Genomic DNA, 54,000 nt, shown 5'->3' with positions numbered 1-54,000 from the left:
AATGAAAAATTAATAATCTCAAGTGAAGTGAAATGTGTTGTTTACAGTTTGTATATAATTTTTTGTTTTTGTTTTTTTAGCAGACTTTATTTTTCAGAACAGTTTTAGGTTCACAGCAAAATTGAGCAAAAAGTAGAGATTTCTCATATATGCCCTGCCCCCCAGCCAGTGTCTCCCCCCACTATCAGCATTCCCCACCAGAGTTGTACATTTGTTACAGTTGATGAGCCTACATTGATGTATCATTATCACCCAAAGTCCATAGTTTACATTAGGGTTCACTCTTGGTGTGTATACATTTTTTTAAGGATTTGTTTATTTATTAGAGAGAGTGTGTGAGCATGCGGGCACACGAGTGGGAGGAGGGGCAGAGGGATAAACTTACACAAAACCCAGAAGCTGAACAGTAAAGAATTGAAAGATTTAGTAGATAAAAAATTAAAACTTCCAAGTGACAAAAGGTACAAAAAATGAAGTTAAAGATGGACCAGAAGAAAATTTGTAATATTTATAGCAGACAATAGACTAGTGTGCATAATGTGTAAAAAGCAACTGCAAATTAAAAATGAAGAGACAAACTCAAGAGAAAAATCAGAAAAAAATTAAATGCAAGTTTCAGAAGAAGAAATGCAGATGACCAGCAGACATACTGAAAGTTGCTCAATCTCACTAATGAGTGGAGAAATGACAACCAACAGGTTGTCATTTCTCATTCATTGTATTGGCCATAATTAAAAAGGCAAGGGCATGCAGAATTGCTTTCAAACTCTGCCGTGAGGGTATAAATGCTATAATACAGTCTTGGAGCAATTTGCAGCTACTTCTTGGCATTTTAATTGTGCACAGTTTTTGCTCCAGTAATATTACTTCTAGGAATTTGTCTTCCAGAGGCACTGAAAGCATGCCAAGGACTTGTATACAAGGCTCTTCATTGAACATTGTTTGTAACAGGAAAAATATAGAGACAGTGTAGAAGTCCAACATTAGGAGAATGACGAAATAAATATATACCATGATGAGACCCCTAAGAACAATGAAGTAGACTTATTTCCACCAACATGGTGAGATCTCCATGGTGGTTTTTTTTATTTGAAAAAAAAAGCAAGTCACAGAATACATGCACAGTAGCATTTATGTGAAAAAGATAACAGGCAAGTTGGTGTGTGTGTGTGTGTGTATGTGTGTGTATGTCCATCACACTGAGGAGAGAGTAAGAAGGGGTGAGGAAGGACTGGGTGGGTGAGTGGGAGACTATGGCAATTAAATTGAAATACAGACTTTAAAACAGCAATGCAAAACTTTCCCTGTGTTTTCGTTCTAAAAGGTCAAATCAAAATTCATCAAAGTGCCTTTCTTTTTCAGGTGCAGCCACAATGTACACAAGATATAAAATAGTAGAGAAGCAAAATCAGACCAGCTATTTCAGCACGCCTGTATTTAACTTGGTGTCCCTAGTTCTTGGATTGGTGGGATGTATCGGAATGGGCATTGTAGCCAATTTCCAGGTATGTCCTGAGGTTGTTTGTGTTCTTGGGGATGATGGAGTATGTGTGTCTGGAGGAGAGAAACAAGAACACAAGAGGATCCTTGTGCCAGAATCAAGTAGTTGATGGGTTTATAAAAGTTGGGATAGTTTGCTTCTTAGAAACAAATCTTTCTTATTTGAAAGTCAGTCCTGCCTGGCACTTGGGAGAGGTGGGGTGCATGTTTGTACGGTTATGAGAAAGTGCATTTTGCTCCATGTTCCGGGCTCTGCATTGCTCCATGTTTATTAACATGGTTGACGGGTTGGGAGAGCGACTTTAGTCATTGTAATAGTTTCGTTAAGAGTGTGAAAATATTTGGGGCACCTGGGTGACTCCGTCGGTTGAGCCTCTAACTCTGGATTTCGGCTCAGGTCATGATCTCAGGGTCCTGAGATTGAGCCCGCATTGGGCTCTGCGCTCAGTGAAGAGTCTGCTTCTCCCTCTTCCTCTGCCCCTCCCCCTGCTTGAGCTCTCTCTCTCTCTCTCTCAAACAAATAAAATCTTTAAAAAACAAAGAGTGTGAGAATATTTGTGTGTGTGAACGTGTGTGTTTACCAAATGGAGAGCAGCATCTGATTTCTTCCTTTGTCAGGTGAGGACATAGGTAATGGGGGTGAAATCATTTGCTCAGCGTTACTCAGCTCATTCATTACAGAGCCAAAACACGGCCCCAGTGGAGCAAATTAACTTATATGGTGACTTCTCTGGAGTCTGCTCAATATATTCTTATTGTTCGAAGTGTTTGAATAAACCCTGCTTGTTCTATTCTAACTCGGGAATACCTGTTCATCCTGAGATCTCTTTCAGGAAGGCATGGGAACTGTTTGTCTATGGAGACAATATTTAATATTTTAAAAGTATTTATTGCATTTCAGATTTTACTAGTTATAGTATCCTCCTCTCCTAGGGTTATTGTGAGGACGCTATGAGCTGATGTACACTAACAGCAGGCCATACTTGGGAGCCACTGTGGCTGCCATCATTACAGGCTTACACTGCGTTGGTCCTGCTCTCACCGCCACTATGTTTTGTTTAGTTTTTTAAGATTTTATTTATTTATTTGTCAGCGAGAGAGAGAGAGTGCACACAAGCAGGGGGCAGCGATAGGCAGAGGGAGAAGCAGGCTTCCTGCTGAGCAAGGAGCCGGATGCGGGACTCGATCCCAGGACCCTGGGATCATGACCCGGGTGGAAGGTAGACGTTTAGCCAACTGAGCCACCCAGGCGCCCCCTGAGTTTTCGTTTTTGAATGTTATAAATCCATAATTATTGTTTCCCTGTTAACACCGAAAGGTGGGTTTGTAGCCTCCCTGGAGCAAGTATCCAGGGCTTCATGGAGGGCACTGTGCGAATAGATTGCTTCTGGCTCCATTTCATTTTCCTACCCTTATTTTCCCTTTAATGGAGAAATGAGACAAAGGCTGTAACACATGTGGGTGCAGGTGACATTGGTCACGTGGTGGAGACTCTTTCTTTATAGTTTATGATTGTATGCGTTTGGTTTTTCATAACAACCAATGTATTGAAAATCTCCTGTTTGACAGACTTTACGAAAACATTCAGTGCTTTAACTTCTGTCATCCCAATAATGACCTTAGAAGTCAGGTGGTATTATTTTCCTCATTTGCCAGTGGAGGAATGGAGGCCCAGAGGGCTTCATCCTTGCCCAAGATCGAATGAACACAGAAAGGCAGACGTGGACTTTGAATCGAAGCCATCTGTCTAGAACCTGTGGGAAAGAGTTAACTTCAAGGCCAAAATGGGGAAATCTCTGAAAGAAATAAAGCAGGTACACAATTCACAGTTCTAGCGCCGGAAAGTGTGACGGAAGGGAAATGGAATTGGAGGGGTGAGGAGAAGATGTGGAACGATATAATTGTTAGTAGATGGTGGATATGAATTGTTCAGTGGGGAAGAGTATACACTGTATGATATCCTATCACTTTGCTCTCCGACTAACTCACAGGATGAGCACGACAGCTGTCAGCTTTTCAACCAGAAAGGGCAAATGTTAGAAAGAACACTTGGAAGTCAGATCATTGAACTTGTGGTTCTCTTTAAGGTTTCAGTGAAGTGATTACATCTTAACAAAGAACCAGCAATAGAATCTTAAACTTTCCTGAGAGCAAAGTATTTGCCTTGTCATTGTTCCCATAAGTATATCTTTACAGCTTCCTTGTTTGATATCCTGTAATTCATTTTCAACATGTGGGGAGCAAACCAACTCGAGCTGTTCCTTCCCGAGGAATTGGAGGTGTGCGGTCAAGAGGGCGCTGGCTGTCTTGGGGGGGGTGTTCTTTGCGTAGGAGCAAACTGCACTCATCAGAATTTCAAGGAGCTGTCTGTCCTGAGCTGGTTGGGTGGGATGGCTACTTTTTGGTGTGTACCCCCCAACATCTCTCAATGCTTTACTTTCCTTCAAGAAATTTCCCTTTTGGAAAAGTCAAGTTTTCCAAGGTTTAACCCTCTCAGTATTCTAGATTTTTTTTTTACTACCTTTTAAATTCGAAAAGACATCTTTGATGAGAGAGTATGTACTTCACAGGGGGAAAAAGCACATCCAAATACAACTCCTGCTGACTCAAGGACCTTCTGATCTGGTAATGGCAGGGTTAATGTGGGGGCCCATGAATTTGCAGATGAAGATCCTAAAGGATATGTTAAATTGGAGGGGGTTGAGGAAGCAAATTTCCTGATAGTGCAATTGGAGGAAACAGAGTATATAAATGCAGGATGTTGATTTACTTAGTATAAAAAAGAAAACAGCTCATGGAAAGCATCAAGAATCTCAGAACATTGGGGTGCCTGGGTGGCTCAGTCGTTAAGCGTCTGCCTTCAGCTCAGGTCATGATCCCAGGGCCCTGGGATTGAGCCCCTCATCGAGCCCCGCATCGAGCCCCGCATCGGGCTCTCTGCTCAGCGGGGAGCCTGCTTCTCCCTCTCCCACTCTGCCTGCTTGTGTTCCCTCTCTCACTGTCTCTCTCTGTCAAATAAATAAATAAAATCTTTAAAAAAAAAAAAAAGAATCTCATAACATTATTCCTGAAAATGACTCATTAGCAGGGGACACCTTGCTTTTTGTTCATTTTCCCTTGCCCAAATGTGCCTAACATTCAAAGGGGGGAAAAAGATCTGTGTCTTCATTCTTTATTTTATTGGTTTAATGTTGGTTTTATATTTGGTTTAATACTGTTGGTTTTATATTGTTTTTTTCCCCAGTTTTACTGAAGTATCTTTGGCATATAACCTTGTATTAGTGTGTAACATAGTGATTTGATACATGTATATATTGCAAAATGATCACAATAAGTTCATTAACATACATCACCTCACATAGTTACAATTTTTTTTTCTTGTGATGACAACTCTCTTACCAACTTTCGAATATACGATACGGCGTTGTTAACTATGGTCACCATGCTGTATGTTACAACCTCAGACCTTATATCTGGAAGCTTCAATCTTTTGATCCCCTTTCCCCCATCCTCCATCCCCACCCCTACCCCTCACCTCTGGCAACCATTGATCTGTTTTCTGTATCGATAAGTTCAGTTTTTTTTTTTTTTTTAAGATTCCACATATAAGTGAGATCATACAGTATTTGTCTTTCTCTGACTCATTTCACTTAGCATAATGCCCTCAGCATCCATCTGTGTGTCACAAATGGCAAGATTTTTTTCTTTTTCATGGGTGAATAATAATCTGTGTGTGTGTGTATGTGTGTGTGTGTCACATTTTCATTATCTGTTCATCCTTTGATGGACACTTAGGTTTTTTCTATGTCTTGGTTATTGTAAATAATGCTGCAATGAACATGGGGGTACAGTCAGCTTTTTGAGAGTGATTTCATTTTCTTTGAATTATTGCTATTTTTCATTGTAGTAAAATACATATATAACATAGAATTGGCCATCTTAGGGGTGCATGGGTGGCTCAGTCGGTTAAGCATCTGCCTTTGGCTCAGGTCATGATCTCAGGGTCCTGGGATGAGCCCTGTGTGGGGCTCCCTGCTGAGCAGGGAGCCTGCTTTTCCCTCTCCCTCTGCCCCTCCCCCCCAGGCTTGCTCTCTCTAGCTTTCTCTCTCAAATAAATAAATAAAATCTTTTTTAAAAATTGGCCATTTAACCATTTTTAAGTGTACAGTTTAGTGGTTTTTAAAAATTCTTTAAGTACTTGAAGGTATATAAATATTTTAAAGGGCATAGAATGTATTTTATTTTTCATATATAATTTTCCTAAATCTATATGTTAAGTATCCTAGGAATACAGAATCTATACCTAATAAGTGTGTAATTGATATTCCATGTTGCAGAATGTTAATGCAGACATATTTTATTATAACATAAATCAAGTAGTGCATTTTCCCCTATATTAGTAGGTTTGATACCAGGAAATAAGTTTCCTTAGAAAATAAGTTTGACCCAGCATCCTGGGATCAAGCTGGATGGCTCAGTTGGTTAAGCATCTGCCTTCAGCTCATGTCATGATCCCAGGGTCCTGGGGTCAAGCCCTGTGTCAGGGCTCCTTGCTCAGCAGGGAGCCTGCTTCTCCCTCTACCTGCTGCTCCCCCTGCTTGTGCTCTCTCTCTCTCTGTCAAATAAATAAGTAAAATCTTAAAAAAAAGAAAAGAAGTTTGAAAGTTTTTTTTTTTTTAAATCTTCCTTTCCCATGTGGACAATAAAGACTTGATACCAGTTTATTTGTGAGCAGATGGAGAACACCCTGGTTCTGGGCAAGCCTGGGTGGGCCCAGATCAAAGAAAAATCTGGGAGGGACAGGGTGTGGGTAGTGAGTTGGGGCCAGTAGGGGTCTAAGACCCAAACCAGGCTCTCTTGGACAATACTTTAACTTGCCCCTTTGCAAAGCTTGCGTTTTCAAGTTCAAGCAGAGACAATTCATTGTTCAATCCAACATCATTGTTACACCAGAAGGTAGGTGCCCATTGCACATTTGAAAGGAGCCTAAAGTGAGTTCCTTGAATGGTCCATCGTGAGCATATTTGTGATCAATACCAGATTCTGTGCCTAGACTGGGTGTAGGGGTGCCTTCTGGTTGAAATGGCTGGGGGAGGATGGGGGCGCAGGGCCTTGACCTGAAATTGCCTTTGCATGACAAGGTTAGTGTCTTTACTTACATTTGTGTGTGCATGTGGGGTGCCTGGGGGAAGACAAAGAGATTACTGGGGAGCAGGGAGCCTGAAAAGCCACGCTGGGCAGGTTCATGGAACCAGTTGTATACTTTTAAATGAAACTCATCATATAATCTTCACTGCAAACCTGCAAGGCAGAAATTATTATGCCCACTTTACAGATACAGAAATTGAGGTTATAAACTAAGGTCACAGAGTTCAGTGGCAGAGTTGAAATTCTTTATCCAGTTCTGTCGCACTCCAAAGCCCTCGGTACTCAGTTCTCCCACCTCTGAGGCAGACATCCCTCTGTCCCTGTCCAGCGTGCCCCCGTTTGCTGTGGAACAACTAAGAGCATTTACTTTAGGGTCTGGAAGGCATTTCTCTTGGTAGTCCTCTGCAGGCAACTGCATTCTCCAAGGAGTGGTGGGTGCACCTATGATGACCGTGGCTTTGAGTAGCCCAGCGTGGGCGGGGGCGTGGGTCTTGCTGCGCGCAGACTCGCGCAGACTCGCGCGGAGTAACAGCTGTTTGTGACTCTCTCTCTAGGAGTTAGCTGTCCCCGTGGTCCACGATGGCGGCGCCCTCTTGGCTTTTGTCTGCGGTGTGGTCTACACGCTCCTGCAGTCCATCATCTCTTACAAATCATGTCCCCAGTGGAACAGCCTGTCCACATGCCACGTGCGGCTGGCCATCTCTGCTGTTTCCTGTGCAGCCGTGGTGCCCAGTATCCTTTACACATTTGTCAGTGTCTTCACAGGCTTGACCCTTCTCCCACTCCACCAAAAGAGTATGAAAAAAAGCAAAGGTTAACAGCCTGGTTTCCACGTGCTTCAGGAGAACGATTGGGAGAAAAGTGTAGGTCGTTAAGAAAATATCTCAACATTGTCTGGTTAGCTCAAAACAATCTTTGGGGGGAATGTGTGCAAGAAGAATGGAAACATGTCGAAACACTTTAGTCTGTTTACTTTCCTTCCAACAGGGAAAGTTTCATAAGCAATGGGAAAATATTTATTTTTCTTTGTAGTGCTTGGTCAAAGGCACCAAATATTGATATTGTACTTAAAGTAACAGCCCTGTGAAGTCCCAAGAGGCAGTACTCTGCCCTCACCCTGCACGTTGATGATTCGTTAGATGGTTCGATTTACCCGTCTGTGTTGAGAGGTTTTAAAAAGCTCTATCATTTATTTCTAAGGCAGTTGAAATACGTTTAGCCTTCTCTTGTTATCACTGATTCCAGTTGCAAAATGAAATCTCATTCCATTTTCTAATTCAACAATGTGAAAAGAAAGTATCAATTTATATGCCTGTGCGTTATGGTTTAGAGGAAATGAAAGCTTGATCTTTCTCTCTTTCTAGAGGTATTTAACAGAAAAAAAAAAAAGCTGTGTCTTTAAGATGTGGAAAATTCCCCATCTTTCGAAATACCATCTGCAGTCCTATCAGACAAAAACTGCAGAGCCATCAAAAGATGGTGATTCCTGTCAGACTGTAGGAAAATAACAACTATTTTATTAGCAGAAACTTTCTTAGTCTGGATTGGGTTGTGGTATAAAGTGGGCAAGCTTGAGTGAAAATGCACCATGTGCTTCTAAATAGTAAGTTTTGCATTTCTCTTTTAAAACAGAAGCTATACAAAATGTGAAGCCTAAGTACGGTTTTGGGTTTTGGTTTTTTTTTTTTTCATCTTAGGGAAGGAAATTTTTAGTTACAAAATTTCTAAGCACAGAGGAAGCAAATCCTACTGTTGAGAAATTTAAACAAAATACATACCCTTGTTACAAAGATAGTTCCTTCGCAATTTCCCTGTCCTATTTATGGATTGAAGACACTCATGTTTCTCTCCAAATATATCCACTTAAAACTTTTAGCTTGTGTTAGTTGTAAAATTTATAGTAGCAGTGTTCGTAGTGTTAAAGCCAAAGTTTCTTGGTGTAGGAAACCTTAGCTTGCTTCCAACTTGAGAGGCACATCTTTAGATGTTAAAATCAGAGAGAATTTTAGCAAGAATAAGCATTTCAGGCCTAAGAGTTTCACATACAAATAGCTCCCATTTCTAGGTGATTCTTAGGAGCCATGCCAAGGGATTGCATCCCCAAGCAGAAACAGGTCATGTCCCTGTATTAAATCAACTCGAATGAATTAATCCGTATGGAAAGGTCTTTTGTCCTAAGCATTAGCATGGTATTTATATTTCTTTCCAAAGATTTCAAAATATCTTTAAAATGCCCTTGTCTCTTCTTACTGTAATACTTCTGTGAAACATCCTCACTTGACTAATGAAGAAACTGAAGCAAAGATGAGGCAGTTGCTAGGATCTTGCTTCTAGGCCCTCCCTGCGAGACTATCCATTTTGCTCCTGGCTTCTAACACTTTCAAAAGCCTTCACAAAATCACTAACAGCATAAAGCCCAGGTTCCTTCGCTTGAGACACATAGCCTGAGACTGCCTATTGAGTATTTTTTTTTAAGATTTTATTGATTTACTTGTTTTCGAGAGAGAGAGAGAGAGAGAATCTCAGACTCCTCACTGTGCTCAGAGCCCCATGTGGGACTTGACCTCACGACCCCTGAGATCATGACCTGAGCTGAAACCCAGAGTCAGCACTTAACAGACTGAGCCACCCACGTGCCCCATGAGACTGCCTGTATTTTTGACCTCATTCTTACATGGTCTCCCCTGGACTTGCCCGTTTCCTGTTCTCTGCTTTTGCCCATTCTGTTCTCCCTGGCTGGATTCTCCTCCTCCACCTTGTTTTCTAGAGCTGAGCTGTCCAGTACGGTAGCCACTAGCCACATGGGGCTACTGAGCACTTGAAATGTGGCTGGTTCACATGGAGACATGCAGCTAAGTGTAAAAACCACACTGATTTCAAAGATTTAAGAAGAAGAAAAGGAGAATGTAAAATATCTCATTATTAATTCTTTATATTAGTACATGTTGAAATGATAATATTTTTGATATATTGGGTTAGATAAGATATATTATTAAAATTAATTTCATTTGGTTCTATTTTATTTTTAAGTAACCTCTACACCCAACATGTGGCCCAACCTCCCAATCCTGAGATCAAGAGTCACATGCTCTACCGACTGAGCCAGCCAGGCGCCCCTCATTTGGTTCTTTTTAGTTTTTTTTTTTAGTGTAGCTACTATAGTAGAATTTTTTTTTTTAAGGAGATGGAAGTTTTTTGAAGGGAGAAGCGGGTAGGGCAGCAGAGGAGAGGCTATCTGCCTATGGGAGAGCATTTTACAGGGGCGCCTGGGTGGCTCAGTCGTTGAGCGTCTGCCTTCGGCTCAGGTCATGATCCCAGGGTCCTGGGATTGAGCCCCGCATCGGGCTCCCTGCTCAGTGGGAGCCTGCTTCTCCCTCTCCTACTCCCCCTGCTTGTGCTCCTGCTCTTGCTATCTCTCTCTCAAATAAATAAATAAAATCTTTAAAAAAAAAAGAATATTTTACATTACACATGTGGCTGGCATTAATTTCTGGGGTGACACTGCTCTAGAGAGCTCCTCAAGCCTCAACTTACATTAGGCTCAACTCAGTGAAGCCTTTCCTGACCCCTAAAATCCCATTCCACTCTGAAGTCATAATTTTCCCTCTGAGTCATCATCGTCCCTATTCTTTTCTGTCTTAATGCAGCACATTCCCTGGGCTTCATCCGACAAGGCTGTGATGTTTCCAAGAGCTGACACCAAGTCTGTTTTGCCAGAGTTTTCTGTCTCCCCCTTCCTCCCCACCAGCATGGTACCTGGTGCACAGAAGATAGGACTCGAGAACAAAGAGTTAAGAGGCTTTTAAACTATTAGAAACAGAAATATGGTAATGACATGATCAGAGAATCTTTTATTTTGAGAAACCAAGAAGTGTTAAGAATTGCAAAATATTGGGGGGTAGGGAGGGCAGGGAGAGGAGGTGCTGACTGAATTCGGAGGAAGTTCTAAACTTGGCATTGACTCAAAGCTTTGAATTCATAACTGTTTGCAAAAGCATTTTAAGATCATCTCATCTCTAGCTTTCTCTTTTGCCTTTATAAGCTCCATCAGAATGGCTGTCATGGCTCTTTTGCAGACAGCCCATGGAGGCTCTAGCCTCAGTCCCCGGCACTGTTTGGCCTCTCTGGGTATCCCCGAAGGTCAGAGGTAGGATGTATCTCTTTGATTTGTAAACCCTTTAGGCCTGGAAGGAAGGACTCCGTTTATACCCAAGGACTTGATGGAATAAGTCTGTTTTTTTAAAGACAGTAGTGTGAATCTGTAGCTTGTTTTTGTAGAGGGACCTTGGTAGTTTGTGATGCTTTGATACTTTGAAATGTTAATTTTTCCTTAAAGCTGTTGCCTTGAAAATAGGATTTTAGGGAAAGAGTATTTTTATTCAATACTTTTATTTAGGGAAAATAGTATTTTAGGTAAAAAGTACCCATCTGTCATTTTGACCAAATTTAAAAAGCACATTGGAGCAAAATGGAGCCACAGAAGAAAATTTGACTATACGTAACCGAAAAGGTATTGCTAAGGAACGTCTATAAGTCCATGTTATAATTTAAATGCTATCACAATTGAACTTAAGCTTTGAGATTATAAGAAGCTGACATAACATTTCTGATTGCAGAAATGTTGGTATTAACATTTTAACACCGTGTGATGATTATTAGAAGAATAGTCTTAACATTAAAATACCTGTATTTTTTTGGAGCTTCCTTAACGATTTCCCTTTTTTAGTGATTGCCTGTGCTTCACTAATTTCTATAACCAAGCTGGAGTGGAATCCCAAAGAAAAGGTAAAATTTAACTCATCTTCAATATGATTGTTGAACCTGGTGCCTGGGGATTATTTTCAAAATTTTGAGTTCCTAATTGAATTTCCTCATCAAAAGAGGTCAGACACTTAATGGTAGGGGCTGCTGTGAATTAAGGTGTATGGAGGTCCAAGGAACGCGGGGAGTGGTGAGCAGAGAGGATGAGACCCGCTCCAGCACAGAGGGCTTTTGTTTCAGGATGAACTAGAGAATAAACTATCCGTGCGGGCGAGGAGTTTGTGCAAAGCTCTAAGAGGTAGGCAGAGAGGCTCCTTCTTGACGTAGGTGACCCAAATAAGCTTTTGAAGCCTTTTGAACAGGCAAGTACATTGAAAGAGTATTAGCGGGTACCTATTAGTCAGAAGCAACCCTGGGATAAAGGACTGAGGAGAGAGCCTGGAGTTAGGGTGGCAGGGAGAAGGCAGTTCTCTAGTTTAGATTTCAAATCAGGATTGGCCTAGGGGGCTCAACATGACTCATCATCAGGGAAATGCAGATCAAAACCACAATGAGATAACACCTCACACCTGTCAGAATGGCTAAAATCAACAACACAAGAAACAACAAGTGTTGGTGGGGATGTGGAGAAAAAGGAACCCCCGTGCATTCCTGGTGGGAATGCAAACTGGTGCAGCCACTGTGGAAGACAGTATGGAGATTCCTCAGAAAGCTAAAAATAGAACTAGCATATGATCCAGTAATCACAGTACTGGGTATTTACCCCCAAAATACAAAAACATTAATTCGAAGAGATACACGCACCCCTATGTTTATTGCAGCATTATCTACAATAGCCAAATGATGGAAGTAGCCCAAATGTCCATCCATAGATGAATGGACAAAGAAGATGTGGTATATATACACAAGGAAATATTACTCAGCCATAAAAAGAATGAAATCTTGCCATTTGCAATGACATGGTTGGAGCTAGCGAGTATAATGCTAAGCGAATAAGTCCGAGAAAGACAAAAAACATATGATTTCACTCATATATATATGGAATTTAAGAAACAAAACAAACGGACAAAGGAAAAAAAAGTGAGAAAGAGAGAGACAAACCAAGAAACAGACTCTTAATTATAGAGAACAATCTGATGGTTATTGGAGGCACAGTGGGTGGGGGGGATGGGTGAAACAGGTGAGGGGGATTAAGGAGGGCACTTGCTGTGATGAGCACCAGGTGATGTATGGAAGTGTTGAATCACGATGTTGTACACCTGAAACTAATATAACACTGTATGTTAACTATACAGAAATTAAAATTAAAAACTTTAAAAAAGTGAATAAAAAAAAGGTTAGCCTAGGGTAGAAGTATGAAGGGGAAATACTCATGGGCGTTGGCAAGTGACAGACATGAGAATAGAAGGACATGAATCAAAGAGGACTTTCAGATGTTATCTTGGGGGAAGCAAAGAATCTGTCCCCGTGAGCAGAGAGAAGCAGAGTCCCAAACAGGAATAAATGATTCCATGAGGGGAAGGTGGGTGGGTTTGGGTTTAGAACTGTTGAATCTGAGGCTATAGTGAAACATTAAGGAGAACTGCCCAGTTACTTGTGGGACTAGACCCGTGGGGGTACTGCGAACCATCAGGACACAGAGTATTTCCAGCCCAAACATCAGAACACCTGGAACTGAATGTTTGGAATTGAGATGGACTCATGCCACGAGGTACGCATAGTGGTGGCTCATCTAGATGCCATATGGGGAATGAATGATGCCCAGGAGAGGGGAGTTGGTGGGAGAACAGCAGTTTGTTTTTCAAGGGGCAGGGTAGTTACTGATGTTTTTCCAAAAAGCAGTTTCAGTAAAATGTTGGCTTTAGGCCAGTTGCAGGAGGGTAAAGAAATGGTGAGAGGGGTGGTTCATTCATTCAGCTATATGAATGTTTGGAGGTGAGAGGAAGAGGAGAAATAACATGGTGGCTAGAGGGCCAGTGGGATCAGGGGATTTTCCATGGCAGGATTCTGGCATGTGATGGAAGCCTGCAGGAGACTACGGAGAAGGGGCACCTGGGTGGCTCAGTCGGTGAAGCATCTGCCTTCAGCTCAAGTCACGATCTTAGTGTCCTGGGATCCAGCCCTGCTTCCCGCTCCCTGCTCGGTGGGGAGTCCGCTTCTCCCTCTGCCTCCTCGCTCTGGGATCATTCTCTTCCTCACCACCTTAGTCTCTCGAGACTGAAGAGGGTGAGGAAGAGAATGATCCAGGCAGAAGTTTAAAAAAAAAAAGTCCTTTCTGAAAGCGAGACCTCACAGCAAGGTGGCTTTGGATGTACTTTACCAGTTCAGCCACTGGAGGGAGACCTTCCACCACAAATCAAACACAAAACCAGCTGCTGGGAAGGATTCATCAGACTGTATCCCCCAGGCAATTAAAAATTGTTTTTCATTTCATTTTCTATCTTAAAAATGTGAAAAGTACCTCATTTTCTGCTCACGCCATAAATTACCATGCCGCTCTTGTATTGCTTTCTGTTCCCAGTATCAATGAATGCACACAAAACCCTTTACATGAATTCACTGAATGGAATAATGGCTTAGGTACTGCCCCAAACTTCTGTGGCGTGCTTGGAGCTTGTGTAGCACATTCCTGTGCATTCACTTACTTGGTAGGGATGGTGAGAATTCTAATATCATTCTCTCATGTCATGTGGCAAGGAGATTAGAGCTTTGCCTGCATTCCCACAAGTGTAGTGGAAGAGTCTGCACTCCTAGTTCAGTGTGCTTTCATTAAATATGCTAAAGAAATCTTCCTCCCCCAATTCTGTTTCTATTTTTTTTTTTAAAGATTTTATTTATTTATTTGAGAGAGAGAATGAGAGAGAGAGAGCAGGAGAGGGGGGAGGGTCAGAGGGAGAAGCAGACTCCCTGCAGAGCAGGGAGCCCGATGCGGGACTCGATCCTGGGACTCCAGGATCATGACCTGAGCCGAAGGCAGTCGCTTAACCGACTGAGCCACCCAGGCGCCCTCTGTTTCTATTTTTATAAGCCATCTTCACTGTCCGAGAACGATAAAGGATGAGGTGGATCTCCTGGTAAGGTCACCAAAAGGAGGTGGGGGCCTCAGTTCTCTACCTCCAGCGTAGGCTGATCTGGTTCTCCCTAGTGTGAGCTGGATGAGGACAGGGATGGATATGAACGTGCATGGGGAGAGTGAGGAGTGCTCTCTGTGAGAGTTTGATGCACCGCAGTGAAATCTTCATGGATGAAAACTGTATCAGAGAAAGCACCTGTCACCATGGAACCAACCTGCAGCCCACCATATTTGTGTATTCATGCGTGTAACCTATAGCAGAGCAGAGTGAAGTCTGAAAAAAAAAATAGGTCACTATTTGAAATCAGAGAACTGATGACAGTTCACAGGCCTAATCTGGCATGTGGGCTCAAGTCAGAATGCAGACATGCAGTTTGCACTCAGTGTTTATTTTATTATAGTTAAGTAGGTTCCACACCCAGCGTGGAACTCACAACCGGGGCTTGAACTCTCAACCCTGAGATCAAGACTTGAGCTGAGATCAAGAGTCAGACACCTAACTGGCTAAGCCCCCAAGGCCACCTTTGGATGGTGTTTAAAAATGCTTTTAAAGTAATTTACCGCATTTAAAAATCAGGAGAGATCACACCACACACACACACACACACACACACACACACAGGCTTTTTTCTTAATCTCTCAGAGCAACACGGGGGTTATATTTTCCCATTTGGTGAAAATGGAATTGAGCTGATGAGGAGTGGGTTCCCCGTCCTCCCTCTCTTTTTGCAGCCATCAGTTCCATTTATTTTTATTCTCTGGCCTCCATAGGAGGAACCCCCAATTAAAGCCTCCACTCTTGCTTTCCATTCTCTCATCTCTGCCCCCAATAAGGTAAGTTACCATATTGATGTCTCCTTAGCTTTTGCTCTGTGGCTGTGTTCCGATAGGACCTTTTCTGTAGTAACAGAGAAACACAACACCTGTGGAGATAGCCATTGTCCTCTGCGTGCGAGCACTCATTCTTTTTAATAAGGGCCCACAAACTGACTCGATGTTTTTTAAGCATGCATTTCAACTTTGGGATTCCTAGCAGTGGGAGAGCAAGTCACGCCTTGAGTGGAAAGATTTTCTTCTCTCTCTCTCTCTTTTTTTAAGATTTTATTTATTCATTCGAGAGACAGAGATACAGAGAGAGAGAGAGAGAGAGCATGAGCAGGGAGAGAGGCAGAGGGAGAGGGAGAAGCAGGCTCCCTGCTGAGCCAGGAGCCCATTGTGGGGCTCGATGTGGGGTTCGATCCCAGGACCCTGGGATCATGACCTGAGGCTAAGGCAGATGCTTAGCCATCTGAGCTACCCAGGCGCCCCAGTTTTTTCTTCTCTTGAGTCCAAATTTGCTTCCCATTCTCAGCCATTCTGTGGCCCTTATTCTGCCTTTTTTTTTTTTAAGATTTTTTATTTATTTATTTGACAGAGAGAGACACAGTGAGAGAGAGAACACAAGTAGGGGGAGTGGAAGAGGGAGAAGCAGGCTCCCCGCTGAGCAGGGAGCCCGATGTGGGGCTTGATCCCAGGACCCTGGGATCATGACCTGAGCCGAAGGCAGATGCTTAATGACTGAGCCACCCAGGCGCCCCTATTCTGCCTTTTTGAAGTGCATAGACTAAGTCTTAAAACCAGAGTGCATGAGAGCCTGAAGAACTTTTGGGATAATTGCGTTCATGTTCACATTGGGCAGGTGCCCTGATGTTCATCCACCTGGCCTTGCTCACTGCGTTTTCTCAAGGGGTTGACTTATGCTCACCTGACAACTTTCCTCTCTGGTCTGACCAGCTTTTTATTTCAGTACATACACTACAGTGAATGTATTTCGGCTAAATTCTGTTTCTTTATTGTTGCTTTTAGGATTATATATATCACGTAGTGAGTGCAATCTGCGAATGGACAGTGGCCTTTGGTTTCATTTTCTACTTCCTAACATTCATCCACGATTTCCAGGTAGGTATTTACCGGTTCATATGTTATAAATTGCTGACAATTAGGGTTAGGAGAATGCCATAGAACATTTCTTACACTTAAAAAAAGTAAGAGCGCTATCTTTCTTTTTACCCTTATGTGTTTGAAAAGATATGTAAATATCATACAGTTTAGTTTATTCCCTAAGGGAAGCATCTCTAACAGCTCTCCCAAACAATGACATTTTCATATGTTCTCTGCCCCCTTATTGCTCATAGTCATAGATCCTGGTTATTAGCTTTCTGAGGAGATCTTGCTGACTAGTTCCAAGTAAAAGGAAATATGTCCTTTTAATAAAAGTTTGTTGTTGAAAAATGTTTCCAAGGCAGAGAGTAGGTGGGACCTTATCAGGTTTGAGAACAGAGAAAATCGTACATTTTGAAACAAGTGAATTCTTAGCTAAAAGGATATAGAAAACCAAGAAAATTCTTTCAGACCCAACTCAAACTCTGCCGAAACCGTAGTGAGGTTATCTCGGAAGGGTGGGTGCGGAGCTGTGGGGAGTTGGTTGCTGGCACTGGTTTACCTTCTTTGAAACCTTTTTCTTTTGTTTTTAATAGAGTGTCACCCTAAGAATATCCACAGAAATCAATGATGATGTTTGAAGAAAGAACAATGATATCTCACTCAGTGAGAGTCGCAGACAATTTCTGGAAGTGGTAGGGAGGACAGACAGGGTTTCAATGTTGCTCTGAGTGGAATGTATCTGCGGCACATCCACGACTTGAATTTCTTTAAGAATTCCCAATAGTTGTACTATTTCCAAAGGTATGTTTTCCTAGAGAATGTAGAGCATATACGGCATTGTAGCAATGTTTTTATAATTTTCCAAGTAGACACTTTTTTTACATGAACAAATTCATACGGAAAAGAGAAGGCGTTACAGAAAATGGAGAGCTCTTATTTTTGCACAGATTCTGTTTTGTGTTTTCTTTGTGTGTAAGTGATTTGTGGGAATACACTAAATGAGGAATTCACTAACAAGTAAAATCAGGGCATATTCATTTAATTCAAATTTTATTTTTAGAGAATGAACAGTCTAATTTTATATCATGATAGCATTTATAAAGTTTGATTTATAACAATCATAAAGATTTAGGTAACAAATGAACACTAACAAGGATACTCTGATTTTTAAGTGAACTAAGCAAAATGCTTCTATCGAAAGGCCTTACTGACTCTCTCTCTATGCACATTAACTCTAAGTGAACACAGAGTACCTCAGTTTTTAAATTCCGTCCCCTGTGGGCCTCCCTGCTCACAGAGCCACAGCTTTTACCCTTGCTGCCAGCTGGCATTCCATAGTGGGCCCAATTCCAGATGAGATGAATTCAGCAAAACAGATTAAAAAAGCCTTAGAACAACGATAAAGTGGAGGTGAGCACCTGACAAGGAAAACCCCACTGGATTCCGGATTGTTGTCCTGGCTGGATAAGCAAGGAGGGAAAGTATCTCAGGGACCATTTGTCGAAGGCAAGATTATGGAAAGAGACCTTTGGTTAATACTAAACCTCCGCAAAAGCCAATCTGTGAAAAACATTAAAAAGACCATTAGTAAAACCACCCTTTATTGTCACTGGCATAAAGTGATCTACATACAGTCTGACTCAGAAGCTGAAACTCACGTCTGAAATTCATTTATTGCCACTAAGCCTGTGGAAGAGAATGTAGGTCTGAGACAGAGGAGAAAGAGAGGGTGCAGAGTGCAGTTATTTACTCCTTCTTTTAATGCCCGTGGCTGGATGTTTGCACATTGTATGAAATGGGAGTCAGTCCTTTATTAAGCACGACCGACAGACTCCTCCTTCTCACCCAAAGCACAAATGACAAAGGAAAAGCAAATTGTTTCAGAGCAAGAAGTGGGCCTTGACAGCAACCTCTTCGACCTCAGCCGCAGCAACTTCTTCCTAGAAACATCGCCAAAGGCAAGGGAAGCAAGGGCAAAAATGAACTATTGGGACTTCATCAAGAAAAAGCTTTTGCTCAGCAAAGGAACCAGTCAACAAATCCAAAAGACAACCTACAGAATGGGAGAAGATATTTGCAAATGACATATCAAATAAAAGGCTAGTATCCAAAATCTATAAAGAACTTATCAAACTCAACACCCAAAGAACAAATAATCCAATCAAGAAATGGGCAGAAGGCATGAACAGACACTTCTGCAAAGAAGACATCCAAATGGCCAACAGACACATGAAAAAGTGCTCAACATCGCTTGGCATCAGGGAAATCCAAATCAAAACCTCAATGAGATACCACCTCACACCAGTCAAATTGGCTAAAATTAACAAGTCAGGAAACAACAGATGTTGGCGAGGATGTGGAGAAAGGGGAACCCTCTTACACTGTTGGTGGGAATGCAAGCTGGTGCAGCCACTCTGGAAAACAGCATGGAGGTTCCTCAGAAAGTTGAAAACAGAGCTTCCGTACGACCCAGCAATTGCACTACTGGGTATTTACCCCAAAGATACAAATGCAGTGATCCGAAGGGGCACATGCACCCCAATGTTTATAGCAGCAATGTCCACAATTGCCAAACTATGGAAAGAGTCTAGATGTACATCAACAGATGAATGAATAAAGAAGATGTGGTATATATACACAATGGAATAGTATGCAGCCATCAAAAAATGAAATCTTGTCATTTGCAATGACGTGGATGGAACTGGAGGGTATTATGCTGAGCGAAATAAGTCAATCAGAGAAGTATCATATGATCTCACTGATATGAGGAATTTAAGAAACAAGACAGAGGATCATAGGGGAAGGAAGGGAAAAATGAAACAAGATGAAACCCGAGAGAGAGAGACAAACCATAAGAGACTCTTAATCTCAGGAAACAACCTGAGGGTTGCTGGAGTGGAGGGGGTGGGAGGGATGGGGTGGCTGGGCGATGGACACTGGGGAGGGTATGTACTATGTTGAGCGCTGTGAATTGTGTTAAGACTGATGAATCACAGACCTGTACCTCTGAAACAAATAATACATTGCATGTTAATAAAAAAAAATTTTAAAAAAAGAAGTGGACCTTGAAATGTTAAGGCTTAGATCTGAAAGTTGAAGAGAAGGCTTTGCTTCGAAGACCCTCCAGACTACAAATCTGCATCCGGCCAAGTGGGTGCAGACCTTGAGGGCGTATGCCAAGGGCAGAGCAGCCCACCTAGACAGCCTGAGAGGGAATCTGGGAGTGGGGAGCACATCATGACTCCTCAGTAACTATCTGTCAAGTGAATGAAGCAGTCAGCCCCCTCTGCAATGACAAACTGTGTCCCTGTGCATTCAGCAGTGAGAACCCCATAACCATGTCTGAGTCTGTTGCAACTTGTAATGCTGTGGCCCCTCACAGTAGCACTGAAAGTGAAAGACTGATTGAAACTACGTCAAGCATTCCTTATTCTGAAGATGGGGGGAGAAGTGTCACTTAGCTGTGCCAACGAACCTGTAGGAGAATGAATCCATGGTTGGGACTCACTTGGAACAGACTTTTCTTCCCTGCACTTCTCATGATGCATTGCCATTCTTCATTTCCTTATCTCTCTGCGAGATAGATTGGGAGCTCCTTGAGGGCAGAGTATGGGCCTTAATCTTTAACTTTGTAACTCCAGCGTTTACCAGGGTGCCTCCTGGTCCATAGTAGGGGTGCTTAATCAATATCAATGCATGAATGAATGAACAGAGGAAGGCATGACTAGGGATATTTGTAGTGCTGCATAATGAGATTTACACTGGTACACCGCTTACTAGTGAAGCCATAAATGAATAGTATCATTTATAATACTATTATAAATGAACTGTATCACCCAGTAATGTTGACTGTTTTGCTTTGTGTACTGTAAACATTTAAGTTGTTTGGGCTTCACCACTCTAGGACAACTCTCTTCAACCTGGACAGTTACCACCGAAATTGTTAGATGGGCTAGACAAAATGGTACACCTGGCTTGGCAAACTGAGAACACCAAAAATAACTGCAGACAATCACATTCTACTGATTCCATGAAACCTCTAAAGCTGGTCTTATCCACATTTCGGTATTATTTCTAATTTCCATGAACTTGCATTTCCTTGGACCTCACGGCTGAAAGAGTAAAATAAAATGAAATATTTCTTTATTTTAGTAATTTGTGTCTCAGTTCAATTACAACATGTCAACTAAGTACTACTATGAAGTCTACATATCCAGGAGACAATTGTAGTTCCACTTGGACCCCCATAAAGACAGTTTAAACCTTATGTCTTCTTAATTCTTGTAGCTTTGCATGTGGGCTCAGTGGTTCATCTTTGTAGAGATTCCAACATTAGTATCAGAAGTTTGCATCAGTCTAGACTCTTAGAGGTGAAGGCACCAGAAATCCAACTCAAATGTGTTGAGGAAGAAAGAGGCATCTATTGACTCAAGTCCAGGGGTGGAGTTTGCTTCAGGGATGGCTGGATCCAAAAGTGGTAGCAGAACCCCCTCCTTCTCCTAGCTCTACTTTTTCTCTCCGTTGGCATCATTCGCAGGCAGGTTTTTCCCCTGATGGGAGTGAGATGGCTTCTAGAAGCCTGAGGGTGACAACCTGTCCAGTGGAAAGAGGGGACCCCTCCAGAGTTCGCACAAAAGCCCGTGAGTTGAAGCTCATTGTCTCTGATTGGCTGGCTTGGGTCACATGGCCATCCCCGCTCAGGGAGGTCTGATGCTCTGATTAGTCAGCCCTGTTTCACGTGTCCCCCTCTGGAGCAGGGCGGGGTCAGCAGTGTCCGAAATGTGGGGCTGGTGGTGGGTGAAAGTTGTTTCTCAGAAGAAAGGAATGGGGAATGGGTCTGGGACAGACTCAAAGCAGTAGATAACCACCCCCCCCCCGCCCCCCCACCACCAGGAAAGACAACCTAACTTGTTTCAGGGTAAATCAAATTATACTTGCTGACAATCTTATCAGGTTAAAAGAAGTAAACCATTTAGGTAATAAACATGCCTTCAGTTAACTTCAAAGTTACGCTTTTTCCAGCTTCTTGTGTTTTTATTTAACCCCTGTGTGGTTGGTCAGGCAGTTATTTATCACATGTTTCAGATGAAGAAAGGAAGAGAGAAGCTCAGGGACGTGCCAGAGGTTCTGCTGCCGGCTGGCGACGGAGTCCAGTCGGGGACTCTTGTTTTCCTGATTGCTAATCAAGTGGGTCTTTTTTCTTTCTTTCTTTCTTTCTTTCTTTCTTTCTTTCTTTCTTTCTTTCTTTCTTTCTTTCTTTCTTTCTTTCTTTCTCTGTCTTTCTTTCTTTCTTTCTTTCTTCTTTCTTTCTTTCTTTCTTTCTTCTTTCTTTCTTTCTTTCTCTCTCTTTCTTTCTTCTTTTTCTTTCTTTCTTTCAAAACACTAACAGAGAATTCCACAGAAATTGCATTTCATAAACCAAATTAAGTACATCAGTGTTGTGCTGTGTTTGGGTTTCCTAACATCCCTTGCATGTGGCATTGTCCCATGTTCCCATTTTTTACTCAGTTGGAGACACACTGGTCTGGTGTTTGGGCTCTGGAATGAGGAAGGAGGAGTGGGAGGAAGATAAGTGGTATCCCATTCTCTCCCACTCCCTGATTCTGGCAAGCCCGTAAGGCCAGCCGTCTCCCCACACACATATTCTTGGTCTGGCTCTGAACGCCCCGCATTCTCAAGGCCAGAATGTCATGCATTTGCGTCCTGTCTGTTGCATAAGAGAGCAACCACAGCCTCAAGCCCTGGAGGAGAAGCTTCTGACTTTCCTTGGTTACCCCCAGGAGACTCATCTTCTAAAAGGAAGGGCAGCAGCATGCCAGACTCATTTTGGGGGTGGCTGTGACTTCCAAAACCCATGCTTAAAAAATGCTAAATGAGGTACCAAAATCTGTTCTGTGGTTTGAGCCAGGGTGCCATGAGGTGCCTAGTAAGCCCCAGCTTCGGCAGTCCCTCAGCAAAGAGTAGTGCTCTGTGACCACCCCCTCCTCATCCCCAAAGTCAGCTCCACCTCTGGACTCGGCAGTTACAGGGGTTGACAGCCTGTCTTTTTTTTTTTTTATGTTCAGTTAACCAACATATAGTACATCATTAGTTTTTGATGGTGTTCAACGATTCATTAGTTGGCGTGTAACACTTGATAAGGATTTCGCATGCATATCCCTGTCGAAGCCCGGACTGATACAATCACCCAAGAGTTCCCCTGATATGCAAATACAGTAACTGGTATTATCTGGCTCCCTGGGCTGGGGTGGAAAGATAATTTCTAGATAAGTGGGGATTCAGCTGCTCCTGCTCACAGCCCTTACTTTCTGAAGCATTTGTTCTTATTTATTTTTTTTTAAAGATTTTATTTATTTATTTGACAGAGAGAGAGAGCTAGAGAGGGAGCACAAGCAGGGGGAGTGGGAGAGGGAGAAGCAGGCTCCCCGCCGAGCGGGGAGCCCGATGCGGGGCTCAATCCCAGGACCCCGGGATCATGACCTGAACCAAAGGCAGATGCTTAACGACTGAGCCACCCAGGTGCCCCGCATTTGTTCTTATTTTAAATTTTTTGAGTCAGTAATAGCATTCATGGGATTCAAAAATCAAAACAATATAAAAAGGAACTCTGTGAAAAGCCTTTGTACTCTTCCTTTATCCACATTTACTCAATACACGTCTTTTTGCAGATACCCACTTTTTAAAAAATTTTATTATGTTAATCACCATACATTACATCATTAGTTTTTGATGTAGTGTTCCATGATTCATTGTTTGCGTATAACACCCAGTGCTCCATGCAGAACGTGCCCTCTTTAATACCCATCACCAGGCTAACCCATCCCCCCACCCCCTCCCCTCTAGAACCCTCAGTTTGTTTCTCAGAGTCCATAGTGCAGATATCCACTCCTTATGAAAATACAAGCAGAAACACATTTAATGATGTTTCCCTTTTAACTTCTACCTCAAATATCACATACTGTACTGACAGCTTTGAGCCTTCCTTTGACTAAGCAACATGTCTTGGAGATGCTTCCTTATCAATATATAGAGAGCTTCCTCATTTCTTGAGTTTGTTCTGCCTCATCTGTGCAGTATTCCATTGTGCGCCCATGCCATTGTTGAGTTAACAAGTGCCCTATCTGATGAACAATCGTGTGGTTCCCAAACTGCTGTAATTGCATGTGAATGACCTTGTACATACATCATTTCACACACGTGCAAGGAAACTTGTAGGAGAAATTCCCACAAATGGGAATGCAGGGACGGATGGGAACTGCATCTGTCATTTGACAAATACCGTCATCTTGCCTTCAGAACGTTTTTACTTGATCATTTTTTGTTGGAAAACCTTTCCAACTATTTTACCCTTTCTTCTAAACTGAGGATGCTGACTATAAGTTCACCTTTACTGGGACACCTGGGTGGCTCAGTTGCTTAAGCGTCGACCCTCGGCTCCGGTCATGACCCCAGGGTCCTGGGATAGGGTCGGGCTCCTTGCTCAGCGGGAAGCCTGCTTCTCCCTCTGCCTGCCCCTCCTCCTGTTTGTGCTCTCTCTCCCTCTCTCTGACAAATAAATAAATAAAATCTTTAAAAAAAAATTAAAAAAAATAAATTCACCTTTTCTTGGTGAGTCATTCATTCATCAATAGGCACCAATGTGCATTCTCTGGTAGATGGTGTGGGACAGAGGCAGGCTGACCATGTCACTGTTCTACGAACACTCTCCCTCTTTGTCCCCCCACCTTTCAAAAAAAGGCTTTATTTATTTATTTGAGAGAGAGAGAGAGAGATCACAAGCAGGGAGGAAGGGTAGAGGTAGAAGCAGACTTCCCACTGAGCAGGGAGCCCAATGAGGGGCTTGATCCCAGGACCTCGGGATCATGACCTGAGCTGAAGGTGGACTCTCAATCGACTAAGCCACCCAGGTGCCCCTTTATTCTCCCTTTTTATTTAAGCACCGAGGGCAGGAGGGCAAGGCTGTTTGCTCCCCTGTCTGTGGACAGCAGAACTCTACTGTCTTCTCTCTCCTCCCCCTGGCTCCTACTCTTCTCCTTTTTTTTTTTAAATATATATATATGTTTTTATTATGTTATGGTAATCACCATACATTACATCATTAGTTTTTGATGTAGTGTTCCATGATTGATTGTTTGCATATAACACCCAGTGCTCCATGCAGAACATGCCCTCTTTAATCCCCATCACCAGGCTAACCCATCCTCCTACCTTCCTCCCCTCTAAAACCCTTAGTTTGTTTCTCAGAATCCATAGTCTCTCATGGTTCATTCTCCCTCCGATTCCCCCCCTTCATTTTAATGGTCAAAAGCGTCTCCATCTCACTTAGGTTTTTCATTGTGATCTTGTGCTTTTTGTCACTGTCTCTTCTAATCTCGTTCCTTTCCTAGCCACTTTCTCTTTTTGGTGTCTCTTTGAAGGGCTACTACTTCACTTACACTTTCTTCTGAGAACATTTTGCTTTTATAGATGTCAATCACCAATCTCAATATCCCCTTGTCCCTTTCCAGCCAACTGACCCATGACAGAACACCAGGGGGAATTCACAGATCCTTTGGCCCTCCCTGACCTTGTAGCTTGGTGGTCACTGTGGAAAGACCCAGTGAGTGGGGGACACCAACAATGCAGGAGCGGCAGAGAGAAAAAGAGAAAGAGAGAGAGAGAAAGGAAACTCCAGCTTTGAGAAACTTTAAAAAAAAAAAAACCTTATTTAGAAATAATAGGCTTTAATTTTGCTTAGATGTACCTTTTATGGCCACTATATAGTACATCATTAGTTTTTGATGTAGTGTTCAATGATTCATTAGTTACCTATAACACCCAGTGCATTTTTAAAATTTATAAACTTTACTTTCTAAAGCGGTTTAGGTTCACAGCAAAATCAACTGGAAGTACAGAGTTCCCCTCAACAAGCACAGGGTCCCCCACTGCCCGCCCCCCACCCAGAGTGGTGCTTTCATTACAACTGATGGACCCACACTGATATTATCACCCACAGTCCATGGATTATATTAGGGTTCACTCTTGGGGGTGTGTATTAACTGAGTTTGGACAAATGTAAATTGGCATGTGTCTACTATTGTAGTATCAGTCAAAATGGTTTCACTGTCCTAAAGGTCCATTTGTCATTTTGAAGAAGAAAATCTTATTTGGAATTACCTACAGAGAGGCAGCATAATTGTTTTCAGTACCAGGTACTAAGGACTTCTGCTTAACCACCAAGGACATTTATCTCCCTGCTTGCATTATCACTCAGATTCTGTTAACATTGGTTGAGCATCTAACCATATCAAAGGCACTGAGAGAAGGGAATTTCACCCCAGTTAGCTCCATTTTACCACTGAGGAAATTATTGCAGTCAGGTTGTCACCAGGTAGCAAGTGATTGGGGTTAGGACCCACCCTAGGGCTGTACCTCTTGCAGTTAACCTTTTCCATCAGGACGATATGATTATCAACCACTACTGTGTGATTATGAATGAATTTGTCAGCTTTTCCAGTCATATAATACAATGCCCTAAGGAGTCAAGTCCCTAAACTGGCAAGTTTAGACGAATGTGTGAAATGTCTGTGTTGCTTTGAAAGGGCGGATCCTGGTTGAACTCTGCATTTAAGATGTGGGAGGAGGGGGTAGGTCATGGGAATCAGAAGTAGAAACATAATAGAGGGGGACTTGTATGCCATTCCCAATTTTTGGTGGGAGTGTGAAATGAACTTTTCTGCACCCGTCCACGATCCTTGAGGAGGAGCCCAGAAATGGCCAAGGTTTCCTTTGGAGACTGGGGCTTGGGGAGAGGGCTTTCAGTGTGATTAAGACTTTGGTGGCTGTGAGGTGTATTTTCTTAGGACTTTCAACTCTTATCTTTTGCTTCTGGTTGGTGCAATAAATGCAGACTTAGGGTTGGCTCCTGTTTGGAAATATCTGCTCTCTACTTCCCAAGGGGGAAGTCATGGTGGGGTCCAGAGGCTGCCCCCAGGCTGGGAAAACACCAGGGGGAATTCACTGGGTTTCGAATCAGACTCCAGCACGCGATAAGAATTCTCTGAGTTTCCAATAGCTGCAGGGAGCAGTAACGGTCTCAGGACTTGGAGGTCCGGGGTTCCATGTCTCTTGCCCATCAGGCTGATATTAGCACCAGTGATAGGAATACCTGGAAGACAAATTTCACCTCCTTGAACAATCCTTTTGCTCAGAGTCAGCCCAGAGAAGCAAGTTCCGGGTACCACTCAAGAAATCTGATTTAAAGCGAAGACTGATGTCTTTAGGGCTGGCCAGCGATTTGACAGCTGCTAACATAACCTTTAACACGTGTATTAAAATGAATACTGAGCTTAGTTCAGCCTGTCATTTCCTCTTAATACTCGAAAAGCCACAGTTTTGTTTGAAAGTTCCCTCAAAAGGCTCTAAGTGGGTGAATTTATTCTTCCGCTTGACTGCACTTGGAACCCTCAAGTAAGAGCCACCTTGAAATTGAAACTGGGAAAATCCCAGGTTTCTCTGGCCAAGAGAAGCAGCAAAAGTATGTTCTGAGGTTTATTAAATAATTACCTAGTTGTTGACATGTTGGGGGAGAGGGAAAAAAAGCTGAGGTGTTGGCAAGTATGAATAGAGGTTAGTAAGGATGTTGGGTCATGTGGCTTATAAATGAGGTAGAACATTTTCATGTTCACTGACCTTTGGCTCAGGCCAAACCAAGGAATGTATTCTTCTCACTCAGGTCTTCATGCGGTATATCATTATTTTGACTGTCTAAATGACCACGGTGAAACGTGATCCAGCAAATCCTAAAGATCCATTGGCTGTTGATAGCAGACACAGCCATGACTTGAAGGGAAGAAAATGGGAAGAAACAAAACTCAGAATTAATTGATCATTTTGACTTCCCATCTGTAGTTGGTCTGAATGGCAGATTGGGACAGGTTTCCTAATAAATTGTTCCGAGACTAACAATTCAGAGCTTCAGGAAGGAAGGATGTTCTCAATGTGTTGATACTTTTGATCGGTATCCCCAAAATTTCAGCCATTTGTGTGTCTCCTTTGTAATTTTCTGTCATGCTATTACTACAATTTACTTTACACTTTTCAATGACTCGCTGTATGACTTAAATATTTTTATTTTAAGGAGAAACTTCTCCCACTGCTTCTCCTCCTGGACTGTCTAGTGTGGTAAATGGTGTTAGCATCCACTGGGTCACCAAGGGCAGAAACTTGAGAACCATATCCTGGACTGCTCACTCTGCTCCCCACCACACCTCATGTTCTATTAACTTTATCTCCTATGTACAGGGTGAACACACAGTTCACCCAAGCCAGGGTATTTTGGGAAATGAAAGAGACACTATTGGTAATTGTACCTAGAATAAACTGAATCTGTCTGAAGCAAATGGGAATGTGTGGTCAAGCCATTTCTATGGTCTTGAATCCTCTTCCTCCTCTCCATTTCCACCATCACTACCTTATTGCAGGCCTTCATAATCATTTGCTTGGACTAATGCTCACTATTTCCTTGATTTCAGTGTTGGTCCTTTAGAACACATTGCACATACACATTTGATATATCACCCTCTTAAAATCCTTCAGTGGCTCCCCATAACTTCAGGATAAATTTCAAATTCCTTAGTATGGTCTATGAGGCTCTTTACAGATCTGGTTCCTTTTTATTTTTCCAGCCTGTGAACTCATTTATTTATTCATTTGTCAACATTTATTGAGAGTTACTGTGAGTTGGCACAATGTTAGCTTCTGGAATATAACAATAAATAAAATGGGCTTCTGTCCTTAAGGTATTTAGGGTGGAATGGTGAAAGAGCCAAGGAAATACTACAGTAAAACATGCTATGGTAAAGCACTGTGCTCTCTGATCTCATTACTCTAAGTGCGGTTTGGGGACCAGTAGCATGAGCATCACCCAGAAGCTTGACAGAAATGCAGAATCTTAGGGCCGTGTCCCAAACCCACTAAATCCAAATCTGCATTTTAACAAAATGCCAAAGTGATTGGAATGTACACCAGTTTGCAAAGCGTGGTCTGTGGGACCGGTTGAAGCACCTGGTTTGGATTCCCAGGGACAGTCATGCCTGGAGGGGAACTTGGAGGAGGAGACAGTCCGCTAAAAGAAGGCAAGGTGGGAAAAGGCACACAGTGGAGAGATTCGCCTGTGCTCTAGCAGAGAGGCAAGAGAGAATATGCTGTTTGGTGGGAATTACAAGTTGTTCAGAATTTGGGGAACACAGGTTGCAGGTGGGAGCCTTAGCTAACTCAGAGATACTCTTATTCAAGGAAAAACATGATCAATTTCAGCACCTCCAGCAACTTTTTTCTTTGAGCCCATCTAGAAACATAGTGATTTGGAAGAAATACTTTGATTCATAGAGACAGCAGAATAGAGGTTACCAGGGGGCTGGGGGCAGAGGAGAATGGGGAGTTACTGTTTAATGGGTACAGAGTTTCTATTTGAAATGAAGAAAAAGTTCTGGAAATGGATAGTGGTGATAAGTGGTACAACACTGTGAATATACTTAATGCCACTGAATTGTACACTTACAAATGGAGAAAGTGGCAATTTTTATGTCATGTATATTTTACCACAATTTTTAAAAAGCGAGTACTTTGGAGTCAAAGAAGACTTAATTTTCCAGTTTCAGCTTTGCCATACTCTTGCCATGACACCCCAGGCAAATCAGGTAACTTTTTGGGAACTCAATGTCTTCATTTATAAGATGGGACTAATGATGGTACCTGCCTCCTAGACTTGTCCTGAGGATTCAGTAGAGCAATGCATGCAAAGCACTGGGAACTTGTTGGATTATCTTTATGCCCATTCAAGCTTGAAAAGCACATTCTTAGTACAATGCCTGGGATAGCCAGAGCTCTGCATTGCAGTTAGAATTATTCCTTCCTTTCCTCTTTGATGGTTTCCAATTCTGGCTGCACATTAGAACCACCTGGAGAGTGTTATCAACCCCCATGGCCTGGAAATGGGGCGGAAGCATCATTGCTCCAGGTGATTCCAGTGTGCAGCCAAGGCTGAGAAACTCTGCAATAGCAGTGGGTCACAAACTTGAGTGTGTATCAGGATCACCTGGAGGGTTTGTTAGACTAATTCCTGGGCCCCATCTCCAGAGTTTCAAGTTTAGTAGATACAGACCAGCCCTTCACTTTATTCCATCATCTGTCTACTACTGGCTCTTTCCTTTTGTTTGCAGTCTGTATGGTTCTACCCACTATCTAACCTCTTCCAGGTCCATTACTCTACTGAAGTTTTTCTTGAAAACATTTGCCAGTAACCTTTTTCATGCCAATGGTCTCAATATTCACCAACCCATTCTGGTTTTAGACACAATTCACCATGTCTCAAAATTCTCCTCCTTTGAATTCAGAGCCATACTCTTTGTGTTTTCTTCTTTCCTTCTCCTTCCCCAACTTAGAAGTAGGGATTCCCATGTGAGACTCCCATCACCATATGCTTGGGTCCCTATACTTATTCCTTAAAAAGAACGCAGTCTTTGATATGGGACAAACATGGGTTCATACCTTGTACTTGGGCAATTCACTCAAACTCTAAGTGAATTCTCATTTTTCTTTCTGGTGAGTCATGGGTAATGATAATAGCGCCTCTGTAATAATACATCTCTGGCACATAACACCTAACTATTAGTTATTATGGTGTTTCATCTTTAAGAACATGGTAAAATCTTGAAGAGAACTCCAGGAGCGGTGGGAATAACCCATGGGATACAGAGGGCAGAGCCAGGGATTTACCAAATCAGGATTTACTAAGAGGTAAGGAATGGTCCCAACCAAGGAGTTTTCAGGGGGCCTGGGAAGACACGGAAGTGATATATGGGATTTGACAAAAGGAATGACCAAGAAATTCCCTGTGACAACATTAAAATGTGAGCCTATGGTCTTGTCCATGCACAGGAAGGGTGTTATTAATGGTGCTAGGATGGGCTATGGAATGGTCCCAGAGGAAACCCACAAGGGAATTTCAACCCCATCGATGTGGAATTCAGTCCCTTTGGCAAGAAACAAGATGATAAAGAACCTGTTACAATTTGCACCATTTATTATAATTGTGTGCAAAACATGACCACGGGGTGTTACACAGAGCTCTTGTTACAAGATGAGGTCTCTGAGTGCTGTTCCCGTCGATGATGTTATTCAGCAGGATGGCTCACATGTTGAAATTTGAAACTCCTTGGGTGAAGAATCCCTCTGCAGGCTGTACCAGATGTTGCTTGTGTAGCTCCCCAAGCACAGAGAGATGAGTTAATCCTTGAATTATTCTGAACTTGCATCAAACTCAGAGGCTTTGATCCAATGAGCCATGGCAATAAAAAAACAAGGCTATCAGAAGAGCTGTGGGTGGTAGTCCTGTCTCTGAGAGAGGAACAGGGCCACTGGCTGACAGCTGCATTCCAGAAGGCCTCCAGATGCAGAGAGCCATGAGCAGAGGGTCTCACTTAATGTGATGTTGTGAAAATCCTGCACTTGAAACACATGTGGTCATAAACAAAAACTTCCTCACCCTTTAAAGACCCTGCCGAAGTATCACCCTCTCCAAGCTGTTTCCCCTGAATGTTCCTCACTGACCCCACTTACCTTCTTTTAGCCTCATCATCCATAGCACACAGCTTGACACTTGGTTATTCTCCAAATACACAGTCTTCCCTCCCCAGTTATATGGTAAGTTCCTAGAGGTCCTACACCAAGTATATTTTATGTTTCTTTGTATGTCTGAATGCCAGCACTCTAAGAGGCATCATGGTCATCTTTTCATCCCTAAAATCTAGTGCAGTATCCAGCATGTAGCAGACACTCAGTAAATGAGCAAATAGGTGCTTATTAAATGAATGGAATTGATTGATAGCTAAGTGGAGTTGGCATGAGAAATAAAAAAGGGAAGATGTCACAGGCATTTCTTGTTTTGTTTGCCCAGCACCTCACCCCGCCCCTTTCTTCCAGAACCTTCCTTTCCTTATCCCCATCTTTGTGGTTCCCACAGGATTTGCCATGTTGTTTCATGACTCTCTGGAGTTTACCTGACTCCAACTGCTTCAGTGAATCCTTCCCTGGGATTTTTCAACTTGGAACCAGAAAGAATGTTAAGATAAGTTTCGTTTTTTATGTTTTGTTTTTTTTTCCCCCTAGTGACCAAAGTTATTAAATGTACTGTTAAGTTAGGGAGCTATTGGCTCCCATGTTTTTCAACACTTGAAGAAAGCTGATCACTAGCTAGAGCGAAGAATGAAACTAATGAAGAGAGTGAATGGAAGCACAGAGACAAAAATAAAAAAGAACCCTGATGGTTTTGAGCTCCTGGTTTCAATTGTTCCCATGCCCCAGGCACAGTCCTGTCTTTGGGTTTCACAGACATCACATTATCCCTTATAACAAACCCCTCCTTTGCTTAAATGAGTTTGAGTTAGGTCTCTCTGTCACTTGTAACCACATAAGTCCTAACTAATAAAGAAGTCCCTGCTTAGTGGCAGACACCCCATAAAAAAGAATGGATGAATAAAATCACACTAGACCAAATTATGAAGTTTTACAAACAAGAATTTTTCAAAACTTTCTATTCTTATTTGTGGTTCTGATAAATATCTCTTTGATACCCGCCCTCCTGCCACTGCCCTCACAGGTAGCGCAGTTCTGAGTATAGAGGGGGCACATGGTAGACATGGCAGCTACAGTTTCTGGTAAGTTGATTCTTCATTTTCCATTTTCAATGATTTTTTAATGTGTGTGCATTGGTTGAGAATCTCAGATGCTTGGGGCTGCAAAGCCAGCTGTGCATGATGGAAGACATTTGTAACAACTCTGTAAAGTGCACATAGAGTGATGGGTTTTGAACAGCAGCTGTGAACTGAACACAAAAGGATGGTCCTCATGAGCAAAGGGAAGGAGTCTTTAAATAGCGCCACGGTAGTTGTTCTGTCAAGTGCTAATGGGAAATTGCATTTCCCCTTGGGTGACACATAGTCCATATTAAAGGATATGAGTAGGCCAGCAGGAAAGAACTTGCTTATTTAATGTTTACTTAATGTTTATTTAACTCAGCATTTCCTGGCCCTCTTTGGTTTCACACAATAGCTGCTAATATCTCAGAGCTAATACTCATACTTAGGTTAAAACAAACAAACAAACAATTGGCTAAATAGTTTCTAAAGGTTCTTCCTAACATCCTATAAATCTCTAAAATAATAATCTTACTTCACTATAAACTGCCCTCAATGAATTAAAGGTCGAGTCACAGTTTCAAGTTTTTGAGATTTCTTTGTCAGAAAAGTTGAAAGGCTGTTAAGATGACGTATCCACGTTTAGCCGTTCATGCTGCCCTGTGATTTTCCTGAAGTGGACAATAGGGGGCACTAGGGGACTACAGTAACGGTCACCTCTCCACAAATGCCGCAAGAAAGGGCCACCTGAAGTTGTAGCAACAAGCCCCGATTCCCTCTCCAGCTGAATGGAAAGCTACTGAGAGCCAATTCCTCTCCCTTTGGGGTCTTTCTGTCTCTGTGTCTCTGTCTCTGTCTCTCTCCCCTCTTTGGAGGAAATGTTGGGATTGACTCAGGATAGATAACACTACATGTGGGCCCTTTACCTTTGGAGACAAATCATATAGGCAACTCTTTCCAACTGCTTTTCATTGGTTGTGTTCATTTTGGGGCAGTTATACTTGACAGTGGAAGTTATTGGACTAAACATAGAGCCTCTGAGTTGAAAAAGGAATTCTTTCCTTTATCAACGCTCTCATTTTAAAATAAAAAATTATATAGGTGAAGAAAAGAATAAACTTTTTTAGGATGTAAGTTCTTTTTAATTTATATTTTCTCTCTAAACTTTGGGTGTAAGGTTTATGCAGTAAGACTTTTTAATGATGTAGTAGACTATAAAAGTCTTGGGGGCAAAATGGAGATACATAACTTTTTCCCACTCATTTTTGTCATTTTCCTGTGAAGTAGAACAAGGCAGGCAGGCCTCCCTAACCCAGGCAAACACAAGAGATTGGAATGACCCATTCTAAGATGATATTGTCGCTTTTCCTCCCTCCTCCATCATTGTTAACTCCCCACTTCCCCCCATGCTGCTACAAGGAGCCCCCCCACTAAGGAAAGAAATTTTACATAGACTTAAAAAGTGTTTTCTTCAAGAGAAAGTATAAACACGATTCGGGAGTATAGCCTACAGAAAGGAACAGAGGACCGAGAAATCACTTTTCACCCTAAAGAAATTCTCTACATCCCAGCTCAGAGGAATGTTGAGCTTAGAGAAAGTTTTCAGCATTCACCTCATCTCATCCTTAACTTGTGTACTTGAGGGGACCTGAGGTTCCAGGCCATGCAGCAGCCAAAGCCTGCTCTTCCCACGACCTCTTGTTGGACCCCAGTCCCAACATTTTAGAAGATTTCAGGCCCTCATATTTGCAGGCAGCAAAGTGCACAAGCAATAGCCACATGCCACACTGATTCTATATGCTGGTGGAGCATCTTGGTGGAGCGTCTTGTTTGTGACAATCCCATTCTTGCTCCATGAGAACGGGGGCAGAAATGGCTGTGAGGGGATGCTGCTGGGCCAGCAAGCAAAGCCCGGTTGTCTGTCTGATTTCTGAACCATCTCTGCTATTCACCTCTCTCAGAAAGATGCTGGGAAGAGCTCAGAAGCTAATTAAGCAGTTTAAGCTCTTTGGAAAATTTCTAGTACCTGAGAATTCCAGGAAGTACTGAATCATAAAGCCAAGAAGAGGAAAAGATTCATGAGAAAAGGATGAAATGAATATATATTGAACAACTCCCATATTGTTGGACATATTTTTTTTTTCAACCTCATAGTCACTCTTAGAGGTAGGCATCCTGTGATCCTCTTTTTATAGAGAGGGGAGGAAGAGGATCCAAGTGATTGAGGCGGTGGGCCCAAATCACTGAACTTATAAGCTAGGATTTGAACTCAGGTCTGTGTTCACTGCTTAGAACCATTACACGTTTACGGTTTGCTCTCACCTCACTAGGGTGAGGCTCAGTCCATATCCTCTATGTGTGAAAGATTTTTTTCCTATACCTCTTTCAAATCTGCACAGATAAAAATATTCTAGAACCACATTTGTGTCTGCCTTTCACAATCATTAGAGTGAGCAAGTTCTTCCTAGCATCTAACTTAAATACCCCCAAATGCAATGAGAACTACTGGCCTTGCCCTCAGGGAACATGGAAAATGGCTACAACGTTCCAGTTAGCAGCAGCTTCCAGTCCTGCTTCCAAATTGCTTCTGTTAAAAGAATCTCCAATTCAAAACACATGCACTGTCACGGATCCTCACCCCTGCCCCAGATGCTTGACTTTTCTTTGGCCCCTTTTAGGGTGAGCCTGAAATATCACTCAGAATCAGGCCCCGTTAACCAGATTACAGTCCAGGTGGATCAAGGCTTTTCCTCTACTCCCATTGCTGAGCTGAGATCTGGTCAGATCCCTTTTTTCAAAGTATGTTCTAGGGCTAATCTTTTTTTTTTTTTTTTTTTTTTTTTGATCACATACAAGGGCTTATGGCTGCCAGGGACCAGAAAACAAAGTTTCTTACACAGGGAATTTGGGCACTTGTTTTGATTCTTTACAAATAGAAAAATTTAGCCTGGGAGTCCCTTCGCAAAAATTACGTGTTCAGGGCATGATAGGAATGTGTAGCATTACAACAACTTGCACTTAAGCTTTGTGGAAAATGAAGGGAATCTGGAGGTTAGAGACCTGGGGGTGAATCCTGTCACAGCCCCTTAGTAGCTATGTGATCTTCGCATGTTAGTAAACTTCTCTAGACTTCCAATTTCTTCTCTGTGGGACACAAGTAATAATACGTAACTCATAGAGATGTTGAAAAGATTCCTACGAAGTGCTCTGCAAACATTTTAAAGATATTATTATTAGCACTATTGCCATTGCTTCAGCACTAAAAATGCCTATGCCTGATTCAAGAGAAGAATAACCTTCAATCTTGCTACTTTGGGACATACCTTTATTCTAGACATTTACTATGTGCCAGGCTTTACATATTTCAAGTCTCATGTGTATTAGCTCATTCTTACCTAGAAGGTAGATGCTATCTTTAGCATTCTTATTTTACAGCTGGGGCAAGGAAGTGAAGCAAATTACCTGCTTCTATGAGCTCATAAGTGATAGAACCTAGGCAGTCTAATTCCAGAATCCAGCTCCTGAGCACTTTATCAGATAGGACTCATTTTGGATATGAGTAGCAGAAACCCAGTGTAACAGTGGCTTAAAATAGATAGAAGTTTGTTTTTATCTTATGTAAGAGTCTAGAGGTTGTTAATTCAAGACCAGATTAGAGGGTTGTCTCCACAAACTGCTCAGGGCTCCAGGCTCCTTCTCTATTCCAGTTCTCCTGATGGGTAGTCTAGTTCCCAACATCCAAAATAGATGCTAGAGCTTTAGCCATTACATATACATTCCAAGCAGCAGGATAGAGGACAGGATAGGATAGAAAAGGGATAAAACACACGCCAGTTATTAATGGAGGACTGTTCCCAGTTGTGGCCATTTGACATTTCTGCTTACTTTCCATTGATCACAGTAGCAAGGGGGTTGAACAATGTAGTCATTACTCTAGATGGCTAGGTGGTCAGTTAAAAATTGGAGGATTTTATTACTGAAAGAAGGGAAGAGGTAGTCAGAGGTTAGATGGATGTATGGAGGAGGAGGAGAAGGAGGAGGGGGAGATAAAGCTGGAGAGGTGGACAGGGGCTGGGTGAGGAGAACTTACTAAGACCCTACCGTTCACCACTCTAATCTTTGGGTTAATCTCCAATTTCAGCAGGTGATAAGGGAAGGCAGGGCTGTCCCCTGAAAACCACCAGTTATGGCCACTGAATTGCCCACTGAAGCCTTATAATATGCACTCCTAGAATATAATACAGGTGTCCACCTTGGTGGTGGACTTGAGGCTCTTTTCAGTCTGAGATCCATTAGCTCATTAGGTTAAAATGGGGGTAGGTGGCTTTTGATTCATGTCTCCAGAGAGTCAGAGAGAGGAGGTGGGGTAAGAGGACATTGAGATAGAACACAGGCTGAGTGGCCCTTGGCTGACTTCTCTGAACCTCCAGAGAGAGCCTGGATGCCACACACTGGAAAGTAACTTCATGGGTTCCAAAGCCCTTTCCCATATGCTCTTTCTCTTGGAATGCACAATAAGATTGTGGTAGGGGTTGCTTTGCTCCCTATTTTGCCAGTGAGGAAAAGGAAGTCAGAATCTTCCTAAGATATTCAGCAGGATGAAGTCTTAGAATCTGTGTTTTCACAAGTATTCCAGGTAATTCTTATGTTCAAATTAGTCTGAGAAACACCATGCTCGGGGTGCTGAGTTATATGGAAGGGTCACATCCAGAGTGGCAGATGAACCAGGAAACCATAAACTCCATGATGGCATTGAATTACATCTTTCATCATCACCGCTGTATTTCTACCAGCACATTGTAGGTACTCAGTACATATTTGATGAAAGAAAGAATGAAGACAAGTTTAGGTATCCAGGCTTCTTGGATTCTTCTTCCTCTGGTGCTGTGGAATAATGCTAGAGTGAGCTCACATTTTGCATGCTTAGTGCTGACAAGGTAGGAGATACATGCTATTAAAACCTCCATTTTAGAGATAGAAACTGAAGTTAAATGACTTGCACAAGGTTACATAGATAGTAAGCAATAGAACCAGGATTGAAACTTGGTCTCTCAAATATCATACTCCCTTGTTTCTCTGGTAGAGAATAACTATTCCATGTCAGTAGATTTATCATAGCTCAAATCATTCCCCATGAAACAGAAAAAGTCTCTTCCATAGATATTTAATATAACGGTTAACCTAATACACAGATGTGAGTCCTGTCACTTGACACCAGTGTTACAGAAAAGTTCCACTCTGCTTCATAGACTATTTGCTCATATTGAAGTGCCAAACTAGATTGGCAGAGAGGAACATATATTGACCTTGAATGTTTACTTTGCTCATGAGCACACATCTGTTTTTGTTAATGGGGATGAGGGCAATCAGAGCTAGCTCTCAGAAGCAGACATTCTTGACGTGGAATTCTCTCCCAGTCCGTGAAGTTTTATCATCCCTCAGGCTGCAGAGCAGGTTGTCAGTTTAGACACTGGCCAGTTGAACCTAGAAGCTTCTGGACTCTTCATTTCTTTGGAAGGAGGCATTGTTTCTTCAGGGCCTTTAGCTGAAGTTGAATCTTAAGGAGATATGAAATTTTATGGTGGAGTAACTACATCAAAAAACTCCAGGTAGACTTAGAGGAGTTAAACAGTTCTGTGGGGGGCCAATCTAACAGCTCTTCTGTTTTCTAGCAACAAATTCTAAGTACGAGAGCTGACTCCTTTTCCAGTCTTCCTTCTCAAGCCCCGCCCCCCCCCACCGGTCCACTTTTGTATCCACCGTCCCAGCTCTAGCATATGTGAGCAAGGAGAGGTTGCCCACATTGTGGAATGGTTTCCATTTCCTTCCTTTGCTGACATTCTTTTATAGAAGACACAACACACAGATTGCACTGGCAAATGTTGCCCATAAAGTGTTTGGCACCAGCAGCCTTTGTGTGTTTTCTTGCAAGTTCTTCATTTGTCTTAGATGCAGGCAATGCCCTCTCACTGACTGACCACCATGACATAGGAGCACATAACTCAATGGGTGGTCAGTTAGTGGGTCTCATGAGGACTTTGCTTTGTCATTCAGCTGCTTTACCTGAAAAGGTGTTGTAGATAGGACTATATGTTCCTTGGAGGAAAAGGAATGTGACTGGGTTTGGGGATCTACTCCACCACCCCAAATGATAAGAACTGTTGTCAATTCATTAACTGATAGAAGCTATGTCCCATGACATCTGGTGGAAATGAAGCTTTTTCAAAGAGCAGGGTATGAAAAAATAGTGGGGATGGGAGGTATGGATATAGAGGGCCTTGATAGTAAGTCTGTCCATGAAGTTCATTAGTCTGTTCATAGTCTGACTTTGCATTTCTTTTCTAACTCACTAAAATTATTGTGATTTTTTTCTTAATTACAGAAGAAATATGATGACTTATGGTTCAATACTTCCATATGTAATTTCTTAGACTTGACATTTATATTATGCTTCTAACAGTTACATTGTTTGTCTTCTGAGATATCTGCTCATTCCTTTGGGAAAAGTATTATGTAATATGTACATATAACCTTTTGTCATCCCAGCCACCTTCATCACCTCCCCACCCCCACATGCCATACAAACTTTCTCAAATTATAACTCTGCCAAATAAAGGGAACTAGAGTTCTGCATCCTGCCTTCCTGTGGTGCTGACAGAATATGATATTGGGCAAGCAACAGGTGTTTAAAGATTTGAGCAGGAAGGGACTTGCACCCACTCTAATGCCGCTGAGGTAGATGGGCCTGAATAAGGTATGTCTAAATGTGAAAACTGAACATTACCTTCAAGGTTGTGGGAACCCAGATGGTTTCACGCCTTCATAAAGTTTCCCCTGCACCTAGCTTGGAGGGAAATGAAGTACCAGCACAGAGCCCCACCACCTTTATAATACCCTTTCAGGGCTCCAAGTTCCTCACCATCTAAGAGAGGGAAAAGAAACTGGAAAGAATACCTGATGTTGAGCTTTCTGCCAATTTTGTCCTGTGGGACACTAAAGTTGGATTTAATTTAATACAGAAAAATAAGGAAATGTTATCATATACACTGAGTATTATGTAAGAATTATTGACTGTTAACAATATATATAAGACAAAGTGATCTCAATTTGCAAGGAAATTAAAATTTAAATGAAACTTTTCTCTCATTAGATTAGCAAAGATGCTTTTAAAAGCTCACACTTAGATGTTGAATAAGAGTGAAGAGAAATGGGTATGCTTATGTACTTTCATTGGATTTATAAATTAGTATCATCCTTTTGGCTCATAATTTGGTCATTAAGAGGCTTAAATTTTGGCAGCAATTCTTCCACCGATCTGTTATGATGAAATAATCAGAAACTTGGGTAAAAATGTATACACAAAGATGTTCATGGTAGTGTTATTTATAGTTATAATGAATGTGATATAATGATTTAGGTAACAATATGATTCTAATGATAAGAAAATGGTTAAATAAATGATGGCACATCCATAAGATTTCATACTGCAGAGGTCAATAAGACTTTCTAAAAATATGTCTCTCTCCCAGATGAAATTAGTTATAGATATGTATAAGTCAGCTCTTATGGCATACACACCACCTCAAAATTTAGTGGTTTAAAAAGTTCTCAAAATGTGTGAATTGGCTGGATGGTTCTTCTGGTCTAGGCTGGCTGGAACTTGATGGTTGAGAATGACCTCACTTACCTATGTGGGATAGCTGAAACAAATGGAACAGCATGGCCTCTCTCTCCATGTGATCTGTCATCCTCTATGTCAATCTTGGGTGATTCTAAAAGCATTAAGAGAAACAAGCCTCAATGCACAAGGACATTTTAAGCCTCTACTTACATTACTTTTGCTACTGTCCCATTAGCCAAAGTAAGTCATATGGCCAAGCTGAGTCAAGGGGTAGAGAAATAGACTCAACCTCTTGATTGGAGGATCTGCAAAATATTGTGTCCCTTGGAAAAAAAAATGTCACACCACATGACTTGATTTGGCTAATAAAATGTGAAAATTTGGAGGCAGAAGCTTTAACAACCAATGCATGCCCTCCTATTTTCTCCTTCCCTTCTTTCACAATAGCCAGATACATTTGAGATGGTAACTGATCTTTCTGGCTTGGTTCCAGAATGATCAAGATAAGCAGAATTGCCATGCCAAATTGCACTGGACATGAGGTTTGAATTAGAAATAAACCTTTATGATTGTGATGAGAACTCAGTGTTATACACAACTGATGAATTGTTGAACACATCAAAAGCTAATCATTACTATATGTTGGCTAATTGAAAATAAAAAAAAAATAAAAAAAAATAAACCTTTGTGACTTGAAGCCATGCAACAAAGTTGAGTTTTTTTGTTATTGTTACAAAACCTGGTCTATCCAAACTAATACAAAAATTGTGCAGGAATTAAAGTGATATTTTAAAAGAATGATTTTTCATGTGGGAAAGTGTTCATTATATAATTCTGTATCAACCAGCAGCTTATAAAGCAGGCATATACTTTTATAATCCTAAGTTTGTCAAAACAAGCAAAACACAGACACATAGCCTGGAAAGAAATACATCAGAGTGTTAACAATGGAATCACAGGTAATTTTTATTTTCTTGTTTCCCATGTTTCCCATTTTATTTATAATCAGTGTTTATTATCATGCCAGATAATATTATTTTTTTCAGTCACCGGTCACTCCTCCCTGTCCATTGTCAGGTGATTTACTGTACCTCCTATGGGAAGATTTTATGTCCTTACCTCATTGGGTTTGGCTATGTGATATGCTTTGGCCAATGAAATGTGAGTAAATATGGCATTCATCATGTTGGAGCAGAAGGTATAAGACTCATCTTAAGGTTTGGCCGGTTCTCTGCTCTTTTCAGGTATGTCCCATGTAGGGACTGCTCTTTTGGCCTGGGTCCTGAAATAAGAAGACAGAGCAGAGCCCAGGGTATGAGATAATAAAAAAAATGTATATTGATCTTTGCCCCTGGTTCCTGGCAAAGAACACCTAAAACTCTTACAATACTCTAAGTGATCAAAGCAGTAGCAGCATCTTTTGTTCCAGTATTTGGTCTTTGACCCCTTATCCTGACACAGAGCTCCCAAATCTCTTGGAATTTCTTGGGTGACAGCAGTGTCTCTGTTCTATGAGGTGACTCTTAGTTGCAGGCTGGTCACCAGAAAGACCAAGCCATGATTAGAAGCTTGGAAGAAGGGAGAGGGACTAGAAATGGAGTTAATGATTGATCATGTCTAGATGGTGAGGCTTCCATAAAAATATCAAAATTATGGGGGCTCAGAGAGCTTCTGGATTGGTGAACATTTGGAGGTACTGGGAGAGTAGCATGCCCAGAGAGAGCATGGAAGCTCCATGCTCTTTCCCTGTGCCTTGCTCTATGTAAGTCTTCTATCTGAATGTTCACCTGTATTCTTTATCATATCCTTTTATAATGAACCAGTAAACAGTAAGGAAACTGTTTTTCTGAGTTCTGTGAGCCACTCTAGCAAATTAATCAGACCTGAGGAGGGTGTCGTGGGAACCTCTGACCTATAGCTGGTTGGTCAGGAACACAGGTGATGACCTGGACTTGTGTTGGTGTCTACGGTGGTGGTGGTGGTGACTGTCTTGTGGGACTGAACCATTAACCTGTGGAATCTGATGCTGTCTCCAGGTAGGTAGTTTCAGAGTTGAGTTGAACAGTAGGACACCCAGCTGGTGTCACAGAATTTCTTGGCGCAAGAAGACCCTCACACATCTGTTATCAGAAGTGTTGTGAGTGTGCTAGTGGTGTGAGGATAAGGGGAGACACACAGCAGGAAGGGTAAGTTTCTCTTACTCACGGCACTTGGTGAAAACCAGAGCCCATCTCAGCCTCCAGACAGCATCAAGAAGAAATAAACCATTATTGTTTTAAGTTGCTGAGATTTGTTTTGTAAACACAGCAAACTTAGGAATATTCCTTTTTTACTTAAAAAAATACCTGAAAATTGACCATCAGTGGCTCATAAACCACCAAATTCCAAGTTCTACCTACAGACAATACTGCTCTATTATCTTTTGCCTTCCCTTTCAGTTACAGGGTGGAATACTACAAATCAGGTTGTTCTGAAACAAACCAGTTCACAGATCTAAAACTGCCCCAGTCCTCTTATAAAGGCCACATCCCCATTTTCTGGGGATGTACCAGGATTGCCATGTTTTTGGATGCAAGGACAGGTGAGAAAGTAGCTCATCTTTTCTTTGGTAAGAGAATATTTTAGTATTGGCAGAGAGTATGGCATGATTCAGAATCCTTGTCATTCCACATTAAAATAGAATTGTTTCATCCAAAGCCCTACTGAGGGTTTCATAAACCATATATAGAGGGGTTGATCATTTACACACAATATACTCATTCATTCAAGGAAAATGTGACTTTTTTATTCTTCTGTAAACTACCTAATCTTCCTTAGGAGCCCCATCCTGCTGAGTAATAAGGAAACTTACATTTAAATATCTCGGTATGCCCTCCCTGTCTTCTCCTCAAGAATGTATACATGTAAACACACACATTTGCTTATTGTGTGACTGTGGAGGTGAGCAGGTGGGAACTCAGATCCCATGCTACTCCTTGGATCTTCACTGTCTTTGAGGAAATTATTTCCCTGTGTACCTGGTTACTCCTTGCTCTACTGGCACCTTCTGTGGACATCTGTGGCTAGAATACTCCAGGTCTGCTGTTTCTCAGCTCAGCCAGGGCCTTCCTTCTGTGTCCTTCACTGGGCCCTTACGGGACTTCTGGGTAAACTTCATGCCAGGTGGGAGCTGAGGGTGCCTCGCCCCATGTGGTAGCCCAGATTGGTAGAGGGGGACACTCTGTTTCATTCCCATTGCCACCCTTGTGCAGAATAGGAAAGATATGAGCTAGACCTCCTGCCCTTGGCCTTGGGTGACGGTCACAGAAGGAAGTGGGCCGTAGTCCAAAAATTGGAAATGAGTGCTCTTGTTGCTCAAACCGGAACAAGATTCTCTCCTGCTTCTCTGAAAGCCATGCTTGGGCCATGTTTGGGAGCATATTTCCCATCTGTTTTTCATTTCCCCAGCATAGAATGTGGGAGGCCAGGATCACACAACATTCCCTTCTCATTCCCCAGATGCCTCTGAACTCTCTTCCTTGAATTTTTTGTTCCAATCCATGCTGAATTACTTGAATGGCTCCCAGCACACACCATGCTATTTCATACTTCTGAGCCCTTGCCCGTGCTGTTTTCTCTGCCCAGATTGCCTCTCCAACACCCATTTCTCTTGAAAAACTTCTACTCATTCCCCAAGGCACTGCCCAGCACTCTTCCTCCAACATGCTCACTTCCCTCTTGGCAGTTTGCACAATGAACTTCATTAAAGAGATATTTTGTGTCTGTCTTCATCATGAAAACTTAAAGGCACAGAAGCCCAGGGATCCCATTTCAAGCATCTTTGCTGTCCTGATGGCTGGCCAGAAAGTGTTCAACAAATGTTGGTTTAAATAATTAAATCTTGGTAAAGTGTACATAGTATATCTCTCTGTATTTCTTACAACTGCATGTGAATCTACAATTATCTCAAAAAGATTGAGTTAAAAAAAAAACCAGCCTGATGAGCAGGACAAATTATTCTCTAGAGCTCCACGTTTACCCACTGGGAGAAGACCAGAGTCCAAAAATCCAAGGTCTTTATGAAGTTGTCATTTCCAAATGGGGATGGATGGTTCAAGCTATTAGTAGTCAGGTCCCCTGTACCCCACTTGCCCTTAGAACTCTCAAGTCCTGAAAGGCTTTGACACCTGCTAGCACATACAAATTATACCATTTATAGGGCACCTGGGTGGCTCAGTTCGTTAAGAAAATGCCTTCGGCTCAAGTCATGATCCCAGGACCCTGGGATGGAGCCCTGCATCAGGCTCTCTGCTCAGCGGGGAGATTGCTTCTCCCTCTCTCACTCCCTGTTGTGTTCCCTCTCTCGCTGTCTCTCTCTCTGTCAAATAAATAAATAAAATCTTAAAAAAAATTATACCATTTATAAAAAGGAGCCCTTTCAGGCAGATGAATGAGGAAAAGTGAACTCCTTTAGGCTTTGTAGATGGATAGTGTCTATGTGTGGAAGAAAAGTATGGCACCCTTCCTCTGGGTGCTTACACCCACACAAACACACTAAGGTGTATAAGCCTGAGTTTAGCATGCCCACCCCCCTCCAGCCCTGCACTCATGTGTAAGGCCTAATCTGAACACAGCAGTCCCAGCCTGAGTATTTCCCTAGGTTTGCCATCTCACTTCGAAGGGCCAATGGCCATGTTTTCATACACTTGGAGTGGTTGCTTATGTTGAAACATTACTTGTGGGTATAAATGTATTGTGGTTAATATAGATATATATTTTCTGTTAACTTTCTTAAATGAATCAATGTGAATAAAGAGTGGTTGGTTTATTCTCCACAAAAATTATTAGTGAATTTTATTATTATTATTATTATGTATTATTATTAGTGAATATCTCCTCATTTTGGGTTTGTTCCTAGTGTAAGTTCTTGTCAGATACAGTCATCTGTGGGGGCTTCTTTTTTCCCTGAAGAGTGGAAGTGAGGGTCCAGGAACCAGTGTCGGCCCCCTTTATGAGTGGCCCTCCAGGACTTTGTTAATCTAAGCAGAAGTATGCATTTTAGTTAAGATTATAATCTGTTGCCTAGAGTGGGGGTTCAGTGACAGCCTATCAAAGTTCCTTCTTACCTCAAGTGTCTATAAACGTACTGCATTTATTATCGCCTTTGAGTTCTTTTCCACGAAACTGTTAATTACTTGTGTATAGAGACCTTGAGTCCTTCACACCTGCACACTGGCTAATTTCCTGGGCTCTGATGCGGTCATGCCAAGGCAGCAGAGAAACACACCTTACTAGTGATATGCAAAAAGTGAAGTATGGTTTACTGGGGAAGCTTCCACATAAGAGGCCGCAGAACCGATGGCTACCCTGGGCTGCCATCATCCGACAGAGAGATGTGGGGGATGTCCCCAGTAAAGGGCTCCAGGGAAAGGACCCTGCCCTGTACTGCTCTATGGATTTATAAGAAAAGGATGTCAGAGAACATATGGTATACTATGTGATACAGGAAATTTCCTGGTTGAGGAAACAGTCTTGTTTGAAGACAGAGCCTCTAGAGATTAGCCTCTGGCATCAACCTGTTCTTCCCTCAAGCTAGCACAGACCTGCTAAGCCAGCATCTTGCTAAATTACCAAGAGGATGGCTGAGATTTGTCTCTCCTCTGGCACCACGTAGTTAATTGGGCACTCAGTAAGTGTTGGATTAATAGCACTATTATTGTTATGAGGAGGTTCATGTTTATTTCATTTAAATTTGTTCTCCTCCCACACACTAGGTATGGTAAGGTCACTTAGAAATAGATGAGCTGGGCAGGATCTGGGGAAATTTTCTGGGCCTGTCCTCTTCATAGAGAAGGGAGGGGGCAGATTGACTACAGTGGGTTCTTTTTTGCACCTAGGTTCTATTTATTTATTTATTTAATTTTACTTTTATTAACATGTAATGTATTATTTGTTTCAGGGGTACAGGTCTGTGATTCATCAGTCTTACACAATTCACAACACTCACCATAGCACATATCCTCCCCAATGTCCATCACCCAGCCACGCCATCCTTCCCACCCCCCTCCACTCCAGCAACCCTCAGTTCGTTTCCTGAGATTGAGTCTCTTATGGTTTGTCTCCCTCTCTGGTTTTGTCTTGTTTCATTTTTCCCTCCCTTCCCCTGTGATCCTCTGCCTTTTTTCTCGAATTCCTCATATCAGTGAGATCATATGATACTTGTCTTACTCCGATTGACTTATTTTGCTTAGCATAATACCCTCTAGTTTCTTTTCACACCTAGATCCCTAGGATGGAAACCAAGAAAACTTCTCTCTCCTGCTGGGTAGAAGACATAACTTCTGAAGAGGCACAGGAACAGAGGAACCAGGACATGGATTTTTTTCCCTGCATCATACCTTGGGCAGAGTAACCCCCATTGTGCCCAGGAAAACCTTGTGACTATTCTGGGAGAGATCTGGTTAGGTTTGGTAATCATGTTGTTTCAGCTGAAACATCAGGGCACATGGTAGCCATACGATAACTGTTGAGTGCTCTTTTGGAGATAAGTATTTGAAATCAGGGCTGTCCCAAAGGTAAAGACAATCCAGGACCCATCAGAAAGATGGTTTTTTTGTGAGCCTTGAAGGTTCCAGCAACCTTGGAAGTTCTAGATCTACTGTTTTAGGCTCAATATGGAGCAGGATGGGGATCCTGCTGAAACAGAAGAGGCAGAGTGGGTGGGAAGACTCTATACCATAGCATGGTGGGCTTCCACTGGCACAGTCCCTGGTGGTAGGTCTCAGGGATGATGAGGGGTGTTGCACCTTATGGGGTCTGAGATGTCAGGGCTCAGGTAGTGTGAAGGATCCTCACCACAGTGGAGCTGGCAACTACCCTCCTGGGGAGGAAGGAGCTGCATTTCCTTCCATGAGCAGTAAGAGGAACTGTAGTTTTAGAAGCAAAGGATGTGGTTCTGAGCATTGGGCAACACTTTCTTTCTTTTTCCCTCCCTCGAATTGAAGAGACTCCAGAGTGGGCTGGATCTGTGACTTGCCAGTGATGGTTGGTCCCATGAATTGCTGTGTCAAGAATGAAGAAACTTACCTTGCTGAAGGCCAGTGTGGCTCTCATGTACCACCACCACTATTACTACTACTGGTTATTAACCAGGCACTTTGCTAAAAGCTGTACAAAGATTTTTCTCACTTAACCCTCAACAATAACCCTATGACGTAAGTTCTATTGGAATTTAGGATCTGAAGTGAGGCCACATAAATTGTTCAAGATAACACAGCTTGAAGTGGTATAGTCTGGGTCAGAACACAGTTCAGTAGGACCCTAGCTTCACTATTACTTTCTTATGCATGTGCCTCACATGTCCTAATAGCGAGTAATCTATGCAGCCAAGATATCTTCCTTCAGAAAGTGCCATGTGGCAGGAATTGTGTTTATCCTGTTCACCACTGCAGTCCCAATGCCTTGGCCAGTGCTTGGCCCATAATCAGTACTAGATACTGATATTTGTGGAATGAAAATAGGGACGTATATGTAGCAGCAAATCAGCACTTTGTATGGAGCCTCAATCCTGAAGTAAGCTATGAATCATATTCCTATACCAGGTCAAGGGAAGGAAGTCATGGACCATCAGGCTATTTGTACCTTTAGTATTTCAATTCAAAACAAGCATTGTTTTATGATCAAAATGAATTATCCTGACATTCTTTCACATCTTATCAGACTCTTCTTTATTCAAAATGTTGTTAGTACTTTTACTTAATACTGGAGCAAGCAATAAATTCCACTAGTCTACAGAGACTGTGGTTGGGTTCCCAGTACCAAAATGATTTTGATTATTGAGTTGGCATATACCCCTAAACATTCCTAAATCAGTGGTTGGCAGCAGCCAGATTCTGAGAGAAAGAGAAAAAAACAGTGTGCATGCACACACACACACACACACGCACACAATCTAGCAGCTTCAAAGCCTCTTACACATTAATGGATTCCTTATGGATTACATGGCTATAATTGTGAAACAGGACAAAGAACTAGAAAGAAACATTTCTTTAAACAAAAAGATTTTTTAAATATTCCTTTGAAAAATCCCTTTTTCTGAAGAGAGTAAGGAAAAAAACCCTAACATAATGGAACCCTTAAAAATGTGTGTCAGCAACACGATAGGAAACCAGAATAAATGTCAGAATAAATGTAGGCAAGGCAACCACATGAAGCCAAGTTCAGAGTTCATCTGCACTCCCAACAGCAGGCATAAAGGGAGAAAACAACCAGCAGAGTAGAGTAGTAAGAGGGAGAATGCCAAGTCATGGTAAGAGGGGGTGGGAGTGGGGGCACAGTAGGGGGAAGAATATTCTAGAATTCAGAACAACAGACTATTCATATCATATTCCTAAAATCTGTATAATGAAACCTGTTTATATTATCCTCAAATTAATTGTTCAATGTTCAAACTTCAGTGTCCCAGCCAGTGACCCACCAACAATTTCCTTGTTCATAACATTTTCTTTTCTTGGTCCCTTGAAAAAATAACAAATGAGTTTCTCCATTTATAAAGCTGCTCTGAAATGTCTTCTTATGTCATGGAGGCTGGAGGTCATCTTGGGACACAGGATGGTAATGGGGGCCCCTGGGCTGGGGAACAGGAGGTTTTGTGATTGTGAAGCAACTTCTGATCCCATTAGCTGATGGTTGACTGACATTTTGGAACAAGATTTTGCAAGGAACTGGGGAAAGGAAAAGAAGGAGCATGGGAAGGAGGCACTTAAAAGATTGAGAAGGCAGGAATGAGCTGAGTGCTCCCAGATTTGAGGAGGATTTTATTATTGGACCCAGATCTGTGGTGAGCTTTCAGCCAGAGTCTCAGAGGCCCATTTTGAGGGGCCTAGTATAGATTTTCTTATCAGTATTGTGCTGACCTTACCAAGGAAACTGGCTCTGTGAGGAAAGATACATTAACTTCTCATTTACAAATTAAGCAGTAATGTATATAGGCTTAATGGGGAAGCACTTCTTAGAGGGCTAAAGGTGGTATTTTAGGAAAAAATAAAAGGCAGTACATCTTTATACATGCCTGGAAGTTGTTTCTCTGAGAAGTGATATAAGCTAAAAATAACTAGTTTCATGAAAGATTCATCTAGATTCCGTGGTGCTAAATTTGTAATACTTTATTACAGGAAGTGAAGGACTTTGGAGGATATTCTTAAGTTTTCCTCAGTGCTCCTATCAGAGGCAGAATATTGATTGGGTTGATTAGAATCTGGCTGGATATGTTCCATTTCTTTGAAAAAAGTTGATGGTATTTTGGTAGTTCCATTTATTTCCTACACCTTCATTTTCTCCCCTGCCCTCCCCCACCTCCTGCATTTTGATTCTTGAACTCTTTTAACCAGTGACAGTCTTCCTTGCATGATTAAAAATAATAATAATGATAACATCACTAAGCAATTACCACTAATCTCAATCGATCCTGAAAACAATACCATGAAATAGGTACCATTATTGACTCCATTTTACAGAGGAAGAAACCAAATCTAAGTAGGGTTAAATATTGTTTCAATTATCTATTTCTGTACAACAAACCACTTCAAAACTTAGTGGCTTGAAGTAACACCATCTTATTATGTCTCATGATTCTGAGTTGGCCAGGCTCAGCTGGGCAGTTTTGTTCCACATGAGGTTGTCTGGGGCAACACTTATCTGGAGGCTCGACAGAGCTAAAACATCCAAGATGGCTTGCTCACATGGCTAGCAATTGGTGTTGGATATCAACTGGGAGCATGGTTGAGACTGTCTACCAGAGGACATCTATACTCCTCCATTGTCTCTCCTGAGATGGAAGCTAGATTCTTAAGAAAGAACCCTCCAAGAAGGAAGAAATGGAAACTCCCAGTTCTCTTAAGGTCCAGGCTCAGAAGTCTTAGAACATCACTTCTCCCATGATCTGTTGGCCAAACCTGTAACTGGCCCAGCAAAATTTAAGAGAAAGGGAAACAAGTTTCACTTCTCAATGGAGGAGTGGCGGGGGAAAGGAGTTATGACAGCTATGATTGGAGATTATCTACCACAAATACTTTGCCCAAAGTCACAGAGCTAGTGAGTGTCAGAGTCAATATTTCAACACATCAGTCTGATTTCAGAAATCATGTGCTCAGCCAATAGGTCGTCCATGTGACAATATACAGTTAAATGCCAATGTCTATGGAGAACACAATGAGCGCAATGTATTTCAGAGGAAAGATCAGTATAAAATTAAGAACTCTAAAGACCCTAAACTGAAAAGAGTATGCCTTTCGTGCCCCTCCCTACATAATGAATAACAAATGTTATTTCTTGAAATGTCACAAAGGTTACATATGCTAAAGTTAAAATAAAATCTTTTTAGATTCTCCCATTTCAAAATTCTGTATACATTCATTAAAGCTGAGGTTTCTGTGTGTGTGTGTGTGTGTTTAGTGAGGTGGGGGTAGGGGTGGGATGGCTGTGACCCCTGAATTACAAGTGGTCTACGCACGTACTCAGCCTGCCTAGTGGGTAATTCATGCCTGTATGGGGGAGGTTCAGAGGCCTAGAGTTGGCAGGGGAAGCTCCAAGGAGAGGCAGAATTTAGCCTGGCTCTGAACTCTGATTAGGATTTGATAAAGAGAAAGAGAAAGAGGAAAAGGAAAGAGAAAAAGAGAAAGAGAAGAAAGGGAAAATATGAATAAGAAGACATCAAGTGGGGAATGAGCAGCGAGTAGTAGCTAGGGGGATAGAGGAATGGACCAGGCTGAAGTAAAAAGGTCTGGATTTGGAAGTGGGAGGGCTGATTAGTAATTTATTTGATGACTGGAGTTAAATTGGCTCCCCATCTTCAGAGGTATCCCAAAGTAGCACTGAGAATCAGACTACAAAGAATGAAGATCCTCATGAAACTAAGGCCCAGCTGTGTAAACACTGTTTTAGCCTTGGCCTTGCTAAAGGCAGATGCCTGAAAGTCCTGTTGGGGGCAGGGTTGGAATGATACTGCTTGAGGATCTCCCCAGTGGCTGATCCAGGAACATCCAGGCTCATACCACTGTCTCACTAGTTTCGTTTGGTAAGGGACTGAGGAGCTAAAGCAAACCCAGTCATCAAAACCCATCTGACAGCACTCTCCAGAGAGTTTATTAACCTAAATCTCTCTTATATTACCTATCTACCAGGATGTCCTGGTGAAGGCAAGGACTTGGGGACTTTTTTGAGCCATTCTGAGCAAACACCATCTTCAGATTATTTTCCTACTAAGGTGGTTTCTATCATTTTCATTTGCAAAACCTTCTCTCTTCCTTCACATTTGCAAGAAACCCAGTATGACTGTTGTAATTTTTTTCATGTAAATTATAAATATTTAGAATCTCTGTCAAAAAAATAAAGAAATAAAAGCAGATGTTTTCCCTTATTCTTGTCCCAAGTAATACCACATTAAAAAACAGAGAGTATTTTCAAGTCTTGTTAAAAAATATCTCAAGAAAACAAACATTTGTTGAATGCAAACAAGAAGAGAATATGACATTTTAAATATTAATATAGAATTCAGAGCAAAAAAGCCTGAAGCCCAGAGAGAATGGGTGACATGTATAGGGTCACAGAGTGAATATGCAGCCAAGTTAGAATCTGAACTTAGTTCTCTCAAGTCCTAGTCTGATGTGTTTCTATACTTGATGCAGTAGACTGACTACAAAAGGAATCTATTCTAGCTGCAGACTCAGTTTGCCAGCCTCAGAATTGGGATCCCAAACCTAACTGCAATAGAGTTCAAAGATGCCTGGAGACATTTTAAAGCCAAATACAGCAACCTCTGCTTACTTCTTATTCTCATTACCTCCATAGCATTTGGTGCTTCTGACTGCATCCTCCTTGAATTTTTTCCTGCTCGGGCTCCCATAATACCTTGAGCTCATTTCTTTCATCTCTGGTCTATCAGCAGGAGCTCCCTATTCAGAGTTGTTCTTCCTTTTACATTTCATTTCCGAGCTACTTTTTCTTTCTGCTCTATACCAGTGGGTCTTAGTCAGGGATATGTATCAGAATTTCTTGTACAACCTACTTAAAACTTGGAAGTAGGAGCACCTGGCTGGCTTAGACAGTGAAGCATATGACTCTTGTTGGGTATAGAGATTCTTTAAAAATAAAATCACAAAAAACCAAAAAATTAAAAAAAACTTGGAAGCATAGTAGCCATAATTTGAAAAATCCCCTCAGGTGACTTTGATGGACACCCCTGTAGCAAATAGTATTTTTGAAAGATGGCCCCAAAATATTTCCCATCCCACATACCCTTCTGCAATGTGACCATGCCATTTTCCCCAACCAGAGGTGGAATCTATTTCTCAAAGTCTTGAATGTATTTAGGCCCTGTGACCAACAAAATGTAACAGAAGGGACACTGTACCAGTTCTAGGCATGGTCCTTTACTGATCTGGTAACTTGAACTCCTGCCTCTTATAAGAAGTGTGATCAGATATCCTGAGACCACCATGGCATGAAAACCTCAAGCCATAGGGAGCACTTCAAATGATAAGACCTCATGTGTGGAGCATGTGTGGAGCATGGAGGCACCATCCAGAAAGTGGATCCTCTAGGCTCAGCCACTTTAAGACCATGTAGAACAAAACTACCTAGCCTATCTACTCCTTCCTCAAATCCTGACCCACGAAATCATGAGCAAGATAAGTGGTTGTGTTAAACTTTGTGAGGTAGTTTATTTCATACTCAGTGATAGGTAAGCCAGACCAATTTCACCCTCCCCATACACACACAATCCGCTAAGAACCATTGCTCTATCTGGCTAGTGCCATGAGCTGATAGTTCAGAAATCATCTCCCCTCTTCCTGGGTATTTATATAGATATCCTGCTGGCACCTCAAATGCAACACATACTAAACTAAACACATAATTTTCCTTTTTAAAACTCCTGTTCTCTTTCTGCAATGAATTGTTCACATTGCCTTCCACATCACTTTGGAGTATTTTTTTCACTCCTCTCTGTCACCTGGGGCAGCCAATAAGTCACAGTCCTTTTGTCTTCTTCCTATCTACTCATCATCCTAGTTAGGTCTTTATCTAATCTCTCAGCTGCAGTGTGGTAGTAGTCTCCCACATGATCTCCTTGCCTTTCATTTCTTCAGTTCATCTTCCACATGATGGTCAGAATGATCTTCCTAAAACATGAGTGCGCGCACATTATTTCTGTTCTCCAAAAACAACAATAACTCCAGAGTGTTTACCAAAAAAACTTCACACTTCTCAATGTGGTAATCAACACCCTTCACTATTGAGCAACAAAGTAACTTCACCTTTTATCCATTACTTCCCTGTCTCAGCATAACTCTCAGCAACCTGGTCTACCAGCTGCCTTTCTAGAACTCTGGGCTTCTGGATCGGCTTCTTTCCTCAGACTGGAACACCTTTCCTCTCCTTTCTTCATATGTAGAAACTATTTGTATATCTCAAAGCCCAGTTCAATTTCCATGTTCTCCTGGATGCATTTTTGGGTTGCTCTTTTCCCCGGGGCTCTCACATACAGATGTGCAGATTGTATACAACTGTATACAACTCTAAGGAGAGCCATTCACAATGACCACAATGTGAGTTGCACCTCCTAGAGTTGTGTAGTGCACAGCTTATAACAACACATAATGATTTCATTCTCTGCACTCCTTCAACATAGTTCTTTGTTTTATTCTCTTAAAAAACACTTCTAAAATACCTGCTATATGCTAGACACTGAATAAAGACCACAAAGATGTGTTATGAGGTCTTGGTCTTGAGAGGCTTAGTTAGGGCAGACAGGCGTATAATCAAATATATGCTAAAAACACTTTCACCTCTATTTAATTCTTAATTTATTCTTCTCCATTTTAGAGTTGGTTGAGAGCTCTATTTTAGTGCAAAATTCTTATGGACAGAAGTCATGTCTTATTTATCACAGCCCACAATTAACACTTGGCTGTGCACTATATAGTGTCTCAGATAATGGTTATTAGAGTATATCAGATGTACCAATTGTAACAAGAGCAACCCTTTATTGGTCCTGTACATGGAACACTGCTAACCCCATAAGCCTGGATAGAAAGTAAACATTTAGAGCTGGGACAGAAACTGCTGTGTGTTCCCTGTACCCCATTTCCTTTTCTTATTGGGCACTCAGCCTGACTGCTTTTCCTAGCCTTCCTTGCAGTTAGGTGTGGCCATATGGCTGAATTCTGGCCAATGGAATGTGGGTAGGAAATGATATGTATCAAGGCCTGGACTATAAGAACTTTCTGCTTAAACTTCCACATTCCTTTTTCATCCTGAAG

At 41.9% G+C, this 54,000-nt stretch overlaps 1 protein-coding gene across 1 annotated transcript; it reads left to right on the top strand.

The window, feature by feature from the left end:
• The first annotated feature begins 1,325 nt into the window (after positions 1 to 1,325).
• Positions 1,326 to 20,560, top strand: DRAM1 (DNA damage regulated autophagy modulator 1). The gene is made up of 5 exons (XM_081822301.1): positions 1,326 to 1,505; positions 7,203 to 7,380; positions 11,375 to 11,433; positions 16,328 to 16,420; positions 16,999 to 20,560. The coding sequence occupies exons 1-5, from the start codon at positions 1,374 to 1,376 to the stop codon at positions 17,041 to 17,043; spliced, it is 507 nt and encodes a 168-aa protein (XP_081678427.1). The 5' UTR covers positions 1,326 to 1,373; the 3' UTR covers positions 17,044 to 20,560.
• Positions 20,561 to 54,000: the final 33,440 nt, after the last annotated feature.

This window comes from Leptonychotes weddellii, chromosome 5 (genome assembly GCF_054177405.1).
Source record: "Leptonychotes weddellii isolate Sample4059 chromosome 5, ASM5417740v2, whole genome shotgun sequence".
Taxonomy (NCBI): domain Eukaryota; kingdom Metazoa; phylum Chordata; class Mammalia; order Carnivora; family Phocidae; genus Leptonychotes; species Leptonychotes weddellii.
The sequence above is the reverse complement of the archived record's forward strand: the minus strand, read 5'-3'. Positions and strand labels throughout refer to the sequence as shown.

Bases quoted from the DNA above. Each gene is read 5' to 3' on its own strand.
- DRAM1 (XM_081822301.1), top strand. From the start codon at position 1,374: ATGTACACAAGATATAAAATAGTAGAGAAGCAAAATCAGACCAGCTAT. The intron at 7,381-11,374 runs GTATCCTTTACA...TCCCTTTTTTAG, and splicing joins CTGTGCAGCCGTGGTGCCCA to TGATTGCCTGTGCTTCACTA. The intron at 16,421-16,998 runs GTAGGTATTTAC...TGTTTTTAATAG, and splicing joins CATTCATCCACGATTTCCAG to AGTGTCACCCTAAGAATATC.